Source organism: Coloeus monedula (genome assembly GCF_965178545.1).
Source record: "Coloeus monedula genome assembly, chromosome: 1".
Taxonomy (NCBI): domain Eukaryota; kingdom Metazoa; phylum Chordata; class Aves; order Passeriformes; family Corvidae; genus Coloeus; species Coloeus monedula.
In genome coordinates, this window is record NC_138781.1 from 71252034 (window position 1) to 71324122 (window position 72089).

At 41.1% G+C, this 72089-nt stretch overlaps 1 protein-coding gene across 2 annotated transcripts; it reads left to right on the forward strand.

The window, feature by feature from the left end:
• Positions 1–8881: 8881 nt before the first annotated feature.
• BLOC1S5 (biogenesis of lysosomal organelles complex 1 subunit 5) lies at positions 8882–54905 on the forward strand. Of its 2 annotated transcripts, XM_082280388.1 has the most exons (5): positions 45131–45309; positions 46513–46595; positions 48705–48834; positions 50488–50546; positions 52801–54905. In XM_082280388.1, exons 1-5 carry the CDS (start codon positions 45195–45197, stop codon positions 52978–52980), a joined length of 567 nt encoding a protein of 188 aa, XP_082136514.1. In that variant the 5' UTR covers positions 45131–45194; the 3' UTR covers positions 52981–54905. The 2 variants fall into 2 exon arrangements, with proteins under 2 accessions (XP_082136513.1, XP_082136514.1); XM_082280387.1 differs by lacking the exons at positions 45131–45309; positions 46513–46595; positions 48705–48834; positions 50488–50546 and adding exons at positions 8882–9006; positions 10992–11192; positions 18417–18512.
• Positions 54906–72089: the final 17184 nt, after the last annotated feature.

Here is a 72089-nt window from a genome sequence, read left to right on the forward strand (position 1 = left end):
GACTGTATTATACATGGTGGAGAAAAATGATAATCCCGATACTGTCTCCTGCTTCCAAACGATGATGTGCGAGGCACATACATAACTTCTTGGCAAGGATCCATTTGTCAAAATAAAAGAAGCCAAAAAGAAAGAGACGATAGATCTTTACAAACTTGTAGATGCTAGCAAAAATGTAAACAAGAAGTTGCTGTGACTGATGTATTAATGTAACACCGACAGGGTACTGGCTTCAAGAATTAACAACTGTTGATGCTTTTGAGATGAGTCAAAAGAGCAAGTGCCATGATTTCTGCTATGTTTGACATTTTCTATAGTTTCTACTCAATTTTAATCTGTGTGTAATACTCAATGCTCAGCTTTCTACAAGAAAGACAGAATAAGTAAGATTCCCACAAATGGGATAATACGTTTGAAGACAGCTGACCTTAGAAAAGAGATAGCAGAGATGAAAATTTCTTGACATTTTTATGAACTCATCATTTTTGCCATTTAATATATAAAAAGAAAAACCTATTTCCACTGATTGATTACTTTAATGAATAAATGTACTCAATGATTTGGTAGCTTGAGTGGATTAAATTTCCCTTGCTGGCAGGAACTGGACTTAAATGAAAGTGTTTTGAGGGTTTATTCCTTTTTCCCACACCAAAAAAACCGAAGATAGAAAATCAGTCTGAATTTCAAACCACTTGATCTCTGTGTATATTTTATAAACCACTGTCTGAACCTCTGTGAGCTCCCAAGAAGTAAAACTCAATTACAGTCCCCCAGATTGTAGGCTCAAATAATTCTAAACCAAATATTTCAAAATGCTACTGATGTGTTGAACAACACCCGGCAGCTGATAACCATAACCTTCTTCCTTTGCATTATAGTTCCTTGAAGTAATCAGCCAAATACTCATCATCACATAAGCCTCACTCCTCACCTTCATGAAATCCTTTCCAAAACAGCAGTGAATAAACACTCTATTAAAAAAAAAGCCTGTCTTGCCATGTATGATTTCGACAAGTTTTGGCTGGAGAGGAGAAGCAAGACTGAAGATCACTGCAGGGAGCAACAGGGAAAAGGAGAGATCAGTACAAAAATCTAAATTTATAAAAGAAAACCAAACCAAAAACAAAAACCACCCTAACACCTAGGAAAAGGAGGAACTGTGTGATTTTTCAGAGGTGCTAGACACCAAGAGAATCTTCTATTTGTGACCTTGTTTTCTTCTGGTAGATCCATTATCAGAGGCATGGGTTGTGGTGCAACATAACCTGAAGTTCTTAAACTCATAAGGTTTGTGTGTAACTCCTGCCATCCTGGGTAAAGTGCCATGAATCTCGCTAGCAGAGCTTCATCTGACATCTCCATACTAATACAGACTTTCCTTTAGGTGATGTATGTGCTAGTGTCAAACAAACACACTTGCCAACAGCTAAATGTAAATTTCTTCTCACAAAAGCAGCCTCCTACAGAGAGAGCTGGTGTTGGCCGGGGCTTTGCTGCAAATAAACCATGTGACTGCATGAATATGAAAGAGAACTCAAACCATGGTGAGTCATTAGCTCCATATTTTCATTGGTCTGGTTGTGACCTGATGTTTTCTCCTGTTGTCTTCATGCAACTTGTCTCAAACCACATTTGCAGGAGGAAGGGTTTCTTAGCTTTCCTTTGGGGCTGGCTGCTGCTCAGAGAAGGACCCTCTTGGCATTCATGTCTGTATAAATACACCTGCCTATTCACTCTGCCAAGTCTCTATTGCTCTTTTCTCATTTTCCTGTTCTCAAATGTTTCCTAGTTTTAGTGGGTGGTTCCTCGGTGACTCAAAAAGAAGAAAAGACAAATGTGCTTGTGTGTAGTATTTGATCATTCCTGTCCTATTAGAGGAAATGCACAGGCACTCTAGTCTAGGAAGTGTCAGGTGGTTAGATTAGGAACTATCTAAACCTGATTCCTTTGCTGCTGTTGTTACTGTTATAACTACTGCATTCTCTAAACACTGAAAGATACAGATTCAAAGGTTTTTCAAAGGTTTATTCAAAGTGAGATTTTCCCACTGCTACTTGCAAGAGTCCCAACTCTTTCACTACCCAGTAAGGCAATTGATACTATATCAGCATTTGCTTCTCCATAATTCTCAACTGATACAGAGCCACAAGCAGCAGTAGTTTAGAGAAAAGTGTAGAAAAAACCCATGTTTTCTACCATTTCTTTTCCAGAGATGTGCTGATTAGGTTTAGATGAACTGGCAATAAAAACTGCCTTGCTTCTATGGAAGTACTCGAGCCCCACAACAGACATAAGAAACTACCAAAGATCCTTAGCAGAGACTTGTTTTATCTATACCAATAACTACATTGAATCTGTTTGGAGAGTAGCTGTGTCCTTAAAATCTGAGGAATACTTGATAACCAAAATCAGAAGAGGTGCACCAGTTCAGGAATTCTCACACCAGAGCAGGAATCCTAAATGCATCTGACTGCAACTCAACACTAAGAAAACTTTTTGTCTGAGAAAGCAAAAGCAATTGATGGCCACTCATGGCTTTCCTACAACTACCACTAATGGAAAAACAGAGAACTATAAGAAAGACTATTTTAAAATGTTGTTCATTCTTAGAGCCCTGTGAGACTCACCTATGACATTAGCATAATCTGCTAGTGATGTGACATCTGCTTTCAAATCCACCCTTTCCTCAAGGACATCAGGAGAGGTGAAACCTGACAGCATTTCTGTTACAGTGACAGAGCTGTGGGTCAAGCGAGCACCACAAGTTTACATGAGGGCTGAATTTGACCTTGTGTCACAACAGCTCCCAAAGGATCCTGCAGTAAGCACTAACGTATTCAAGGCTGTACATACTGGCATTGCAATGAGATCTCCACTTTAAGGGCAACGTTGAGGGCATCTTTCATCCTGGGGCATCACAGAGCATTGGAAAGATGTTCTGTTACAAAAAATTTGCAACAAGCTGCCATCATCTCCTGCAGGGCAAATACAGAAGTCTGCTGTTGAAGACAAGCCATCAGAGCCTGCCTCAGGTGCTGACAGCACTTCTTTAACACATCCACTTCTCTAACACAAGCCTTAGTCTCACCAACAGCTGCTACTGATCGAGCTGTTGCTGATCGGGCATCTTCTCCTTGTCGGCTAAAAGGCAAAAGCAAATCTGTCAGAAACATGGCCTAGCATCCTGTGGGCAGAGGGCTAGATCAGCTTCTAGTCCGCTGACTGCATACTCATATCCAGTGCAGTGAGCCAAATGTGCTTTGTAGAGGCTTGGGGAAGACCAATTGATCTTTTGGAGTCAGGAGAGAGGGCTGTGTGATGAATGGGCAAGGCTCGCTTCCAGCCCCCTGACCCGCCTGCCATCTAGTGTATATTCAGGACATATTTCCAGCTCAGCACAGCCACAGCTGGAGAACAAAGAGCAGAATTAGTCTGGACAAATGTGGCACGTTACTGAGAGGGTGTATATAACCTTTTCATCCCAGGACTCTGCATTATGTAATTAGGGCAAACCCCCTAAAACCAGCTTCTTGACAGCAGCAATTCACTTACAATGATCATGTTCTCAAAAACACAACAGAATAAATCCAGCATTTACTTAGCTATAAAAGAAGCAGCAGATTATATTTCAACAATCAAATGTACCACATTTACACATGATAAACCAGGTGTAGTGTTCTAGGTATGGCACTTTTAAAATCTGTCATCTGCTTCATCTGTTTAGCTGTCAGAGACAGAACTGCTTGTGCTAGATACACACGACTGCTGAAAAAAATTGTGGTCCCCTGCTGAACCAAACTTTAGCATTCAGATGGATATGTCAGACACCAGTTTGCTCTCTTCTGTGCCAATCAGCCATTTTTTGTAAGTCTGAATTTCCATACACCTAGCAATGTTGGTTGTTTTTCTTTAAAGATATCTTCAAATGTGGAAGGCAAATGAGAAATAAAGGATAGTAAATTTTACTTAAGAAACAAGGATGAAACTAAGAGCAGAATATGTCTCTACAGAATTCTCAGTGAATTTTCCATGCAGGTCCATATTTTCTTGTTTCAGGGAAATCAACCTTGTAACAATCAGTGCTTAAGAGTTGACTCTTTCCTTATTGAAGAATAAAGTTACCTGGGCTTTCTGTCAAAAAAATACTTCAAAGGCACATCAATGAGACAATTTTTACAGATGCATATATGTGTTTATGAATACATACTCACTTTGTTGATTGGTCTCCAAATCCATGGAACATAGTCAAAGTTATTTTGGAGTTATCAAACCCGAACTGTCACCTATGTCCAACAATTGTTTAATTTCAAAAATGAGTCACGAGGTTTTTGAGATCCAAATGCAGATATGCCTATAAGAGACAAAGCTCAGGGAACTCTGAGCTGTGAACAAGTCAGGTCTGGGAACACTTTAGGCATGGCGGTGTGGAGGTAATTTCCTCTTACCTGGGCTAATTAGCTTTTATGCAGCAGTGCAATAATGCAGCTATCCTGCCTGTGGATCTGGCCCTGTCTTGCAGCTAAGATGATGACCTTAAGTCACTGCAGTGCCTGGGCAGCATCGTGACTTGCAATTATCTTCTATGGAACAGAAGTGAAAAATAAATCAGTCAGTTTTATAAGTCAGCGATGAATCCTGTTGCTGCTCTGACTGAAATAAATATAAACATATGCATCTCTTGCTAAATTAAGGCATACATGTGCATGAGGTCAGTCTTCTCAGAAGTATGACAAGCCTCCCTTTTCCTGCTTTTGGTGGTGCACTATCACAGCAGTAATATCACAGCAATGTTCCCTTCCCTGTTTCTTTCAGTATGCACTTAGGCTAAAATCAGCTGCTGGGACAGTAACCTTTCTGAGTCACTGCCAACAAAAAGGCTTCTAACTAGCAGTCCTCTTGTTGGTGTAACTGAGTGGAAATGAGACAAAAAGAAAAAATTGTTGTGCCTCTTAGATTTAAAATATTGCTTTGAAGTAGTTTTCTGCCTGACACTTACAAGAATGTCTAAATTTTAACACAGACCTAGGGCTCATGTTTCCATTATAGAGCACAGGGCTGAGCAGAAGAAAAGGGATGCTGAAGTGGAGGAGAGTTGCCTGTTACAAGAATCATTTTTTTTGTGCGTTTGATTTTCCAAGAGCACTTGGGAAAAAAAAAAAGTCAGTTTCATCTTTGCTTCATTCAGCAACTGCAGGAACCAGGAAAAAGTCTGGATCTTTTAGTTTGCCTGCACAAGCTCCCCTCATGTCAATGCACAGCATGGTCTCAGTCTCTCTTTTTTTCTTTTAAGCTAAATTAGTATCCTGATCACACATGCAGTGTAAGGGGTATCACCCACAAACACTTAGCCAGTTTGTTACTCACATTTAAAAATTAATGGTGAAACCTTGCTTCAGCACCCTGCTTGGGGAATTTTTATGAGGTTTGGATTAGGAAGACCCCACTGGTCCTGTTAGTGGAATAGAACATGGTATACTGACATTTTTATTTCAACAACTGTCTAAAAGTGTCCATTGGATAAACCTGCCTCTTCCACCTCCCCAGGGGTACCTGCGAATAAAGAAGCATTAAGGTGAGCATAGTTCATTGTGCAAAGCAAGGACACAAAATGCAAAATATGAAGAAAAACCTCTTTGCTTCTGGTTTGGAGCAAGGGGAGGAGGCCGTGCAAATGGGATCTCCATGCCCCAGGGAAGTGGGCTGAGGAAGGAGTGGTACTCAGTTATAACCTTGGCCTCCCTGCAGAAGAGGAATGAGGGGCTACAACCGCTGTTGCTGAACTTAAGACGATGGAATGAAAACTGGATTCAAATTGTAACTGCAGTGAGTTCGAGGCACAGGACAGAAAACAGTCTCCATTTGTATAAAATATAGATTTGTATGTAAATATTCAACAACAGCTTCAGTAGTAATGAATAAGAAATAAATTGCTTATTTGATGTATGATAAAACCATTATTCTGCACAGATGATGGAGATGACACTTGATTTATATTGTCTTGCAAAAGCTTCAGACAATTAAGGAGAAAACTGTTCTGAGACTTATTCCATCGACAAAATTCTGGTACAGCTAACAGCAATATGATTCACACAAGGATCGTCTGGCGTGTGAAGCTTGTTTTAACAGATACCAATGTGACATACATAAAGCTGTCAGGCTTTCTCCAAAGGACAGTCATCCACTTCATGTTTCGAGTGGCAAATTAATTATATTTGACATTTAATTTATAACCTAAGGTATTTTAGATTCGGAACTTGACTATGACAACAGCAGATTAGAGCAGGGCCCCGTTTGACAGAATCGATTTTTCAATTTATTTTCCTTGTATGTGGGGGACTTGATTCAGATTTTTGTGTCTCGAGCTTCTATACAGGACAACGATACCTCTAAGCAAAGAAGGCTTCGTTCACCTCCTCCCCCAGCCATTTCGTGGTGAATTATTTTGCACTCGGAAACAAGTTTCTTCTGTAGCCTTAATCACAAAGCTCCACCTAATGGAATGAAGGGAGAACTGTGCACAGAAAAAGAAAGGGAGAGAGACTTTGCTAAACACTGCTATCAAGGGAAAACTACTACACAACCATAAGCAGTTAATCTCCTCCATCTAATTTATAAAGTCTCCTTTTCCAAGGTCTTTAAAACTTTGAGGTGGAAGGAATGTCATAAGAAAAAAAAAAAACAACCAAGCAACCACCCAACAACCCTCAGGTTTCATCTGACTGAGATTGTAACCTTTTTATTTCAACTGATAGATATTTCAACACATCGATACTAATATTTTACACCGGTACATCACCTCTTCTAGGTTCCAAAGCATCTAAAAACCATAAATATGTAAAATAACCTGTAAGTGTAGGTATACATTTACTGATAGATGGTTCATTACCAAAAGTAAAATTGCTCAATAATGAAACTACCAACTAGCTTTTAAAACGGGAGCAAAGCATTTCTTTCAATTTTCCCACTGAAAAGGAAGGCTTTCTGTATAATTTTAGATCTTCATTGATATCACACAAGCTGGAACACTGCTGAAACAATATCATTTGAAGATATTGCTTAAAGAAAGGAGCTGAAGAATTAAAAAAGGCTTTGCAAAGAGCAAGGCCATTTTCAAGGCAGAGCTATTGGTTTTTAATTAAGTGCTTTGTAGATGTTAATATAAAAGATCCTACGAAGTCCTGCCAAAGCTTAAAAATCCACTCACAATTTCAGATTTGCTCCCCAGCCAGAGGAAGGCTCAGTGTCCACTTTCAGACTTTAACACAAGGTACAAGTCTAAATGTCACCTTGTATCAAGATAAAGTGTTTCACTGGAGAAACAGGACATTTGTCAGGATCATGTTATCTGAGATGACTAACGCAGTGATAGCCCTGAGTCTGGATTGTGAAAATGTCAGTAGTAGGACAAGACTAGTTCATTCTTTTTAGTAAAAAATGTTAGTTTGGTGTTTAGTAGTCTTCTGTCAAGAATTGCGTTTTGATACCCTGCACAAATAGACTTGCCAATCTAAATTTTTTTCCATTCCTAACATTTATGATCAGACATACAAGTATGACATCTGCAGCAGAGTATATTCCATTGGAAAGGAATCATGTCTTCATCAAATCTCACGTACACTAATGTGCAGTTAAATCAGGATATTTCATGGCCAGCTGAGATTTTGTGGGGTTTATCTCTTAACTTCGCTACTACTATTAACAGTGGGGATTAGGATGATTTTCTTAACCCTACTTTTATCCCTCCTCTTCCTCCTTTGCTGCCTGCCCTTGGGTAGCGGCTCAGTTCTGGCTGATCTTTGATTTCACAAGATCCCTAGTGATGTAGCTCTCCACAAGACTCCAGCTCCCCTACTAAATTTAGCTGCCCTTGCACAACGAATTCAATATTTGCCAGGTGGAGGAAGGCAGGACGGGCAATTGGATGGATAGAAGCGGTGCAATGGTTCCTGAGAACCCCCGGAGAAGGGAGGGACGGTGTGTGTTTGTAACCTGAGGGCATCCCCAGGGCACATCAGGGCACCTCCTTGCGAGTCGCTGAGCCATCCATCGAACCGAGCAGCGCGGGGCCGGTCAGGACGCCGGGAGTGGGGAGACCCCGGGGACAGAGCTGGGGCTGTCCAGAGAAGGGCAGCGAAGCTGGGGAAGGGTCTGGAGCACAAGTCCTGTGAGGAGTGGCTGAGGGAGGTGGGGGTGTTGAGCCTGGAGAAGAGGAGGCTCGGGGGAACCACTTCACTCTCTACAAGTGCCTGAAAGGAGGTGTAGCCACGTGGGGGTGGCCTCTTCTCCCAGGCAACCGGCAATAGAACAAGAGGAAATGGCCTAAAGCTGCGCCAGGGGATGTTCAGGTTGGACATCAGGAGGAATTTTTGCACAGAAAAGGTGATTAGGCATTGGAATGGGCTGCCCGGGAAGGTGGTTGGAGTCACCATCTCTGGAGGTGTTTAAGGACAGACTAGACGTGGTCTCACTGACATGGTGGTGTTGGGTCATAGATCGGACTCGGTGATCTGAAGGTCTTTTCCAACCAAGCTGATTCCGTGAAACCCCACGGGCGGGCACTCGGCCGCGCGGCCCCAGCGCCGCCACGGCACCGCCCCCGCCGGAGATGGGCACAGGGGCGGCCCCGCCCGCCCGCCCCTCACGGCTGCCCCGCCCCCTCCGCGAGGCCACGCCCCGCGCGGCCGGGGACGCGCAGCGCAACTGCGCACGCGCTCTCCGTGACCCCGCTGGTCTTCCCTCCCCCCGCAGGGCTGAACGCAAAACCCCCCTTGGCTTCTGATTGGCTGACCGGCCCCTTCGGGCCAATGGCAGCGGCTCTTCCTCCGGCGGTGCCTTAGCTCCGTCCGCCAATGGGGCGCGCGGTTGTTGCTGCCCTCCCTCCGTGGCTCGCGTGTCCCGCCGTGCAAGATGGCGGCAGCGGTGCGGGGCGCGGAGGAGCTGGAGCTGCTGGAGCGGCTGCTGGGGCTGCCGGGCGGGAACAAGTACGGCGTCCAGGGGGAGCGGAAGGTGAAGGGAGCGAGGAGGGGCCTGGAGCGGGTGGCGGTGGCGGCACGCGCGGGAGGGCGGGCGTCCTCTGGTCTCCTTTCCCCGATGGTTGCTTCCCTCCCAGCTTCCCTTCCCGCCTCCCTGGCAATTTCCCCCACACACCCATATGACGGTGGCTGCGGCCCCCCAGGTACCAGCTGGCATCTCCTTGAGCAGCGTCTCGCCTGTGCTCCCTGCAGCCCTTCCTTCACATGTGTTGTGGGTGTTGTAGGGCCTCCTGCCTGCCAGCCTGTAGGTTCTGGAAACCCCATTCCTCTGCTTGTGGGAAGGATCATCATGGGTCGTGGACATACTCGGCTTGACTTGTTCTTTCACCACTCCTTTTCCTGTGCCTGTGCGAGTTATGTCTGTGCTATCTTGGTTAAATTACATGGGGGGGGAAAAAAAAGATGCTGTTTTAATAATAGGAGCATGCTTGTAGTGAGGGCGTGTTGACTTAAATATTATTCTTTTAAAGTACTCCTACCTGACAGGAGATTGTAGTGGGGTGGGGGCCGGTGCATCTGCTGTGCCGGTAGTGAGAGTCCCGGGGGAAATGGCCTTAAACTGAGAGGGGGGAGATTCAGATTAGATTTGAGAAAATGTTTTTCCCTCTTGTGCTGGTCGGGCATTGGAACTGGTTTCCCAGGGAGGTGGTGGAGTCACCATTTCTGGAGACGTTTAAGAGATGTCTGGGTGTGGTGCTGGGTGAGGTGATTTAGGGGTTGCAGTGGTAGTGCTGAGTGGATGGCTGGACTGGATGATCTTAAAGGTCTTTTCCAACCTTGACAATTCTATGGCTCTAGATGTCTTAATGTTTCAAAGTTTGTATGGAAACACTAGGTTCCATGGTTTAGGAGGCAGTTGAGGCATGAAAAATGTAATATGGAGCCAGGAGTGTTCCAAATTTGTGAGCAATTTGTGTGATCCTACTTCCTGAAGAAGGTTGGTTGAGAAATGAAGCTCTGCAGTTGCCTTATGTTTTGGGATTTTTTAACTGACTTTATGATTAGAGTCCTGAATATCTATATGTATTCTTCAGTTGTGAAAGCTGCCTTAATTACTTAATTATTACAGCCCAACTGGTATTTTAGCACTATCACTGTAAAGCATAAGGCTGAAAAATTCGAGTAACTAGATCTGTCTGCAGTTTTTTCTGGCAGCATGCTCAGCGGAAAAAGCTTAATAGTAGTCGAAGACTCTTGGTATAACTATGAAAATAGTATTATGCTTTTAACTCATAGACAGACTCCTCTGTGTGGTCAGATACTTTAAAAGAAAGAGTGTTGCATTTAATCAGCTTCCTTCATTTTATGTCATAAATGACAGAATGGGCCTCAGCCTGTTGCAGTGAGTTTCAGTTCACTCACTTAATTTCTTGAGATGGTGGTTCAGTTTCCTTTCCCACAGTTGAACCTGTGCTGCTGTCACTCACAAAGACATGGTTAAAGCTGGAGATGTGTTGTGTTGTCCTCCTGGTACCAGTGAGCTCCTGACTGCTGTCAGGGCATTTGGGAATGGAGCAGTAGGTAGGAAAAAGCTTTTCAAGAGGTGTGGTTACTGCAGCCTGCTTGCTCAGAGACAAGTTGGATGGTACTGACTGCATGGTCTTAAGTCAGAGTCCTGAATTTGAAAACCAGTTAGAAATCAGTTAATAAGATTTCTGCCAGTGTTAGAACAAGCAATGTTATTTCTGACTAATATTGGCAGAATTTGCTTAATTGGAGCTAAAGGTGTCTTGGTTTGTTCATGTTTTTCTGTAAGAACTGAAAAGAAAACACCCCAAAGAGCAAAAAGTGAATACAGACTTGGTTATGATGGCACTACCTTTGCCATGAATGCTTCTAAATTCTAATACTTTGCTTCAAAGGTCCTTTTGAGGGAATGTAAAAAAACAATAGCCATTCATGTAGAGACTGCTTTCTTTAATTATTTGTTTAGTCTTCCACTTTGGTTTCCACTTTTAGGTTCCTGTTCTCCAAACCAACAGTGGCCCTGGGCTGACGGGGCTGATGACCATTGCTGCCCACCTGGTCAGGCAGGCTAGGAAAGAGCAGCTGCTGGGAAGCACCGCCGAGGAGAAAGCTGTGGTGCAGCAGTGGCTGGAATACAGAGTGACTCGAGTAAATGGAGGCTCCAGTAAGGAAGATATTAGAACAGTTCTGAAGGTAAGAAGTGCCTAATTACCTTGCTACTGAATTTTAGAGTGACTAGACCTTGAAGATTACGGTGCTAATGCGTGTATGAGCATCCAATTAATAAAACAGAGCAAATGCTGAAGGCTTGACAGTATCACTAAGTACTGGCTTTTATTCCTCTTGCTGCTTTTCACTTTTATTGACAAAAATACCTCAACAACCTGAAACGGGAAAACAGCAATAACTGTAAAATATATGAAGCAGAGCTTTTGCAGTGCTCAGTGGCTGTAAGGCTGTAAATTATGAAGGGTGTTCCACAGTTAGAGACTGTTCAGCTGCCTGTGTGAGGTTCCAGTTTCTTACTATCTTCATAAACCCTTGGTTATAAGCAAGTTGGTGTTGCAGGATAACACTTTTCTGATCATTTTAAGAGCTAGTCTTACTGATTTGGCAATTATGGGATACAGGCCATAGTTGATGCTGTGGTAATTTGTATTGATGCTGTGGTAATTTGTATTGATGCTAAAAGGAGGTACTGGACAAAATTGTGTGTGAAAAGTGAAATCATAAAGCAACCTCTACAAAACTGTCCTTCACATTGAGCTACTTTGTGTGGAGTCCTTGGTCTGCTATTATTAAACTTTTCTTGTAGGCTGAAGCTTACTTCCTCTTAAACAGATGGAAGCAGGAAAGAGAATCTTGAAGGTCACCCCGTTGTTTGAGCAGCCAGATGACAAGGAGCAGATAGCAAAGCTTACTCTGTTTTCCTTCTTACTCCTTGCAAGTGGTAATTAGTATTTTTGCAGTCTTGTGCAAACAACTTGAAGAGAAAATTTGCTTTACGCTGTTAAGCACTGTTTATAAAGTGTGTATAAAATAGCAGTGAAATTCAATCAATTTTTTACATGTTTATTTTTTTCTAATTTTGAAAGAATGTTTTAGATGGAGAGTTACATTGCTCAGTGCTGCCAGTGAGACCGAGTTTAGAAATAACTTTTTGAGCTGCGAGGTTGACTCTACTTAAAGCTGGCAGAACGTAATACTTCTGGCTCTTGCAAGGTGTGCAGAAACCAAAGAGAAGCTGAAGTAGCATTAGCATGCTGTTACTTAAAATCAAGGAAAATCTTGCATCTTAAAATGATACAAAGTGACACTTCATTACTCTTCGAGCTGACAGCCCTCTTAATCTTGAGGGTGGTCATGCCTGCCTTACCAACCCAGGGAAAATCCTGAAGAACCATTTCTCTCTCTTGAACCCCAAATAATCAGAGTTATCTTGGTTTCATTGTATCTGGGGAATATCTTCCACTGGTTAATCATAAGTTGGTTTACATTGCTTCTCTTTTTGTAACATCTCTGCTCTTACTTTCTGTGTGCAAATGCTATCAAAAGCTTCCACAGTCGTGGTTACTCTACAGATGCTGCATGAAAACTGTCTACACTTTAGGATTTTTAGAACTTGATTGAAGGAGGCACTGACTAAACAGGGTTTAACTTCAGGTTTAGCTGTGGTATGATGAGGTGGCCTTTGGAGGTCCCTGTTGTCTAAACTTTTATGACAAATGTCACACCGTTTCAGTCATTCTTTAAACAAACTTGAAACTTGTGATGCTTTTTGTTCTCCCAAACTGTGAGAAGACCGTGTGAGAACAAATAACTAACTTCCATTTATCTTTCTTGCCTTTCTATCATATAAAAACCAAAAGCAAGTTTTCTGTCTTATTATCACAAAATTCACCTGCTTGGGATGGTTTTAGTGATGATACCTTCATTGTCAGCACGTACGTGTGAGTATTTGCAGAACTGCATTGCAGCATTAAAACCAGATGCAGAGATATGGCAGTTTCCTGCTGAAGCTAGGATCTCTTTTCAGCTTTGGCCTTAGTGGCACTGGCTGTGTAGAAAAAATAATGTGCTGAAATGCAAATATGTAGATAAATCCAGTGTTTCCAAGCAAAGTAAAATTTCCTTACTGAGAAACAATGTTAGCTGAGAGAGAATCTCTGTCTTTAAGTGCAGTCTAATATTACCATTTAAGTTTTGCTGTGGAATTTTTTTTAGCAAGTGTCGAATAACCAGAATTTATTTTAACACAAGGCTGCTGTGGAATTGTTTCAGCACTAATAATTGCATAGCATAGCAATTAAGGGGTTTTTTTTGTAATTTGTTCTCTTGCCACCATGATTAATCAGAAAAGAGGCAGCCTACCATTAAAGTGTACTGTGCCAAAAGGGAGTATGGGTGAAAAAAAAGAAAAACTAAAATAGGGAGGGAAGTCTGAGGCTGTAGTTTTACAATGTGTCTGGAATACACAATGGCAGTCTTGGGATGGTTGCAGCCTAGAGCCACAATTTATAATAAGCTGCGCCAAAAACAGTTCAGTCACTTCTGCTATAAACTTTAGGCTGCCTTAATTTAACCCTTAACTGATGTGGTTCTACAAAATGTCGGTAGATAACTGGTTTCATGTTTGTGAATTTGAACAGGAAGGATTTTCTGTTTGCTTTATGAAAATAGGTTGTTAAATTATTCTTACTAACATGTTGCCTAAAGCTGTTACTTGGCAGGAAAATAATGGTGGAACAGACCATCTCAACAAGGGGTTTTATATTCTTTCAGAGCAAATGCCACACTGTTCAGAAGGGGCCAATAAAAGGGCTTGTTGAGTTTTGTCTAATTTTGATTTGTGCTTCTGTACTGGGCAAAATTAATGGGAGCAGTACTTTTGCTGCCAGTACTTTTGCTCCATATCTGTTCCTCAGCAGATACGTAGGAAAAATGAATGTCAGTAGCAGTGATAGTATAATATCCAGTGCATTATATTAACTTTTCCACAGGATAAAAGAGTATAGTCTTTTGTTTCTTTGATTTTTAGTTAGTGGTAAATTAAGCTGCATAGGAAAAAAAAAAATCAGAAAATTTCTGAGTTGTCATGCAGGATAACTAGTGTTTTTTTCTGCTCGTCGGGGAAGGAACTGAGAACCTTTGTGCAATCAAATGTCTACTTAGATGTTAGTGAATTCTGTTCGGGAGATTTTAATGTCTCTGCTTTATCAATTTTAGGTATTTTAAACCTGAGGGTTCTTTCCACCTCACATCCCATCTTCAGAAACTTCTGCAAATAACTGGTAGCTTGTTAAATTCACAAAAAAGCATCCACGTAAATATAGAGACCTCTGGTCTCTGAAGGATAATTATAACTAAGAATCTTTGTGTACTACTTTCAGTGTCTCATACAAAACAATATTCCATTATTTCAGTTAGCTTTATCCCAGTTTCCTATGCTGCCTGGCTCTAATCATGAAATCCATTTAGAAATCTGAATAAGAGCTGTAATTTTTATTTAATGTGCTTGCTTGAAAAATTACTGTTTACACAGGTACAAAAGTAGGTAAATCCATGCTCTGTTCATGCCATTAATCCATAGTTCTGTACACTGTTTTTGGGAGTTCTGAAAGGGATGCTTCCCTGCTTTGGCAAGCCTGTCCAGCAAACATTTTTCAAACTTCAGTTTCCAGTGTTCACTTCTTTACCTCTTCTGTTAGCACTAGGATATTTTTGCAGACTTACAGGTTTAAAGATTGAATTTTGATTATTGCAGCAACATTTGTTGGTTATTTTTCTTCTGTCTTTTACAGGAAACTCAGTATGTTGTATATAATATTCTTTCAGACCAGGTTTAGCTATAGTTTGCCAGTTAGAGAGAAGAGTCTTACATGAGAATTAAAAATATATCTATGTACCAAAAGTGTAATTCTGCTTTTCTTGGATATGGCTGCAGAAACCCTTTCTTGGATTCTGCATTGTCAGGGGCTTTCCTGAAGCATTTGGGAGTGCTCAGCTTTGTCTTTGCATGGTGCGAGAGATATAGAAGCATTTAGGGCATAAATGACCTCGAGAATCTTGCTGACTGAAAGGGCAGGATGTGCTTGTGTGTGTAAGGGAAACACACACACCAGCAGGGTGTTGTGGGCAAAATACCCAGAACAAAATCAGAGTGTGATTAGGTCCTGAGTTGTCATAAGAAGCAACTGTTCCTTTTCCAAGCCACTGTCACAACTTGTGGTGACTGGCAGGGATTCAGCGGCTTGAGCAGGTTAAATGGATTACAGGCCATTGGATTGCATATTTAACAGGCAGTAAGCAATACTGGGGGCTGGTCAGAAGTGTGCTGTGAATGGGATGTGTTGAGCTGTTGCTAGATATGGGCTGTAAATTGGATTTTTTTTTTCCCATAGAACAAGCAAATGGAAATCCATCAGTTAGTCCATAAATAATGGAACAGTTCTTTCTGTTGCTCATACCCAAAAATGGTGTTTGAATTGCTGCAGTTGTTCAGTGTATGTTAATGCATTGTAATGCAGCTATGCCTTAAGTACCTGTCTGAAATTTGAGATAGAGTTTCCCGAGGGATTGCAACAGTAAGTTTATATAGTTTCAAGCAACTTCCAGGACTATCTTAGTCTTTTAATTCTGGGTTTGTATATATGTAATTCATTTGAGTAGTGGCATTCAGTACATGAAAGGCAAATGATTCAAATGTCAGCCAGCAGACCTGAGTTTCCTGCATGTAATAGAAATTCTATACAGTTTTGTGTTCATATTTTCATTAATCTCTCCAGGACAGGAACACTATTTCACTTTAATACTGTGGTCACTTAAGCAAACTTGACTTTCAGGAATTCTGGCACATTTGGCTATTAGCCAGTTATATAATCATCCATGGGAAGCATAACCCATGAGGCAAGATTAACTAAATGTGCCTAATGTACATGGAAAAAAAAAATACTTTGGTGTTTCTGAATTAGCATGACTTGCAGAATGAAATTAGAATATCTGCCTGTATTTTAGGGGAGAAAAGTACATGTTCAAAACCAGAATTGTAAACTAATGCTAATTTATACAAGACTAAACCATTTTTGTCAAATTTAATTTGCTCAGTTAAGTGACTTCATAAAATTTGATGAGCCAGAATAAAGACTTGTTCACGCTATAATGGCTTACCTTGCCTTTAAAGTTTTAGGATTTTTTTATTGATGACTATTTTGAGTGTACACGTGCAATATAAAACTCAGAATTAGCATGCTGTAATTTCTTTGATGCAGAAATCCAAAATTTTGAGCAGGGAAATAACTGTGGTGATGGTGCCTTCAGAGATAATGAGCTTTTTACTTTACAAAATCTTGATTCCATAGCCTAAGCTAAGAAGAGTGGGGGAGGAGGGGGAGAAGATATAATTTCAGTGGCGTTAGTTTTTATTATAATGCATGTGGAATTTCTGGTTAATTGAAATGAAAAATGCTGGTCAGAGAATTTGTTTCAAAACAGGCAAGTTTATGGGGCCTTTTTCCTAGTAACCAAATCTCTAGGTTTGGGGTTTTTTTCTTCCTGCAAGTTTTTTCTTCTTTGTGCCTTTGTGTTGCGTGTAGGAAATTCCATAGAGCTGTAGTTACATGTTTGAAGTAATTCGAACGCTAACTAACATGAACAAAGCAGTAAACCAGTCTAAAGAAAAGAAGCTACATAGCCAGGGGCAGTTGACCTTACGGAATTTTAACTATGCAGGGGTTAATATTTTTCCCTGATTTACTCTAATAAAAGAAATCAAAACAGACATGGGGAGGTTTAAATATTACAGAAGTGCAGGAGTCCTGTCATGAAGACGTTATCGAAGAATAGTAAGGTGGCTTAATGGAGTCGAATTTGTCAAAAGCAAATGCAAGGTTAGATGTCTTAAAATCTCAATATTTTAGTTTTGTGGTTTGGTCTTGGTTTATTTTCAATGTATGTACTATAGGATATCTCTGTATCAGTAAAATTATGTAACCACAAAAAAGTGCCAAATGCTTTAGGCCAAATATAATTTTTCAGTTGTTCACTAATTATTAACCCCCTTGTCCTTGCCTGAGACTCTTTTTTTCAGTTAGAGGTTGTCTGAAAATGGAATATTCTGTAACTGAGACTGAAAAAATAAAATTTTTAGAAATGTTAGTTACGTTTAAGCTGCTTACCTCTGTTTCTAGGGCAGGGGGAGGGAGTGGCTTAAGCAGATGTTGTGTGCTCCTTTTTTTCCCTTCAGATAAGGAAAGTTTCCAAAACCAAGGAAAAGCTGGGAAACTGGTTTTTTGCACATGTCTGAAAAGAATATTGTAAATACTATTGGCTTGTGCTGGAGTCGGGGTTAAAGTAGGTAATTTCATTTGTTACTACATTTCTTTAGAGGAAAGTAGGGGGCAGAAAGGTGCATAAATTGGATGACAAGTAGGTAAGATTTGGAGAAAAGGAAGGACAGGTAAAAAGGTAGAGCTAATGCATGATGCCTGTGTCCTCAGAACTGATAAACTTGAGCAACACTGAGCCTGTCAGCCTCTTGTTTTCTGGCAGAGAATGGTTGCATACAAAAAGCCATGAAAGGGGGTCTTTCTGTTAATACACATTTGAAATATTTACTGAACCTAAATAGAAGCCTCTTACTATCCACCCTCATAGCCTCTGATCTGGAGCAGTTGAGAGATTATCTTAAAATGCTGAAATGCTCTCTTAGAGGCTTGGACAGCAGCTGAATTGACAATATCAGTCACAAAGAATTGCTAGCAGTGATTTCAACATTAATAAAAGCAGGTTTCAAGCGATAGCAGCTGATGGGTTTCAAGCATTAAGCTTGAAACACCTTGTCTCCCACCCCACTATGCCTGTGTGCTTCCTTGATTCTTACACATTTGGAGCTCCAGAACCTTGCTGATCAGCTGCACAGAGTCCTGGAGGACAGGCATAGCTGCTGCTGGAAGAACTGTATGCTGTCCTTTTATCATAGGGACTGCATTTTCGACTAATCAAATGTTAAATACTTGAATTTGCACGCCTGATAAATACACAACTCTTTAATTTTGGAATTTCAGTAACTTGAAGTGAAGAAAAGACAGACTTGAAAGTATTTCTGTGGAGTCAGCCTAAAATAAATTGCATTTCCATTTACAAAAAATTCACTAGATATAAAGCACTACTTTCAGAGACCAGCATTTAAATTTTACCTGATTCTCACTGTCAAAGAATGATATTTTATTATCTTGTCACTTACTTTCTAGAATTTTTTCTTCTTTTCTTGTCTTGTTTGCTGAGTTGGGATAATTTAAAACTGGTGTTTATTTTATATGCGTGGTCTCCAGAGGAAGTTTCTATTATTTTTAACAACTGCCTTTATATATTGTTTCACAAGATCAATACTACAGCAGTATAATGACTCTTCCTTTTTAGGATCTTAACATGCACCTTGAAGATAAAGTCTACCTTGCAGGAAGCATTTTTACCTTAGCAGACATTTTGATGTACTATGGATTGCATCATATCATGGTAAGCATTACTTGCATCATTTTTATATGTACAAGTATTATAGTTGTTATTTATCTAAAGGGCATTTTATTGTTGTAGAAGTTGACCTACTGAACTTATTAATGACAGGGGACAGAACAGAGGAAAACAAAACTTGGTTTTAAGTTTTTCATTTTATTCTTTAGTATGTAGCTATGGATCTGTCAGAAGACCTGTAGTGTCCAAATGCTTCAGTTTCCTCTGTGAAATGTAGCAAGGATGATACCTATCCCTGTGTTTCTAGGATTGAGGATTCTTGCCTGTTTGAGTCTGAAATGTGACTGCGCACAGAACTACATGGGGAAATAGATAAATGAAGCTGGAAGGATGTGTCAGAACTGAAAGTACTAACTTCATTAGTATTAGAGAAATACAAATGCATGTAAATAAAGCTCCTAAAGGATGACTACATGTAAAAAAGTTTGAGCCATAATGAATTGTCATTTGTGTTTCAAGATGTGAGTGATAAGAATTGATAAGGTACATAATATGAAAATAACATGGGGAGCTGGTTCTCAGGAGGAAAAGGGAAGCAAAACCACCCCAAAAATAAGTTTGTGCTGAGTGGGGAAGATGTTGAGATGTTTTGTAGTTAGCTCAGGCTACTATGAAGTGCTTAAAAATTGGTGCACCTTCAGTTCTGAACCCCGTGTTAATTTAAAGATAAAACAGTAGAAGCTCTTTGCATTTTGGTGGCTGCAATGTGTTTGTAAATGAGCCATTATCATTCTCTGGAGTGGGAAGAAACCAAAGGACTTATACAAAAAGGTCTACTGAATTCTTGGGAGAGGATGAAATCAGTCAGTTTTGCATTAGAAAACTGGGGGGGAGGGGGTGAGGATAATTAGAAGAAGATGCCTCTGACAAATGCATGTGTGTCTGAGAATTTAATTCAGTCAACTTCATGAATGGTTGCTTTAATACAATGAAAAGCAGAGCTCTGTGAGAAGTGTGGAAGAATACTACATTTCAAAATGAAAGTAGAGGGGAGGGGGAACCAAGTAGTGAAATACTACCAGAAATGAAAGAGAACTTATGTATCTGTCTTGACTGTCCAAGAGCAAAAGTTCAAATGAGTGTCAAGGAGAGGGAGAGGGAAGGGAAGCTTCATTTCAGAAGGTTTTTGAAAACACGCTAGAGTAAGTCACATAGAATTAATTCTGTTAAATCATATTTGCCTTGTAAAATATCTTAAGTAGTAGGATAGATGTGTTGACTACAGTGTCAGAATGGGATACCTTTCACATATAATATGCAGACATTAAAAAAACTATGCTTTCTGAAAATATGATTGAATATTCTGTAAGAGTACAAGTTCAAATGAGACTTTTAAAAAAACACTTAGGCAGGGGAAAATCCAAGCATATTTTAAATTTTGAGTTTGCTCTAGAGTAGACCACCTAATCAAGAAGAAAAGATACAAGTTATTGCTTTGGGAAATAGAACAGATGGTAAAAACAAATGACTTGGTGCTCCTGGGTGCCTGCAACCATCCAGACACTACTTGGGACAAGTTTATAGTACAGCATCTGTTTCTGAAATGTTTGATTTCATGGAAGGTAATTTTCTGAATCGGAAGGGTATAAAGGGCAAGCAATGGAGTGACTATTCCAAATAAATATGAAAATCTAGAAGCTACTAACCAGGAATTACATGTATTTTGAAGGTTTCAGAATTAACAGACAGAGGCAGGATCTTGAACTGTAGAATCTCGTGGTTTTCTGGGGGTTTTTTTTAATGTTTTTTTTTAATTATTTTTATTTTTCTTGTGATTGGAAGAGATTGTGTCCAGAGCTGGTGCTCTGCCCTAAGCTTTATGGGGAAGGCAGGGAAAGCTGCTGTATCTCCTCATGTGATGTGGTTCAGAGAAGCAGTTTGTCCTATCCACCACTGCTTCAGCTAAGCCTTGTGCAAAATAACAATGCATGTTTCTTATAATGCTTTAAGAAAGGAGGTAGAAATGGGAGATATGAGGCATAGGGCAAACCCCCAGATCTTGCTGTCCATCCAGTTGTCTAGAAAATTGATCCAAAAACATTACTGATAATACCTTTAAGGATACAGACTAAAAAGTACATGCTAACACAGACATTAGTGATAGGATACTGTAAATATTACTGACATACCATGATCATCCTGAATAGCCAAGTAGTGAAACTTTGAAGCCCTTCTGATGCACATTTCATTGCAAGAGTTTTTAAGACCAACCAATCAGTTCTTCACCTTGGTGTTTCTGAGTATAGATCATCCATCTTTGTATTCATTCCCTCCTCCTATCTGCATGTTGCCCTTCCCATTATCCAGGAGGGGTTCTGGAGTCTGATTCTTCATTGTTCAGGCTCATCCATTTGAACTGACTGATCAGTTTGTCTACTGAACAGCAGCAACTCTTAATTCTGCAGTTGTGTGCCTGCCTTTCGTTCTCCCTGTCCCTTCTAGTTATCTTAATAAACACAATAGTGCAATGTGTTTAAAAATCCATATTGTGGGAAAAGAATTATTCTTTCAGTCAGTGAGAATCAGATTCACAGGTAACGTTTCAGGCTTTTTGCAGACAGAATCTATTTTGAGTCTTTTAATTAGAAATACACATGCATAGTAATAAGGCAGGAACTGAATAGTACACGTTGTTCTGCATCATAATATAGGTCACAAACACCCAAAAGGTGTAATGGTTGATACTGCCTTTTCAATCAATATGATCTACATTGTCATATATACTTGATGTCTCTGTGTATGTAATATTAATGTTGTTGTCTTATAGACACTTCAATTCCAGAAATACATATGTGGATAAATATGAACAATGAAGTTCTACTAGGTTAAAGCATAGACTGCAGAGAAAGCATGAATTTAGAAGCATTGCTTGAGGTTAGCTTGGCAATCAGTAAGCATTAAATTCCCCCTGTGGTAATGAACTTGTTTTCATATCTATTTTTTATTTTAAATTATTTTTTTAAAAAAGTTTCCAGATGTCTTCATTCTTAAATATTTTTGACCAGCACAAATCCAGTTCTGTTTCTAGAGAAATAATCAATATGAAGATTGATCTGCTTTTATACTTCAAAAATGTCAGAACCAAGGAAGTGGTCTCAACTCTGTATGTCTGACTTGAAAATTCCTTTAATAAGGTTTGGAAAATTACTTATGGGTGAAGTTTATATCTGCAAATAGAAGACGCCTCAGTCAAAATTTTGCGATCAAACTGAATATGATCAAATACAAAACAAACTAAGCTGTTATCCTTGAGTCAGAACTACTAAAATTGAACTGAGACTACAATAGTAGTTTATTTTGGAGTTACTTTTTCCATGAGGAACATTTCCTGTAATAAACAGATGGCCATGAATTTTTGTTAATATTCACTGATATGTTGCTTATTTTAGTACTGAGGTAATAGGCTTTTCTAAGCAATGATGCTAAAAATAGTTCTTGAACTAAAATCCAAGAAAACCAGTTTTAACTTACAGAAAAGTTGTAATTTTAAGCTTATTCCTTTAACAGCAGAAACTCAGACAAAACTATGTGAAAGTACATGTATGTCATGAAATACACCATCCAGCTGTTGGGCTTTTTCTCCCATATCTAAAGGCTAAATTTAAAAAGTCAGATAGTCTCCTATCCTTTACTTGATGCTGAAGAGCTTCATATGTAGGCAGGTATTTTTAGATTTTCCATGACATGCAGGGTGTGGGAATGGGACTTTATGCCTGCATCCCCAATGCTACAGAAAGGAAATATAATTAAAGCTTGTGTATTTTTAGCCCTTTCAGAAACTCTTAGAGTTGCATTGTATGATAACTACCTTGGTTCCCTCAGTGAGCTTTACGGTGGAAGAAAAAGACTTTTTTTTCATGGAAAAAAAAAAAAAAAGCCTGTCAAATTAAGTGTCTGCTTCTTTGCTATTAAAATAATTGCTTTAATAGCAAATAATTATTTTAACAGCAGAACAGCAGCCTTTCTTAACTTGGGGGAATTATCTAATTTAATGAGGAAGAACAGAAAATACCCATCTAACAAAATGTTGTAAAAAATGCCATGGAAGTGATCTCTAAACAATTAACCTAAGAGTTATGTTCCGAGTAAAAAGTAGAGCATGCCACAAAGTGCTTTTTAATATATTTCACTGATAGAGTACATTATGTAAATAAGTAAAAATATCTTGCTTGTTGTGCCTAGAGTACAAAAAGGGGTTTTATTATTAGCATAGCTGTCTGTTTTGCCCTTCAGATGTTTTTTCACTACGCTAACAGAATGAAAGAGAACTAGTTTTCCAGACTTTTATTTTTGATTTACATTGGAGAAATGTGAAGATTGAGAATTATCAGTAAAAGATTATGGGAAGGAAATACTGTATCTGATGCAGAATCTAAAGTTTTGCTCAGCCTTTCCCTAACCAGGTGCTTACCCATTAAAGACTTTGAAAAAGGTCATTGTAAACTCAAGGAACTTAAAGTTTTGGTATTACAGTATTTGCTCTTACTTAAATACCTTTCTTCGCTTCCAGTAGTTTTAGATTGCCTTGAAGTACACACATTGCTCTTTTCACGAACTGTGTTACTTTGTAAATGGTTCTACAGCTTCATATCAAGCATCAGCATCCAACTACCATTAATTATAACACACTGCAGGTGATCAAAAGCATCTCTTCCTAAATGGTACTGCATCTTTTTGGTCCTGAATATACTGCACTTGCAGAAACTCAGGCAATTTGTGAAAGTGTTATATTACAATAGCTTCCACTTTTCATTTGTAATGCCTTTAAAAAAAAGTAGATTTTTTTTCCCCTTTGTTAGTGCTGTTCTGGTTAGTGCTATTCACTTGGTTAATTGCCAATAACTCTCTTATATTTCTAGATCAGCAAAAATATATGGCTGGTTCTTATGGTTTTTCTGTGCATTTCTATCAGACTATCCAACTCTAGGAACACTGTTTACATTTCCACGCCAGCAGCAAGAAAAGCAGATTTTCTCATACTGCCTGAGCTGGGGTTCATAACACTACAAAATGGCAGAAGTTGTTACAGAAATACATCTGTAGTGCTGTGCTTGTATTCTGGCAGGTATGTTAGCTAGGAAGGGCAGCCACTTGGGTTTAGGAGCAGCTGCAAGATCCCGTCTTTTTGGCTGCTGCCACAGTTACTATGCTCTTAACTTCCCATTAATTGAGCTTTAATGCTATGTTCCATTGGTTTAGAATTCCTTTCTACAACTCCTTGAAATTCTTCTTCCTCAGTATTTTTCCACTGGTTCATCTTCTAATATATATCCTTACATTCTTTTTTGCTGCTACATATTTAAAGCTTCCCAGTTCTAAGCCAAATGCTGGGCTGTGTGAGAGAACAGCAAGGAGAAGCAGCAAATCTAATAGGCAGCTCTTGAATTCAAAAGGGTGGTGTGTCACACGGTGAAATTTGACTTGGGTTTAAAGAGCAGCTTTTTACTCACAAACCTGAATATGTGTAAATGAGTATGTGTAACTCTTCCTGTGATCCAAAGTTTGTTGAAACAGATTTATTTCCAGCTATCTTGTTCCCAAGATGAAATTTTCAGGGAACCTGCAGCATCCATAAAATCTAGTGTTTGTAGAACAAAGCATAAGGAATTTGCCATCTGTTTAGCTGTGGAGGAGATTAACCTTGATTAGCTTTAGAAATCTAAATGTGTATCAGGCATGTCTAGATAGTGATTTGGTCTGTTAAAACTGTCCTGTGTCCTTCTTCATTGACTGCAGGTGTTGTAAAGATTTAAGTTAAGCTTGGTGGTTAACTTGGCTGACTGAAAACGAGGTGAGGTGAATCCTGCACTGATTGGTTTCGGTATTGGTGAGATAGGATAGGGTAGTTTGATATGAGGATCACATTTGGTTTCTGATCCAGGTTTCATAGTCTGTTTTGAGGTCTACCCCATTTGTAATTCAGCTGTAGTATGCTAATGTGAGAAGAGACATCATGGTCTAAACTGATAGGCCAAATTGATTACAGAGAAATAAGAAGACATAAAATTGCTAGTCAAGAATAGTAATACAAGTGATAAAAGGTGGGACTAGTTCTACAGCTGGCTTGAAAGACTCCAAAGTAATAACAGATTTTGTAGTAAAGGTTTGAGGATGTTGCTGATCTCAATTTGAAAGACTTAAAGGTAGAATTTGGATTTGTAACTGTAGTTAGCTCTACCTAAGCCACTCCTCTGATTAAAGATAGGCTTGAAGCTCTGCATTAATCTTAGCCACAATTCCTGTGACAAGGAGATGTTGAAAAGATAGTTAGAGACTTCTTCCTGATTGATCTTGAAGCTGTTTTGTGTGACAGCACTTTAAATATTTTTATGAAGTATGGACAGATTTCCAGTTTGTTTTACTGTTGTAATTTGAATCATGACATTGCTATCTTAATAATGTGAGCTAGCAGATCTGAATAGTTAAGTTACACTGATTCTTAGTAACTATTCCATTTTATTCAATAGTCATACAAAACAACTTCCAGTTATCCTATTCAGTCTCAAATTGCCTGGAAAAAGCTTACTCCTGTACTTACAGTACACCTTGAAACATGAAGTAGTCACTTTGCCTGTGAGACAAGACTGACTGTCTGCTAAATTAACATGAAAGGGTTGTGCATGTTGTAGAACTCTTCCCTGCACCCCCCAGTACTGTATGCTGAGCCCATGAATAGAGAGATGCATTTAATTCTTGCAAGCTTTTCCACCCTCTCTATAATGCAAATGTATATTCCACCTCCAGGTCTGTTCATCTGAGTAAATTAAAAGTTCATCTACATATTATGGGCTTGAGTTTTACTGTGTGAAGTTAGGGTAGAATGTTGCTGGACTGTAACAACATACCCGAGTTTAAATGATTTGTAAAACTATCCACTTTTATTTCACCTTACCACATGTTATGACTCTAATGGTGCAGTGCCTGGTGTTACTGGTGCCTTGTATTTATTCCCCATGCAGGTGGACCTCACAGTGCAAGAAAAGGAGAAATACCTTAATGTGTCTCGTTGGTTCAACCACATTCAGCATTACCCAGGTGTCCGACAGCATCTGTCCAATGTCGTCTTTATCAAGAACAGATTATACACTAATGCTCATTAAGGCAAATCTTAATGTCGTGTTGGAACGAGGTGTGGGAGTTTAGAAGTTGTACTGTCCAAAGCCACTAACATGCAAATACTGTTTTGTGACCACCTGTATGTGAACCAAAACTGTCATTGCCTCAAATAATACAGCTGTATTGAGTTGCTGTTGTTCATTCAAGAATTTGAACTAAAGAACTGTTATTGTGTATCTGATTAAATGCAAAAATGGTAGAAAGATGGAAATGCAGTTTTAATTCACTATTTTTTTAAAAATTTAAAGTTCCTTTAATTAAACATTCAAGTGAAATTACATTATCTTTGCCATCAATTATTCACTCCTTTTGCTATTTATTGAGTTTTTATGTATGTTGACCAGCTTTCATTTTGTTTTCCATGGATGTTTACACTAGTTTTGTACAAGTTAAGAGCTATATTGTGTGCCAAGGATGTGAAAAAGGGAACATGCAAATGTTACAAAGTATTTATGTGACTGAATAAATTATTTTAAAACTGTAGTCTTAATTTGGCTGTGAAACTTTCTAGTTTTTCTTCAGTAAAGAAGATTTTAAAAGGTTAATTTACTTCCTGCTTCATATTGTGGTGTACTGTTTTGAATCTAGAAGCATTTTCTTTCAAACTGGGTAGCAAAGTTCATGTTCTTAAAGATTTTGCATGTGCCTCACTTCATTTTTTACACGAGTGCAAATGCACTTTTCCTAGCCCTCCAACAAAACCAACCAAAACCCTCAACTCTTAAGATAATTTGCTGCTCTGTCAAGTTCACTGGCAACGTTTAAAGTAGACTTTAAAACCAACCACACTGTTGTTGAGTCACACAGTTGGATGGGTCATTTTACTGTAGAATGTAGTCCTCTGATTTTTATTTGTAACAAATACAAAAGTGCTAACTTTAATTGGTTAATTACCTTCTGCACGATTCAGATAACATTTCTTTTAAGACATGAAAGAAATACAAAAATACTTTGATATTTTAATTGATAAATGAACTTCTATGTTGGTTTATACAGCAGTGTTTAACAGACAACTTCACTCATACATTTTTTTGTTTTATGTGCTGCTCAGGAGCCTCTCACCTAGTAAATATAAAAAAGATATCTTGGGTAGATGTTTGAACATTTTGAATGTTAAAAGTCCTTAGAAGAAAAAGTAAGTAGATAATGAGGTAGTTAAAATATATCCTGACACATAAATGGACAGAAGAAAATTGCAGGGATAAGCATAACCTGGACAACTCCAGGCTCTAGTAGATGTTTTCTGTAGATAAATATAATTCTATTTTTAATTCTTTCACTGAGGGTTTACAGGCACATAAAATTACTTACAGGGAAAAAATTTCAGAAACTTCTCACTGTTTCCTGAGTGCTTAATTTTCCACTTCTAGCTACTCTTGTCCCTTGCTATTTAGAAACTCACTTTATGTACTTAAAAAGATCTCTCTGAAATCTTGAGATCTGTTCAAGAGTTGTGGAATGGGCTTTAGTACAAAGGTACATTAGAAACATCACGCTCAAAGCTTTCCATATGGGCTCAACTACCTGAGAGCTTCAGGTGTTTACTGTCAGTACTTGTACTCTTAATATCCAATTTATTCAAATATGTTTTATCTTACAGTATGTATTTAAGTGAGTTTGCTTTTTCTTTCACATGTGGGAGCAAGTGAGGGTAAGACTTAGAAAAGTACCTGCACTTCTACTAAATTCTGCTATAGTGAACCATTTTGTTTCAGAAGGGGTGTGAATCATCAGTGCATTGGGTCAGGGTTTAGGGGAGTTTCTTGTTCATCTTACAGATTTACTGTTTTTATCTATGCTTTTGTAAGTGAGAATGATTTAAGCTCTTTAAAATGTATGTGCAAGCCTTCATCCGTGAAAATAGCTTACATTACAGCTGAGAACGCTGAAATTGAACCACACCTAAATGTTGCTGGAAACAATACTGTCATCTTTTCAGACAGGTTGTTGTAGAGATGATGCTACAAAGTGTCTTTTTTTTTTTAATCCCAAACAGCTGCTGTTTGCAAGTATTGGGATTTCACAAGTTGGCCACATGCTACTGCTGCAGTATCCCCCAGCCTCTTGTGCCAGTTTTATTTTCTCTGGTGTAGAACAAAAGTGTTACTTGCTGCTGAAATGTTTAAAAAAAAAGTTCACCTAGTAGAAAGATGAAATACTTAGAAGTGGATTAGTAATATTTAACTCTCTACTATCTAAAAGGCATTTGGTCTTTATCATATAACTTGAGCATATTTCAATTTTCTTTCCCCTGCTTGGAGAAACTTAAGAGGATAGAGGGTTAAAAGCAAAGAAGGATGAATTGAGACTTTGCCTTTAGAGAGATGACTGGGAAAACCAGATGGTATTGATTTTTCTCGCCTCTCCCCCTTTCTATCTAATGCCTTTTGATCAAGGACAAACAAATTCTGTAAGAAAACTTCTGAAAAATCACACAACTCTGAGTCAGTCTGAGACTGTATGAGGTACATTTTTTACAACTATGCTTCATCATTTTAAAAGATGAGGTATGTAGTGGAAGCTCTCAAATTAACATTGATGGTCTGTGAAGGGTTTGCATGGGTAAATGTTCAGCTGCTGTTAAAGCTTCCTCTTTATGCAATATTTTATTCTTTTTTCACTGAGCATTAGTAAAAGAGACTTTCCTCCCTTGCATCCCCTTTATCCTTTCTTAAAACTTCTGTTGCTGAAGGGCACTGTGATGTTGTTTTACTTTTGTTGCTTTGCACTGTGATGATGATGATGACCACAGTGATGTGTAGAATTTATTTTCACAGCATTTCATGAACAGCGACACTTTCATTTGTTAATGTATCTCATCATTGCAGTATTATTATTTTGTATAATTGTTCTAATTTATTCAAGGGGCCTGACATGTTATGGTCTTTTAAGTATGTGCCCCTGGGACTTGAATGTGTTGCCATATGGTGAGATAGTGCTGCATGACAACCTTTCAGCAACAGAAGAATTCAAAAGTGAAATAAATACGATAATTGCAAGTGTTCAGTGAAATCTTACACTTAGCACTTTGACTTTTTCCCCTTGATGCCAAGATGACTGCTTGTAGACCAACCAGGTTGAAACAGGTGTTCAAGTATTGCATCAGATATGTTAGAAATGTGCTGATGATTTTTAGTTGTCTCTGTATGCGTAACTTCATTTTTAAGTGAGAGTTCAGTTTGATGTCTGAAGTCTGTAGGGCTGTTTCTTGCTCTGAGACTTGTAACTGGGCAACAGTGATTTATAGAAAAATCCAAGTTTAATATGGGATTAGAAAAGAGCAAGTAGGAATGAGAAATTTGGAAAGATTACACTGAACAAAAAAAAAAAAGTAGTTCCAGTTTAGACCTGAAAAGAAAATCTTAAATCTGACAATTCGGATGGAACCAAAATGGAGGCTTTTCAGCAGCAAAACTAAAGAAATTATTTATGATATCTTAAATGTGTAACATGCTTTCTGTCGTGTTCCTGGTCATCAGTGATTTACCTTCCAGGTTGGCATCTCAGTGTTTCACACAGAAAATGAGTTAGAAGGCATCACTTCTGATTCTCACTCAATACAGTCCAACCCAGCAAGTTTTGTTACCTTTCTTTGTCCCACCCACAGTAAGTATTTGCCATCAATAGGTGTGCACCTATTGAATTTCCAGAGATCTTTGTGTAGAAAGTGTAACTTCTGCCAGTGAAGTTTCCAAGGAAACAGCTGTTTTCCTATAAGAGGTGATATTTTCATATATTTTTAATCTTTTTCATCTTATATTCCTTATCTATAGCCTACCCAACCCTCTTCAAAATATTTGTAAACTGAAGTAGACCTTCTCTCAGGAATTTTCTGCTACTGTCTGAATATTTGGAAGTACACAGGCCTAGAAATGGGGAGCTTTTTTTTTTGTGAGGTGCACCTTAGACTTCCCAATAGGTGTTACAGCTTTGGAGTATCTTGATAAAATAATTCTACAACGTCACCTTGTGTCTCTCTCGCACACATATACACACATAAATTTCAATTATTGCTGATGGAAGATTACTCTGCACCCTTCAGTGTGGGTGTGGATCCTGGGTTATTCACAGGGAGCTGAGACTCTTAAGTAAGATTTAATGTAGATGTACTTTGCAATTCAAATATGACATTCATTTATATTAACTATTTTACATGAAAATGTGACTTAGAAGTGGTTTTGTCTGTGAAATACACGCAAGTAACATTACCAATAAAAGAGCAGTAGAACTTGGGTATCTTTATTTTCTGCTTGGTTAAAAAAACAATAGATGATCAAAAGTCACCTGTTGATTTGGAAGATGACAAAGTACTTAAAATGTGATTAGCTGAGATAGGTGAAAATAAAGGAATAGAGAGAACTATAAAATCATTATTAAGAAATCCAGTGTAAGCTCTTCTGTTCAGAAGTGTGGTTCATACTCTTTCTGATCTACTAGAATCCTCTGCATCTCTACAGGTGATTTATGGTTTGTCTGCTACGTGAATGTTGAAGTTGGGAATAGATTTTTCAAGTAGATTTGCTTGTATGGCCATAAATTGATTTTGCAACTCTATGTATGTACAGAACCTAGTATGTCCATTTTTTCTATCTTTTTTTTTTTTTTTTTTTTTTTTTTTTTTTTTTTTTTTTTTTTTTTGCTAGGAAGAGGGACCAGTAGGCCTATTTGATTTTTTTCCCCTTTTGGTTTTTAATCTTATCACCTCTTTTAATCTTTGGTGTGTTTCACAGTCTTTAACTTCAAAGTGTAAGTGCAATGATGCAGCTGCTTCATGGATTGCTACATTTAACATTTTCCCCCTATGAGCAGTATTTCTTCTTTGCATCTATAATTGGATCATGCTGCTGCTGTCCCTCATGGAAACGCCAGGTTGCATATTCACCACACACCTGAGCACACGCTTACTCACTTGGTAATCTTAATTTTTTTTCTATTTATTTATCAAAATTGACTTGTGTTGCGCATATTTCCTTTGTGTTTGAATTTTGTTGCAAAAGAAATGAGAGGGGAAATGCTGGCATGCACCTCTTGCTGCGCCGAGCTTTTGGATTCAGACTGTGCCTTTGTATCCCACGGCTGCATGTCTTGAATGTGAGATGTATCATACTTCAGAGCCCGGCTCCAGGGCGCTGTAAAGATATCACAGATTTGGAAAGGGGGATCGATTTTGTAGCAAGCATTACTTGTTGCTGCTCTGTGCATGTTCCTGCAGGCGTGGCCTTTATTTTCCACGCTGGTAGTGACTACAGCCAGCGCGGCTGCCACAGAACACCGCACATCCCATCTCTCACTCTGCAGGCAGGCGGGAGGTGATTCATTTTTCATTGTTGCTGCATCTGAAGGATTCTCCTTTCCCCTCCCACACTACCTTGGCCCCTTTAGGAAGATTTTCGTCCATTAAACTTTCCCTTCTCTGTTGGAAGAACTAAATCTCTTTCAGCATTTTCAGGCTGGTGATCTAATTTGACAGCTCGTAGGTGATGTCTGTTCCTCTTCAAAGAGGCAGGTAGCCCCGGGCTAGCCAGCTGCATTGTGGATTCTGCAGATCTGGCTTGCTGTTCCTGCTGGGTGTCATCTGTCTTCTCAGTCTTGCGGTGGATAATTTTTGTCCTCCCCAGCATCATCTGCCTGAGCAGTTTCTGCCTGGCAGGCCTGTCTGTCCAGGTTGAGCATCAAACACAGTGGCCGCCCAGCTAATGTGACAAGGCACCCCTCCAAAGAGCACAGCCCCGGGCCTGCTTTGGCCAGCATCGGCATCGCAGCCTGCAAACTTCCAGCCATCACGATCGTGGTCTTGCTCTCCCATCACGGGTGCAGCCCATGGACTTATTCTGCTGGCACAAAGTATGTCCCCCGCCTTGCCCTCTTAAGGGCCGTCGCTCCGATTCCTCCCATCTGGGCAGACGTCTGCCTCAACAGGTTTGGGTTTCCCTGCCTGTTGCCGGCATTTGACTCGGACACCGCCACTTGGATGAAATAATCCTTTAGTGGATTATCATCGCCAGACAGCCTGTGGGGGAAATGACAGGACTCGGCACATGCATCTGAAGATTTTGCAATTCAGAGTGCTGCTAATGCTAATGGGAAGTGGCAGGGTGATCCCTAAAAGAGAAAGCGGGTTCCATTGCACGGCAAAAATGACAGAGGTTGTTTAGCCTATCTTCCAAAAAAATACATGATGACTACATATGTTGATTTTCATGCTCCAAGCCATAGCTATTTCCATATTTTTGTGACTTGATGACTACTTTCTATAAACTGACAGGTTAGGAGCTCCACAAGTATTGTCTTTTCATAGCCATCACCTCTTTAAGTCCTCCTTAATTTCTTTAAAATATGTTTTGAAAATAAGCTTGACTGGGCAATGAGAGTAAGCAGGGGAACAAAAAACAAAAGCAGTCATAAATACAACAAATCAAGCAGCTTCTTAAAAAACAAAAAAACAAACAAAAAAAAAAACCAAAACAAAAAAAAAAACACCCCAAAAACCCCCAACATTATTCAAACAAAGGAGGAATGGTTTCAGGACAGTAGTCCTAGAAATCTGTCACAGGATTTACCCTTGTTGCAGTCCCATAATTCCAAACCTGACATTAGTCATGATATAAAAACTTTCCTAGAAATGCAGTAGTTACAAAGCCCCTTAACTACAGGATTTCCTCCTCAGCAAATAAAAAGCTGGAGCATAGGGCTTAGAGGGGGAAATAACTTGTCTGAGAGGCTATGAAAGAATGGCAGCTAAGCTGGAAAGGGTAAAATTAACATTTGAACAATTCTAGCCCGAGCCAGCGGCAATATGCTGCAGATATTATTAATATATGAGCACTGCTGTAATTTACTGGTGATTGTCAAGTACTTACATGCTTTGGATTCAAGTGGAAAAATATAAATACTAATTTATAGGTTGCAATATGTGGTCACTTTGGGGAAAAAAGATAATGCAGAAGGGAGCTACTTTGAAAATAATTCTTATATCTACTTATTGCCTAATTAACATAATATTTATGTAACAGTGAAGGAGTAAAAAACTATATTACATTATATATTTGTGCTAAATTTAATAATAATGTTAGTTGAAGTATTGAACACTTCCCAGTGTAAGCTTCATTTTGTTAGATAGACTCCAGCTATATTTTGCCTGATTTTGGAGGAGATTGTTTCAACAAAACCAATTCACTCATTTTTAAGCCTGAATTTAGAAGATTATAGATATTGTCAAAAAAACCTCCCATATAGTAATTTCAGTGAGCAGTTTCCAAGCTTTTATGATGTGACACAGAATTTAATAATAGGATCATTTTTTTGTGTCAGTTCTAATAGCTTTAAAAAGTCCCTTTTTTTTCCCTGAGCTACACAATTGCTCCTACTTACAAAAGCTATGCAGAGTAGAACACGGACAGAACTAATTTCTAACAAAGAATACATACTACTCCTGTTTTCTACTAATAAACTAGTCATTGTTCCAGCTAAGCTGCCACCTTACAGGTCAGAACACTGAAGGCTGCAGCAGCTGTAGCAGAATTTGTGGTCCAGGTTATTCTTCATTGACCATACAACAACAGTGAGCAGTGTGACATGTATTGCAGGTTAAAAAAAAATGTGTAAAAGAAGAAACAAACTTAGATGCAATGGCCTAAATAGGATCAACCTGTTCTAGAAATTATTGAGTTTATTGAGTAGTGGGGGGGAAAAAAGTCACAAACAGAAGTTAATATACTGTAATTTATAAGTGGCCAGGAGGGAGGCAAGTATATTGAAAATATTCTAATGCTCTCACAGAATCACAGGATGGGTCAGGTTGGAAGGCACCACAGTGGCTCATCTGGTCCAACCTGCCTGCTCAGGCAGTGTCATCCCAGAGCACTTGGCACAAGATTGCATCCAGAAGGTACTTAAGTATCTCCAGGGAGAGAGACTCCACAGCCTGTCTGGACAATCTCTTCCAGTGCTCAGTCCTGCACAGTAAAGAAGTTCTTCCTCATGTTCAGGTGGAACTTCCTGGGCATCAGTTTTTCCCCATTGCCTCCTGTCCTGTTGCTTGGCACCACTGAGAAGAGCCTGGCTCCATCCTTTTGGTACCCTCCCTTCAGATGCTGACAGACGTTGATACGGTTCCCTCTCAGTTGTTTCTTCTCAAGGCTGAACAAGCCCAGTTCCCTCAGCCTTTCATGGTAAGAAATGCTCCACTCCCCTATTCAATTTGTAGCTCTCCACTGGACCTGTGTAGCGGGTTGAGTTCGAAACCAGGCAGAAACACCAATTAAATGTAGTGGTTTTGGTTCAAAATATTCATTACTTACTTGTTTTCCTTCTGTGAGATAAGAATTAGGAGAAAAGCAAAGCAGGCACAAACCTTAAACAGTTGCAGTACAATGAAAGAGTTTTATTACTAATAGAATTAAAAGTAAAGAGACAATAACAAAACAAAATTAAAGCAAATCCCCCCCCCCCCTCCAGCCAGCACTTCTCTCCTTTTACCTAGCTCACACAAGGGATAACAGAACATGGGATGTTAGTCAGTGTTCCAGTTCTTGAAAAGTCTCTCTCTTATGCTTAAGGGAAAAAAGGGTTTTTCCTTCAGTTGCACGTGGTTCCCAAACTGCCACCAACAGCAGATCCGCCCGGAAACAAACAATCTGCTGTGTGTAGAACATCTCTCCCATGAAAAATCTCACAGTTCCTTCACACTGCAAAACATGGGCCATCACATGGGGTTATTCATCTTTTTAAGGATAAGTTCTTTTGGCCTGCACACAAAGGCTCTTCTTCGCCACAAGTCTCTAACAGCCTCTTACTACTATATAGCCTGGCATTGGCATTCTTCACAATCTTCACAGGCACACGAAGATACTCCATCCCCCCATGTTCTTCAAATGGATTAAAGAGACAAACAGTTTGTGGTATTACAATTTCTTACCACGGCATGCAAGAAGGTTTCTTTTAAGCTGCCCGCCAGAATCGTGGCACCGCCCTCTTTTCTCCCAGTCGCCATGCTCAGCTCTGTCCCATGTGACTCACTTCTCTTTCTCTCTGACTGACACCGCCATGCTGAAGAGTGTTCTTGTTCAGCCTTTACGGTGGGGAAAGCCTCGCTCCCTTTGTGCTGCTGGCTGCGTGGTGTCTTCTTCAGTTCAGCACGAAGTGTGCTGGCTGCAGACAGGAGGCTCTGCCGGCTCCCGTTGACTCCGCCGGCCCCGCGTGGAGAGGAGAGGGACCCGCCGGTCCCCAGAAGCCGCGCTGGATGGGTTTAGCTGTGAGCAGTCCATGGCTGGGTTTAGCTGTGAGCAGTCCATGGCTGGGTTTAGCTGTGAGCAGTCCATGGCTGGGTTTAGCTGCCTGTGGCTCTGAGGCAGTCCCCCCCCAGCCACCCAGGGTCCGTGCCACAGCGTTGGGAGAGGGGGAAAGGGGCAGTGGCCCCGGCCCGGCCCGGCGGGGCCGGGAGGCTCCGGAGCCCCCACCTCCCAGCAGGCGAGCTCCGACCAAAAGGGGAGTCCCGCCTTTCTGTGCGGTTTAAATATGTAAATTGTGAGAAGCGTAATTGGTCTTAAAGACTGTCCATCAACTCAGGGTCAACCCAATACATTCCACCCCTCGCTTCTTAAAATTTACATATCCAAAAATTACTTAAAATAGCAAAACCAGAGATAAAAGAAAACAAATTACATAAACCTCCACCCCTAGAATATTTACCACTTCTACAAAGTAAATTTCTTCTATTATTCTTCTTAATTTTATAACTTTATACTTGCTCTGCTTATTATTTTCTCCTAATTAATCTTCATCTCACAGTGCCCATTAATTGCCCGCATTCTCCACCATTTAATGTAGCGGGTTGAGTTCGAAACCAGGCAGAAACACCAATTAAATGTAGTGGTTTTGGTTCAAAATATTCATTACTTACTTGTTTTCCTTCTGTGAGATAAGAATTAGGAGAAAAGCAAAGCAGGCACAAACCTTAAACAGTTGCAGTACAATGAAAGAGTTTTATTACTAATAGAATTAAAAGTAAAGAGACAATAACAAAACAAAATTAAAGCAAATCCCCCCCCCCCCCTCCAGCCAGCACTTCTCTCCTTTTACCTAGCTCACACAAGGGATAACAGAACATGGGATGTTAGTCAGTGTTCCAGTTCTTGAAAAGTCTCTCTCTTATGCTTAAGGGAAAAAAGGGTTTTTCCTTCAGTTGCACGTGGTTCCCAAACTGCCACCAACAGCAGATCCGCCCGGAAACAAACAATCTGCTGTGTGTAGAACATCTCTCCCATGAAAAATCTCACAGTTCCTTCACACTGCAAAACATGGGCCATCACATGGGGTTATTCATCTTTTTAAGGATAAGTTCTTTTGGCCTGCACACAAAGGCTCTTCTTCGCCACAAGTCTCTAACAGCCTCTTACTACTATATAGCCTGGCATTGGCATTCTTCACAATCTTCACAGGCACACGAAGATACTCCATCCCCCCATGTTCTTCAAATGGATTAAAGAGACAAACAGTTTGTGGTATTACAGTTTCTTACCACGGCATGCAAGAAGGTTTCTTTTAAGCTGCCCGCCAGAATCGTGGCACCGCCCTCTTTTCTCCCAGTCGCCATGCTCAGCTCTGTCCCATGTGACTCACTTCTCTTTCTCTCTGACTGACACCGCCATGCTGAAGAGTGTTCTTGTTCAGCCTTTACGGTGGGGAAAGCCTCGCTCCCTTTGTGCTGCTGGCTGCGTGGTGTCTTCTTCAGTTCAGCACGAAGTGTGCTGGCTGCAGACAGGAGGCTCTGCCGGCTCCCGTTGACTCCGCCGGCCCCGCGTGGAGAGGAGAGGGACCCGCCGGTCCCCAGAAGCCGCGCTGGATGGGTTTAGCTGTGAGCAGTCCATGGCTGGGTTTAGCTGTGAGCAGTCCATGGCTGGGTTTAGCTGCCTGTGGCTCTGAGGCAGTCCCCCCCCAGCCACCCAGGGTCCGTGCCACAGCGTTGGGAGAGGGGGAAAGGGGCAGTGGCCCCGGCCCGGCCCGGCGGGGCCGGGAGGCTCCGGAGCCCCCACCTCCCAGCAGGCGAGCTCCGACCAAAAGGGGAGTCCCGCCTTTCTGTGCGGTTTAAATATGTAAATTGTGAGAAGCGTAATTGGTCTTAAAGACTGTCCATCAACTCAGGGTCAACCCAATACATTCCACCCCTAGATCTGTCTCGGTTTTGAAAGACAGGTGTCTGCTAAGGAAGGCAGAAGCCCCCCTTGAAGTGGCAGATATAACCCTTTTTCCCTCCAAGTTATTATATTTTGAAATCAAGGGCCTTCAGGCAGAGATGTGGGAAATAGGAATAACAGTTCTTTACTATATATATATATATATATATGTATATGTATATAACCAGTCAAACAAAACAACAACAACTATGACAGTAACAGCACACACAAACCCAGTGCCAGCCTTCTCGGCTGTCAGGCTATTTCCCCTCGGGTGCAGTTCCGCTCGCAGCCGGCAGGGGCGCTGGCGGCTCCCGGTGAGCAGGGCAGGTGCGATGGTTCCCCCGCGGCTGCAGGGGGCGCTCCGCAGCGAGCTCGGGAAACACGCGGGCAATGGCGGCCTGGGATCCCGGGAAGGGAAGGAACAAAGGCTTCACAAACCGCTGGGCAGCCGATCCCGGACTCTCAGGAGCAGCAGGCTGGAAACGGCAGGCAGGAGCGGCAGGGACGAACGCAAATCCCGGGTGGCAGGCGAGATGTATCCAGATGGGAGAACCCCACGGGTGCCCAGGCAGGCAGGGCGAGCAGGGCTGCAGCGTAGCGAAAAACTCGAAGCAGCAGCAGTGGGGCAGGGCAGCCACAGCTCGGCCTCCAGCAGGGCAGGGAAAGCGGCTTTTGGGGTCCCGGCGTTGTTTCCAGCAGGAAGAGAAGAACGGCCAAAAAAAGAAGAAGCAGCAGCTCCTTTCTCTGCAGCTTCTCTCTCCGGACGCTCAGAGCGAACTGCCCCCACACCCAGGTGTAGACAAAAAAGTAGCCAGGCCCGCCCCACTCCCTTTTTGTCTTTCTTAAGTACAGCTATTTGTCCCCTAGCAACATGCATATGGGAGAAAATTCCTTTAACAGAAAAAAACCTAAGACTAAACTAAAACCCCAACATTATCCACCCCGAATTTTTTCCCATACTAACATGTTACATGAAACTTAACTTTTTTTCTTAACCATATAAATCTATGCATTACCCAAATTATACACAAATATACATGCTGATAGTGATACAAGTACAGAGTCATGGGTAGTTCACCCTAAAACAAGGTCCCCTTGAGGTAAGCATCGGGTCTCTCCATCCTTTTGCATCACCCACCAGGTGCAACCTGGTCCCTGAGCAAAAACGACCCCACGGATGGGTTTGTCTTTGCTCAAGGCAGACTTTACCCAAACAGTTTTTCCAAGCATACCTCTCATGTGCACCACTGGAACCTTATCTCCGTCTGTTGTTTGTAGGGGTTCGGATTGGGCAGGGCCTGCTCGGCTGGTGGAGCCTCGGGTGTTAACTAACCAGGTGGCTCTTGCTAAATGCATCTCCCAGTTTTTGAAAGTCCCCCCACCCAGTGCCTTCAAGGTGGTTTTAAGCAATCCATTACACCGCTCAACCTTCCCAGCTGCTGGTGCATGGTAAGGGATGTGGTACACCCACTCTATGCCATGTTCTCTAGCCCAGGTGTTTATAAGGCTGTTCTTGAAATGAGTCCCATTGTCAGACTCGATTCTCTCAGGGGTGCCATGCCTCCAAAGGACTTGCTTTTCCAGGCCCAGGATGGTGTTCCGGGCAGTAGCGTGAGGCACAGGGTAGGTCTCCAGCCATCCAGTGGTGGCTTCTACCATTGTGAGCACATAGCGCTTGCCTTGGCGGGTTTGAGGCAGTGTGATGTAATCAATCTGCCAGGCCTCCCCATACTTGTATTTGGACCATCGCCCACCGTACCACAGAGGCTTCACCCGCTTGGCCTGCTTGATCGCAGCGCATGTCTCACAATCATGGATAACCTGGGAGATACTGTCCATGGTTAGATCCACCCCTCGGTCTCGTGCCCACTTATAGGTGGCATCTCTGCCCTGATGACCTGAGGCATCATGGGCCCATCGAGCTAGGAACAGTTCTCCTTTATGTTGCCAATCTAAGTCTATCTGGGACACCTCTATTTTCGCAGCCTGGTCTACCTGTTTGTTGTTACGATGTTCTTCATTAGCCCGGCTCTTGGGGATGTGAGCATCTACATGACGGACCTTCACGGATAGCTTCTCTACCCGAGTGGCAATGTCTTTCCACTCTTCAGCAGCCCAGATTGGTTTTCCTCTGCGCTGCCAGTTTGCCTTATTCCACCTTTCTAGCCAACCCCACAGAGCATTGGCTACCATCCATGAATCAGTGTAGAGGTAGAGCTTTGGCCACTTCTCTCTTTCAGCTATGTCCAGAGCTAATTGAACAGCTTTGAGCTCAGCAAATTGGCTCGATCCACCTTCTCCTTCAGTAGCCTGTGCAACTTGTCGTGTGGGGCTCCATACAGCGGCTTTCCATTTCCGGCTAGCGCCTACAATTCGGCAGGAACCATCAGTGAAGAGGGCGTATTGTCTTTCACTCTCTGGTAGCTCGTTATATGGTGGGGCTTCTTCAGCACGTGTCACCTGCTCCTCTTCTTCTTCAGAAGATAACCCAAAAGTCTCACCTTCCGGCCAGTTCGTAATTATTTCCAAGATCCCAGGGCGACTTGGGTTTCCAATTCGAGCGCGCTGCGTGATGAGGGCAATCCATTTGCTCCAAGTAGCGTCGGTGGCGTGATGCGTGGAGGGAACCTTTCCTTTGAACATCCACCCCAGCACCGGTAGTCGGGGTGCCAGGAGGAGTTGTGCCTCTGTGCCAATTACTTCTGAGGCAGCCTGGACTCCTTCATAAGCTGCCAGGATTTCCTTCTCTGTGGGAGTGTAGTTGGCTTCAGACCCTCTGTAGCTTCGGCTCCAGAATCCCAGTGGTCGGCCCCGAGTCTCACCAGGCACCTTCTGCCAGAGGCTCCAGGACAGACCATTGTTCCCGGCTGCAGAGTAGAGCACGTTCTTCACCTCTGGTCCTGTCCTGACTGGGCCAAGGGCTACGGCGTGAGCAATTTCCTGTTTGATCTGGGCGAAGGCTTGCTGCTGTTCAGGGCCCCAGTGGAAATCGTTCTTCTTGCGGGTAACCAGGTAGAGAGGACTCACGATCTGGCTGTACTCGGGAATGTGCATCCTCCAGAAACCTATAGCGCCTAGGAAAGCTTGTGTTTCCTTCTTGTTGGTCGGTGGAGACATTGCTGTGATCTTATTGATGACCTCAGTAGGAATCTGACGCCGTCCATCTTGCCACTTTACTCCCAGGAACTGGATCTCTCGGGCAGGTCCCTTGACCTTGCTCTTCTTGATGGCAAAACCAGCTTGCAGGAGAATTTGAATTATTCTCTCTCCTTTCTCAAACACTTCGGTCGCGGTGTTCCCCCACACAATGATGTCATCAATGTACTGCAGATGTTCTGGAGCCCCACCCTTTTCTAGTGCAGTCTGGATCAGTCCATGACAGATGGTGGGACTGTGCTTCCACCCCTGGGGCAGTCGGTTCCAGGTGTACTGCACGCCCCTCCATGTGAAGGCAAACTGAGGCCTGCACTCTGCTGCCAGAGGAATAGAGAAGAATGCATTGGCAATGTCAATAGTGGCGTACCACTTTGCTGCTTTGGACTCCAGCTCGTACTGGAGCTCCAACATGTCCGGCACGGCAGCGCTCAGCGGTGGAGTCACTTCATTCAGGGCACGATAGTCCACAGTCAGTCTCCATTCCCCATCAGACTTGCGCACAGGCCAGATGGGGCTGTTGAAGGGTGAGTGGGTCTTGCTGACCACCCCTTGGCTCTCCAGCTCGCGGATCATCTTGTGGATGGGGATCACAGCATCTCGATTTGTCCGATACTGCCGGCGGTGCACTGTCGAGGTGGCAATTGGCACTCGTTGCTCTTCCACTTTCAGGAGCCCAACTGCAGAAGGATTCTCAGATAGTCCAGACAGGGTGTTCAATTGCCTAATGCCCTCTGCCTCCACAGCAGCAATACCAAATGCCCACCTGAGTCCTTTTGGGTCTTTGTAATAGCCATTCCGGAGGAAGTCTATGCCCAGAATACACGGGGCCTCTGGGCCGGTCACAATCGGATGCTTTTGCCACTCCTTCCCAGTCAGGCTCACCTCAGCTTCCAAAAGGGTCAACTGCTGTGATCCCCCGGTCACCCCAGCGATGGATACAGGTTCTGCCCCCACATGTCCCGATGGCATTAAAGTACACTGTGCCCCAGTATCAACCAATGCATCATATTTTTGTGGCTCTGATGTGCCAGGCCATCGGATCCACACCGTCCAGAAAACTCGGTTCTCCCGTGCCTCTTCCTGGCTAGAGGCAGGGCCCCTCTAGCCCTGGTTATCATTCTTTCCCTGGGTGTACATGCTCGAGGTACCTTCAAGGGGATCCGACATATCATCCTCCCTTCTGAAATATCTGGCAGCTCGGTCACGGGAGGCTGAGGCTACCTTCACCTTAGCGGAACCCCCTCGGTTAGTGCCTCCCTCCTTGAGTTCACGCACCCGCGCTGCCAGGACAGAGGTGGGTTTCCCATCCCACCTTCTCATGTCTTCCCCATGCTCACACAGGAAAAACCACAGCTCAGCTCGTGGGGTGTACCCTCTCTCTCTAGCAGGGGGACGACGGGCTCTGACTTGGGGGCCTGTGACTCGCACTGGTGCCACACTGACCCTCCTCATCTCCTCCCTCATCTCCTCCCTCATCTCCTCCCTCATTTCCTTCCTCATCTCCTTCATCTCCTCTTTGAGGTCCTGGACCACAGCAGAGACATGAGCTTTCAGCGGGCCATTGATCATGCTGTCATAATGCCTGAGCTTGCTGGCAACAGAGCCCACGGTTTCTCGGGTATTGTCAGCATCAATCGTTGCAATGAAGGTGGTGTATTGCGATGGCCCCAGCCTTGCCAGGTTCCACATCATCTGTCCTGTGCACCTGACCTTATCGGGGTCATTATCATGCTGTCCATCCCTCCCAAAGAGTACCTCTAATATTGCCACCTCTCTTAGCTGTTGAATCCCTTGCTCGAGTGTCTTCCACTGCATTCTATGATGGTACTCCTGCATTCTTTCTTTGTGAATGAACCTTTCTCTCACACTCATTAAGAGCCGCTCCCAGAGAGAAAGGGGCCCTGGCTCCCTCACAAATACCTGGTCCACACCTGGGTCCTGGGTCAATGATCCCAGATACCTTGCCTCACCACTATCCAGTTGCACACTTGTGCCCATAAGGTCCCAAACCCGAAGCAGCCAGGTGGTATAAGGCTCACGCCCCCTTCGCGCAATGTCGTTTCGCATAGTGCGGAGACTGTCGTACGACAGGGACTCAGTGATGATTTCTGGCTCTGGCTCTCCTGCTGGTTGTGAGGGCCCTGGTTGTCCATCATCATTAACTGGTCGTACTGATTTGGTCTTACACTTCCTCCTTTGCACAGGGGCGACTGCTGCTGGCTGTGGTTGTCCTTGTGGTTCAGCTGAAGCCTGGACGGTTGTAACATCCGTGGGTTCTACTGCTGTACCATCGGACTCACCCTCTTTGGGGCAGGGAGAGGGCTTTTCACTAGCTGAGGAGGTGTATTCCCTTAGCAATTGGCATATCTCCTGGCGCACCTGGCCCATCTCCTGGCACATCTCCTGGCGCACCTGGCCCATCTCCTGGCACATCTCCTGGCGCACCTTGCGCACCTGGCCCATCTCCTGGCACATCTCCTGGCGCACCTGGCCCATCTCCTGGCATATCCCCTGGCGCACCTGACCCATCTCTTGGCACATCTCTTGCATCCCTTTTGCCAGTACCCCCACCCAGTTTGGGTAGTCCATTTCTGAGGTGGACTGTTGGGCGGTATCAGTCTGTGGGGCGGGGTCTCTAGTGTCTGGGGCTACGTCAGTCTCTGGGGTAGGATCTCTAGTGTCTGGGGCCGTGCCAGGTTCTGGGGCAGGATAGGGCTCTGGGGTAGGATCTCTTGTGTCTGGGGCCATGTCAGGTTCTGGGGCAGGATCAGGCTCTGGGGTAGGAACTCTACTCTCTGGGGCCAGGTCAGGTTCTGGGGCAGGATCTCTAGTCTCTGGGGCTGGTGTCCGGGTAGATATCCAAGCCAATCTCAACTTATCCTTGAGTGCTAAATAGAGTAGGCCTATCAGCAGCAGATGGTTAATATTCAGAGGGAATTTAAACCCTTCGAAAATTGATGGGGTGGGCCCGAAGAACTGGTTGAGGGGTTGGGGGAAAACTTCCCCTGGTGTCATTTCCTCACAGAAGGTACCATTGTTAACATAACCCCAAAAACATGTGCTCAGTGTGTGATAGCCGTTTATCCATGTGCCCACATTCCGGAGGAAGCTAAAAACCCATGAATTCCTCACCTTCTCAACCCATAACGCAAGCTGGATAACAGCAATGGTAGCCTTAGTCAGAGGACCCAGATTCAAGTAAGGAGCTGCAAAGGGGAAGAATATAGCTACGGCCACATGCCACCCGAACCAGGGTAAACTAGACCACATAGTGCAGCCTAACAAGGTTCCTATATCTGGCACACAAAATAAAGTTCCAAGAACTGTTATTCCTTTTTTTTTCACCTCTCTCTCTTAATGCCCTCAGGCCCCACGTTGGGCGCCAAGATCTGTCTCGGTTTTGAAAGACAGGTGTCTGCTAAGGAAGGCAGAAGCCCCCCTTGAAGTGGCAGATATAACCCTTTTTCCCTCCAAGTTATTATATTTTGAAATCAAGGGCCTTCAGGCAGAGATGTGGGAAATAGGAATAACAGTTCTTTACTATATATATATATATATATATGTATATGTATATAACCAGTCAAACAAAACAACAACAACTATGACAGTAACAGCACACACAAACCCAGTGCCAGCCTTCTCGGCTGTCAGGCTATTTCCCCTCGGGTGCAGTTCCGCTCGCAGCCGGCAGGGGCGCTGGCGGCTCCCGGTGAGCAGGGCAGGTGCGATGGTTCCCCCGCGGCTGCAGGGGGCGCTCCGCAGCGAGCTCGGGAAACACGCGGGCAATGGCGGCCTGGGATCCCGGGAAGGGAAGGAACAAAGGCTTCACAAACCGCTGGGCAGCCGATCCCGGACTCTCAGGAGCAGCAGGCTGGAAACGGCAGGCAGGAGCGGCAGGGACGAACGCAAATCCCGGGTGGCAGGCGAGATGTATCCAGATGGGAGAACCCCACGGGTGCCCAGGCAGGCAGGGCGAGCAGGGCTGCAGCGTAGCGAAAAACTCGAAGCAGCAGCAGTGGGGCAGGGCAGCCACAGCTCGGCCTCCAGCAGGGCAGGGAAAGCGGCTTTTGGGGTCCCGGCGTTGTTTCCAGCAGGAAGAGAAGAACGGCCAAAAAAAGAAGAAGCAGCAGCTCCTTTCTCTGCAGCTTCTCTCTCCGGACGCTCAGAGCGAACTGCCCCCACACCCAGGTGTAGACAAAAAAGTAGCCAGGCCCGCCCCACTCCCTTTTTGTCTTTCTTAAGTACAGCTATTTGTCCCCTAGCAACATGCATATGGGAGAAAATTCCTTTAACAGAAAAAAACCTAAGACTAAACTAAAACCCCAACAACCTGCTCCAGGAGCTCCATGTTTCTCTCACACTGAGAAGCCTCTCTTGTACTCTGAAGTTGTTTTAAAAGAAATGTACAGTGATTTTGTGTCATTTTTGCATTTTTTAATAGTTGTAAAAAAAGACTGCTGCTCTTTTTTTTTTTTTTTTTTTAGCCTGTGTGTCCAGTGGTTGGTATTCACGTTTGCTGCACCTAGAAGCAAACTGGATTGCTTAATGCATGTCTCTTACTATAATTTCTGAATCATAGCATCAACTAGGTCGGAAAAAACCTCTGAGATCATCGAATCCTACCTATAACTAAAGACTACCATGTCAACTAGACAAAGTGCCATGTCCAATCTTTCCTTAAACACCTCCAGGAATGGTGACTCCACCGCGTCCCTGGGCAGCCCACTCCAGTATCTAATCACTCTTTCTGTGGAGAAATTCTTCCCGATGTCCAGCCTGAAGCTCCCCTGACACACCTTGAGGTCATGTCCTCTTGCCCTGTCGCTGGTTACCTGGGGCACGAGGCCGACCTCCACCTGGCTACAGCCTCCTTTCAGGGAGTTGTAGAGAGCGATAAGGTCTCCCCTGAGCCTCCTTTACTCCCGGCTGAACACCCGCAGCTCCCTCAGCCGTTCCTCACAGGACATGCCCTCCACACCCTTCCCCAGCCCCGCTGCCCTTCCCCAGACTCGTGAGCATCTCTCCTCCCACAACAGCAGCTCCCAAACCCGCAGGTTTGGGAGGGATCGGGGATCCTTGGGGGCGGTTCCCGCAGCCGCGGCCGGCGCGCCGCGATGACCTCACGCCGCGGCTGCGGGCCGGGCGGAAGCGCTGCGGGCGGGAGGCCGGGGCAGGGCCGGGGCGGCGCGGGCTGCGCTGCGCGGGGCCGCCGAGCGCCATGAGCGGGGCCGGCCCCGCGTCCCCCGGCCGTGGCAGCGCGGCGGCCCCGCCGCCCGCCGACAGGAGACGGGACTCGCCGGCCTCCGGGTCCCCGATCCAGCCCATCATAAAGGGTAAGCAGGGAGCGGTGCGGGCTCCCGCAGGTGCCGAGCCCGCTCTGTAACCCCACAGCAGCGGCGGAGAGACGGCCCCGGGGCCCGGGAGGGGAGGCTGGTCCCGTGACCACCCAGGGCCGGTCCAGCTCTCCGGGACTCCAGCGCCCTCCAGCCCTCCGAGGTTCCGCGGCGTGTGGTGAGGTTTAAAGCTGGACACCTGGGAGGCTTAGCTGGCTTTCATCTCTCAGAATTGGAAACTAGAGTGTCTCTGTGGCTTTATTTCGGGGAGCCGGGTCGGCCACGGAGGCCTTTGCCACGGGCATGGAGTTTCTTGGGGAAGCACTTACTTGGGTCTTGTTTGCCCAAGTTTTGTCCTGGTTAATCCGTGCGCAGAAGCGTTTGGACTGGGAAGTGGTTTATCCCATGCTTTATTTACTGCAATCATGTCTTTCCCGAATTTCTAAATAATCGTCTGCACCGTTTTGGACGGGTGGGGTTCAGGGTGTAGAACAAACCCAGGTGGGTACAGTAGAGACGGGGAGCACAGGGCAGGTCCAGCAGCTGAGGCAGGAGAACACATCATTTGGATGGCAGTGCCGGCTAAAGTCTTTTTTGGGACTATGCTGTGTATTTCTTGAAACAGTACTTGCTATGCTCTCGCAGTGCTTTTCAATTTAGCAGGCTTTTTCTTTGTGACACGTGACCCTGTTTCTCCGCACATACTTAAGTAGTAAATACTCTTTTCCAAGACTAAATTTCAAGTCTGGCCCTGGAATACAAGAAAATGCTGACAGTTTTCCTTTATAATGAGGATTCCCTTTGTCTTTTGCTGCAGAAGATTCCCACACTTACACTGTTAATCTGTTAAACTGCAGCATTTAGTTCTGTTCTTTTACCAGCATTAGCAATCAGATTCGGAAGCTGTACTGAGCAGAAAGAGCGTTGAGACAAAGGGTGCTGAGCCACAGAGGAGAGCATTCACCCTCACAGAAAGGTGTCTTTGGCATCTGGAATACTGGTTCGTTGTGTTTTATCTAAGCTGGTGGCTTGCTGGATAGATAGGTTACCCTACAAATACTGTTTTGATGCTCTTTTGGTTTTGTATGTACTTGGTGAGCAATAGTCCTTCCTCACACTGAGGTATGGTGTACTGCCTGTGTTTTGTAGCCTGGTGTGGGAGTGAGAGAAAAATTAAAATTCTGGCTGTCATTAATCTTCTAGATGTTGGGGAAGTCTATTCAAGACTGCTGGATCACCGACCAGTAATTCAGGGAGAAATACGTTACTTTGTTAAAGAATTTGAAGTAAGTATTTGCATCTTATTGGCTGCTGTCACAGTCTGAAACTTTGAAAAGTTTTAGCGTCTTTTTAGATACTATAATAGGTACATAACTTTCTTCAGAAGGACTTGACATGGATTTTTTTTCCCAAAATAACACACCTGCAGTATACATCTGCATCTTTAGCAAACAAGGTGGTAATTTAGGTCTTTTAAAAGTTTTGAAAGGGGCATGTGGTTTTTTTTTTCCTGCAGAAGACTGGCAGGAATATTGATGTAGGAGAATAATGTAGTCCTAACATCTTAGAGAAGTCTAGTTGGTTCAAGGAAAGTATTGTTGGCCAGTATAGGTTTACATTTCATTGAAAAACTACTTTATGCCTCAGCTGGATTCAGCTAGCATAGCTGTAATTTGATTTTCTTTGGTTTTCATGACACGAGACCAAGTGATATACTGGAAGAGAAGAGCAACACTTCATGCAAAGTAATAAAATCATTAAAAATTGAATGACTGTTATCTGATTGGCTGCAAATAAGGCTAAAGTACTGAAGGTGTAAAAGTGTTTATATACAGCTTTGCCTGCAAAGTATAATTTGGTTTCCACAAGATGGCAGCAAAAGTTTAGAAAATTTGAATCTTATGCCAGCAAAAGGCTGTTTCTGAGTAGATTTTCTTTCTTACAGTATGTGGAATTTAAAGTCTGTCTTGAAAAAGCGGTTACACCTCAAAATTCCTGTATGCAGACCTGATTTGAATGACAATAAAATGTCTTTCCCCCTCACCGCCCCCTCCCCCCTAACCCAGATTGTAGCTTACATTTCAAGCAGGTCTATTTTGTCTCTGCTGGTTTAGCAAAATACAGATGTGAAGTAAACTCCTATCAGATCTGTATCGTATGGGCTTGAGAGTCATAAGAAGTTATTTCTTTTCTCTTTTTTCCCTAACTAAGCTGTAAGTAAGTAGTTTTACATGTCATTCCAAGGATGGAAAATATTAAGCTCACAGACAAAATTAGAACTTATATCTTTAGGCTGATAATTCATATATTTGTCCCATTTCACCTGAAGTCTTGTTCTGTTCCTTAGACAAATTTAATATATTCTTAGATCTTTTATTGAAATTTAATTACTGATTTATACTTTTATGGAAAAAATAGCAAAGTAGAGGATTGTTTAAATTTTTGCAGTTTAGAATTTCTTTTAAGTGGGGTCAGGACCACCAGCACCCAAAAACTCCACTTGTTTCTAACTTTGAGGTAAGAGACACTTTCTTGTTGTAGTAGGATATGTGCTTATTTTTTCAATTACTAGCACTTAGTGTGCAAGGAATGGAGATTTGCACTCAGGAAATCTGGAGCATGTTTAATTAAGGTGTTTTACTTGTCTGTGCTTATGTTTCTGAAGTTTTAAGATGGATGTGGTAATCCCTGTCCCACTTCATGTGATACAGTGGTTTTTGTTTATGTAGGGTTTTTATCTTAAGTAAAGCACTGGTGAAATTCAGAGTGGGAACAGTGCTATGGCTTCAGAAAAATAGATTTTTTTTTTTAAATTTAGACAATAAAACAAAATCTTACTGTACTTGTAATTAATCATGATCAATAGTGAGCTAGAAGAGCTGCCTCTTTAGTCAGCTGTATTATATTATTTTTTAGTCAACTTCATTGCCTTACTTCAGTTAAAACAATTTTACTTGCATTGTTTTCACCTCATGCCATGCTAAATGTGGAGGGTCAGACATCAAGCAAGCAGAATCACTGCTATATTATTTCTCAGTAACAGCTGAATTATAAAAATGAAATGCTTTCAAGCTCTGTTGCTCTCTGTTGTTTTAGAGATGTTGTATATTATCTATACAAATCAGCACATTTTTCCATATGGTGTGTAACTGTCTTTTCTCACAAGGGCCAGAGGAGTCATCCAAAGGATTCTTGTATTTTAATGTGAAGAATGGAGCATTGCTGTCTTTTTTTGGCAATTTTATCTCTGTTGTTAAATAACTAGAGTTAACACTTCAGTAGATAATGATCTAGTCTTTGAGATGAAGCTATTAGTTTATCAACTGGGAAGCCATCTTTAATTTGCAAAGTGAAATTCCTTGCTAGCCACTCACCTTCTTTCATTTTTGTGGCAGGAAAAACGCGGTCTCCGAGAACTGCGAGTACTTGAAAATCTAAAAACCACAATCTTTGAAACAAATGAACGTGTTCTTCCGAAGTGTGAGCAGGCAATGCAAGACAATTTGAGTGAAACCTTCAAGAGATGTAAGCAGGTTGCTTCTTATTGCTCTTGATGCATCGTTTTGAGGAGTAATTTAAATAGTTTGGATTCAAAATATGATTTGTAAAAGCATTACCCCACTTGGGTAATTTTCTACTGTTTAACAAACTGTGCTTGGTTCTCGTTTCTGTGAAATTTTAAAAGGGAAACAACAGGGACATTTTTAATATGTAGCAGTTCAGCCAATCAGCTCTTGCTAAGGTTACATTAGTTTTTTGCTGGTTTGAGTAGAAGTTGTTTCAGCTCATTCTTTTCCTATTCAATTGGAAATAGTACTCCACATTGACTAAAGCCATGGGCAAAATTTCAGTTTCCTGGTTTGTTGCAAGCATGCTGTGGTGTTACCTTCAAGTGTCTTAATTTTCCCACAGGAGTGCATAATACTGTCTCCTATCATTTAAAACAAAACTTGCCACTGTATAGCTATGAAATGTATTATTATCATTATCTTCAGTCACAAATTGAGAAGTAATAGTGATTGCATGCTAATCTTAGTTTCATCCTTATAATAATTAATATATTTCTTTAGTGCTCAGATTTTAAAAGAAAGTTTAAGATTTGTACTAATATTTAAGTGTCTTTTTTTTTTTTTCTTACTCATTCAGCAGGATGGCTTCCTCAAAAGAGATTTTAAGGGAGTGTGGTAGCTTTAGCTGCTAAATTTATGCAGTTGAAACATGCCACTGTGGGTTTTGTTACAATTTATGTGTGGCATGTTGTATAAGCATTTAATTTCCTATAACTTATTTATATGGCATCTGGCATATGCAGAATAGCAAATGGTAGATGATGCTTTACACATAAAAGGATTGCAGGAAAATACTGAAACTTAAAATTTAGTGATGCAAATAAGACATATGTTCTAATACCGTCTAACTGGGGTGAACCTTCCATGCTGCTCCCTGACCAGCTGTGCAGTACATCTTTAGTAATACAATCACAGAATGGTTGAGGTGGGAAGGGACCTCTGGAGGTCATGCCCAACCTCCCTGCTCAAGCAGCAGCAGCTTGAGCCAGTTATCCAGAACTGCATGCAGTCGCTGCTCCCGGAAATAAATGTATTTAATTCTGTGTTAAAATTAAGCATTAATTAAGTTGGGGGGAAAAAAGTGTGTAGGAATACAGTTCCTATTTCCTTTGAGAAGTTTTCCCAGGCTTAGTCTGGGAGAGAAGAGACTGACTCCAGCATAAAGATGTTGTACCTGCAGAGTGCATACACAGCTGATGGGGAAGAAATAAGGAAGAAAAACCCAACTAAGTAAAACATAGAGTTTGGTCACCTGTTTCTACTTACTGACTTGAGAGCGGCTTTTGATGTCTTCTGAGGTGCTGAGTAGTGCACTCCAGCTCATCAGCAACACTAAGAGTGTGGGCACGAGAGGACCTCACTGCCTTCCTGCTTTTGGCTTCTAGAACACACAAAGTTGAACTCTGCAATAAGCCTACTTACTTTTAGGAGTGTAAAAGTTTTAAGTGTAAAGCATTTTCTGCAAGTACAGATGACTCTCGGGCAGAGTTAAGTGGCACACTGGAATATCTTCTTCACCTTGCAACAGTCTCTCATCTCCTAAATCCCTTTCAGGCAAGTTTCTTTGATTTACAGCAGCAGACTGATCTACTGCAATTTGTTGTTTCAGTGCAAGCTGCCAACGCTATGATCCATAGACTCCAAGAGAGGGAATATGAAGTGAGAAAGGTAAAGGATGGATGGAGAGATTTTTATTTTGTGATCTAAGAATCTCGTGCTTCACAGCAAGTTTATCTGCCTTCAGTATAGCAAAACTTAAAAACATATTTCTCTATACCTTATATACTTGCAGTAAAACTTCTTTTGGGTTGATTTCTGCCCTTATAAAATGCACACTGCACAGTTAATGGATCTAGCTAACTCTTCCTACAATCTCCTGATACATGGAAACTATTTTTTTTTTATTTCCTTTGCTTTATTTTCCCTCCTAGCTCAGACTATAACATTTGTCACGTATAGGGAAAGCTTAAATATAAAAAAAGCTTATTTTCTGTGGAACAAAAAACATCTACTAACCTACCAGAATGGAAATGTAAATCTTTCCTAGTTAGCTGAGAACATTGACCATATTATATATATATTGCTTGTTGAAAAGGAAGTGGTTTTTTTCACTTGTGGATGGGTTATTTAATGAAGGGCTATATTATAGGAACATGCGAATCATTGGAACCTTTTCAGTTGGCTACACTTTGCTTATTTGAAATACATGTGCTCTGAATCTAAAACCTGGAAAATTATACAAGAAATTAGTTTCCTGTATTCCCATTACTACTTCTTTATTGTGTTCCTGTGTTATCTCTTTACTTGCAAAATGCTGTTGATAATAATTTGGTTCAGAAATACTGGAGACATTTCCATGGCCATCAAGCAAAACAGGCTGTGCATTGATGGATGTAAGCTGATAGTCATGTTTTTCTTTCCTTTTTTGTAATTGATGAAGATGGGCAGTCCAGTTGCAATTGAATACTGGTACTGTGCAAACAGCACACTGCTGAGCACTGACAGAGTTTGCTTGTGTCTAACACTACTGTAGATACTGGTAGAGAGGTAGGAAATCCTTACAGTTCTGCTACTGTTTGTGTGAAGCAAAGCTTTAATAAGAAATTTATAACTTAGAAAATGAACAATCAGTAAGAATGGTGACTATTCTTTTTTAAAAAATATTAGCTCTATGTTTACACCCTTTTTTTTTTTTCTTTTATAATACATAGTGGAAGAGTAGTTACAGGTATTCTGGATTCATAGCATTTCTTAAAAGTTTGTATAGTAAGACTTTTTGGCTTGAAACTTTCCAAATGGGAGTAATAACAGGTGGGTAACTTTTTAAAAATATAGATAAAAGTTGTCATTGTAATGCAGCCACTTGAGGCGAGATACCTTTTCCTTACTTTTCTGAGATGATGTGTTCTGAAAAAATGATGGGATTTTGGCAGAATGTAGTGGCAGGTTTGGGTAGGTGATGTGTAATTATGTCAAAAAGTGTTTGAAACACCAATGTTTCAAAACCTGTTGAATACAAAGTAGTGTATCAGTCAAACTGTTAGTACACACCGGTGGATTTTGTTAGTAGATGTTACTATATCTGTTGCAAACAAAATGGATAAAATGGATCTTGGCATAATGTTTTTAAAGTGTATAAAATGCTGCACTGAAAAAAATTGTGTATTTAGCCATGCTGTGTGAGCTTGAAGAGCAGCAGAGAGAGTGTTTAAGAATACATAAATGGGTTCTCAGTGCCTTTAGTTGACAAAAATGCCATACATATGAAAGTCATTGCTGATACACTGAAAAGGAGAGGGATTAAAAATAAAAAGCAGGATTAATCTCTCTTTTGCTGGGAGATGGAGCAAATGGGAGAACAACTGTCTAGATTTATTTTGGCTTCTGCACCTGTGATATAAGGGAGCCAGACTGTTAATACAGCTCACAAGCAATCCACAGAATTGTATTACATTTTGTTGTGTGCATTGAATGTGTGTATGATCTCTCTTTCTAGGTATCTAGACATTTTAAAAATTTTTTTTCAAGATAAGAGAGTGAACAGAATTAGATTTACCAGAAGCCAAGCAGTAGGAAAGTATGAGGGGAAAAATAACTTATTTATAAAAGAAGATATTAATCACAGTGAGAGCTAGCTGGCTAAAGCAGAAATACTAGCTGCCAGTTTCAAAACATTTAATATCTATGTTGTTATATTTTATCGAAATAGCATCATTGCTAACACAATCATGTTAATAGTATTGCAGACATTTTGCCACTTGTTTTGGATTGGCTATGCAAAATAAGTGTTTTCTTTTCAGTTTCTCCTTTCCATATATCTTCATGCTAGTTTTCAGATACTTTAACATTATGTAGCTCTGATTAAACCCCCTGTTTTAATATGGAAATGATTATTAAAAACTTCATATTTTCCTCCCCTCAGCTTCAGGCAGACAAGGTGACAGCTCGTGAAGAGAAGTGCATTGCCCACTGGGAGGAGTTCATGAAAGAGCAGCAGAACAAGCGTGCAGAGGTGGACGAAGAGCACAGAAAAGCTATGGAGCGCCTCAAAGAGCAGTACTCTGAGATGGAGAAGGAGCTGGCCAAATACGTTTCTTTTTAAGACCTTTTTTAATAATGCTGGGTTTGTGCCATGCTCAGTTGCTTCTGATTTAAATTGGGGTTCTTTTGGAAAGGTGAAATTGATAGAAAAAAGGAGAATTTCCTCTCCAGGCTTGATATGGGAAGAAAAGGTTTGCATACTTTCAACTTAAGTGCCTATCTATGCTTGTTTGATTCAGGGCAGGTGGAATGCCAGTATTTCTTTGTTTGTTGGAAAGTGGAACTGAAAATTGTGTGACTACACCAGCTCAGGGAGTTGCAAACTGGAGTTCTCTCCCATCAACAGAGTATCGTATCATTTGAGAAAACAGAGACTAATGTAATATTAACTATCCTGGTGTGCAGCCACAGCCCTTTCCCAAAAAGTAGGTTGATAGGTTCCAGCCATAGTTAGCTGAGAATTCACTGGGAAAACTCTATATCCTGTTTGTAGATTTCAAGAAAATAAACTTGTCTTACGGAATATTTTACTTTGAAAATTTACTGGTGAAAGATCTCAACAGAGTTTTAAATCAAATTGTAATTCAAACTTTTGGGTTGTATGTTCAGTATTATGAAGTAGAGTTGCAATTTGAATGGTTTTTGCTAACATAAAAATTGTAAGGTAAGCTTGGTTAACAATTCCTTTTTTTTTTCTCCCTGTAAATGTCTCAGGCCTCTCTTTTTAAGCTTTACTGTTCTAAGCAAAGCCACAACAAGCTAAAAAGTAATCATGAGAAGCATATCAGTCTTTGTATTAGCTTTGCAGCTAGTACAGTTTTACCTTAAATACTTGGCATGCTGTTGGTTTACATACGATAAGTTTGTCAGAACTTTATGAGGCAATTGAGGTAAGATTTTTGTTCCTTTATCAGTGTAACAAATGAGCAGATTAGTGGTTAAATGCCTGCGGTACTGATCTGCTTTCATACTAACTTACTCTTACAGCATACATGAAACTCCTGCGCTGCTTTCCTTTATTCCAAACTTGCAGTTACCGGCAGTGTAACTGAAGAAGTTAACTTAATCAGTTCATTAACCAAGGAAAAGGAGACGTAGTACCTTAATGAAATTTGCTGCAAGCTAACAGTTAGTGCAGGAAATGTCTTTCCATAATTTTGCTGGTGTCCAATGTAGAATGGAAACAGGTAAAAATAAACAGAATTTACGCTTTACCTGTATTGCAGCAGTAATACACCAACAAGGGTTGCTTGTGTAGGCTCATGGCTTGGTTTCAAGGCTCCATTCCTGGCAGCATGTTGATAGTGTGATTAAAGTTAGTAGAGGAGATGGAATAAGTATTTGAGATTTCTTTCAATAACACTGAATTCCTGCCAAGCTGCTCTGCCTGCTACCGTAGGCCCAACAGCTTCATCAATCATCATCATGTATCTGGACTGAAAAGAGGAGTTGCCAACACTGGGGCACGCTGGAATGTTGTTAATTCTCTGTTCTGAATGGAAAAAACATAGATGTCTCAAAAGGATCCCACACATGTAAAATAGGAAAGCCTCTTTTAGAACAACTCCTGTCTGAATAAAGGGTGACTTCTGTAATATTTCTCAGCTTGTGTACCCGTGATGAATGTTGTTACTAAGCTCAGACTTTTCATTTAAAAAGAAAAAGTTAGTTCTTGTCTGTCTTTAGAATTGGGTATGGAATAGTTTTGTTTGGAGCACAGATTGGAAGTGGCTTCTCTCTTACCAGATTATTTGATGTATATGTGCTCAAAGCCCAAATATGTTTGTAAAAAATGCATTTAACTGCATACTGAATTAATTTATATTTTTGCACTGATTTTTTTTTTTTAAGATTTAGATATCTAATTAACTGTGCACTGGAGCTGTAGATTTTAGTATTTCATCAATCTGAGAGCTCTTAAGCAATGATGAGAGTGTTACAAGTTGGATATTCACTGGAAAATAAAGTGGTATTTCCAAAACCTGGGATGTGTGTTCCTGATTCTTTGGAAAGCTTCTTAAGTACTAACACTGAAAATGTATTCCTCTTTCAGAATGTTTTATGCTGAAGAGTCTTTTATGCTGGAGATCATTTGAAAGCACATTTCTTCAAAATCTCTATCTACCTAATAATAATAATAATGTAATTCGGTCTATGTTATTCATTGAATGAAAACTATCTGTTCCTGAAATAATTTAATTTAGTAACTTTCACTTTTTTTGCATGATATGCTATAGGTTTTGAGGTACTTGGAAATGCTTAATCATCTCTGAAGCAACTTGCCAACATTTGTAGCAAAACCTATTTTTTCCTGTCCAAATGCTTAAAAAAATCTCAACCAATACTTGTGTCCAATACTATCTAAATATGTCTGACTGATAAAAAAAGATTCCTGTCTTCAGCAGTTTTTTATCAAGGTGGGGCTATGGTCTGTCTGGACACAGTAGTTCTCCACAGTGCAACTTCCTTTGCAAGATTCAAATTCCTGTTATTCACAGTCTCAGCCATTTGGGAGAAATAGAAAAATGAATAGTTTAAAAATTGGGTTTATGTCATTGGTGCATGAAGGAAGTGTTTCACCTTACACTTGCAGTTTTACATGACTGAATTACATAGCTTTAAAGATCTTGAGGATTTATTTAATCCTTGTTAAACCTGATAAAAGTTTGCATTGGATTCCAGTAGGAGCTGAAAAAGGTCCTCAAGTTAACTTCTGATGTGAAAGGTGAGTTTTGCAATCTGTCTTCGTAGCAGACTACGTGTATAACTTTTCATTATTAGTGTTGTTTATTTTGCTGAACTGTTCTTTGGAACTGAAAGGTAACCACTGGAATATTTTCTTAGTCCTTCTGTTGTAATATACACATAGCAAAGAAGCTGCTGTCTTCCTTGGAACTGCTGTATGAAATCTATCCCTGCTGTATTTAGGAGCAATAACAAATTGAGGAACTCGAGAAGTATTTAAGGGTTTGGGTTTTTTAAACTGCCTTATGTTAACAATGAACCTGTGTGCTGTTCTTCTTGGACTGTTTTATGTCTAAGGCCTAACACGTTGTTTTAATCTTAGGAATAAGGGAGAATGCTGATTCGTATGTTCTCCCTCTGCTTCTTTCTATGGTGACACTAGGTAATACTTTTTAAAGAAAAGATAGATCATTACAACATCACATCACAGAACATCACATCTTCTCTAATAATTTATGGCTTGTTAAATCTTTCCTCATAAACAGTGGAGTTTTCTTCAGTAGTCGAACTATACAGCAAGTACATGGCATAATCAGCCAGTGAATTGGATCTGTTCACTGCTGCTTTGAGAAAAGTTTGAGATGTCTCAAAGGTGTCGATTTTGAAGTTGACAGAAGTTCCCCAGCAGGTGTCAGTGCAGTCTGGAGAAGGAACATGAGGAAGCCTGGTTTAATATGAGGTATGAAACGTAAGTGCTGCTGTTCAGTTGTAACACTCTTTTGTGTGAGTAAAAGATGTTTTGTGGATGAAGCCACATACTTTTAAATATAAAGTGGCATTACTTAGCAGTGGCATTTCCCCCATTAGAACATCGTGCTGATGTGAACAATGTTGTCTGTAACTCTTCTGCATTCTAATTAAAATTTATTATAATCTGAGATTAGACTCAAATGTTGATGATTAAAACCTTCATGAGCTGCGTTCTTACACTACTGTTGCTTTTAGTGGATCAGGTTTTCTGCAGATTTGATGCAAAAGTTTAAGCTTATTGAAAGAGATTGTGCCATAAAAAGGAAATGGGACCTTCTGCAAATAAAATTTGTGAACAAAATTAGTGTAACACACATTTTTAAAGCAGGCCAGTTACTTTAATTGCTTGTAATGAAATGAACTTCTCAAAGTAGTAAAGACGCAGTACTCTCAGCACTGTTGGTCAAGCTTCTGGTCTGTGTGTCAAGGTACAGCAGAATCTGCAGGAAGATGGAATTGCAGCAGCTGTAGCAGGATTTTAATGATTAACACAATTTTCATAAATAGTTTAGTCAAAGATTGTTCAAAAATTCCAAATAATGTAGACATTTAAAATAGAAGGCAGAAGTCAAAAGCCATCAGAGTCTGTTTTGAAGCAATTAATAAAGGGAGTATTCTAAGGGTTGAAAGAAATCCTGTAAAAATACCTTACTCCACATCCGTGTACCTTCCAGTTCTGCAGAGTGTACAGTTTTGCATGCAGTGCCTTGGCAGTTTCATAGATAAGTAATGAACAAGATAGGAACAAATTTACTCAAGACAGTGGGGAGCCTTAGAAAGAAGAAAATCTTGCAGAAGTCCTGCTAGGGTGTAAAACTGTAGCTTTGAAAATCCAGGCTCAGACTTGTACTTCCTAACTAGAAATCATGTAGAGCTATCCACCTAAGTCTCCATTTGCCACCTAATAGGCTTTGTCTGGGCCAAATCAGGGCATAGATGGTTCAGTTTTTTATTTGCCATCATTTTGTAGATGGTGAAGGAAAAGATAACCCTTTCAAGATGAACTTTCGAGACTACTGTACAATACTGTATTTTGAAACTGTAATTTAGAATAAAACCTTACATTTCCTCAGTCTTCTCCACTAATGACTCACTGGGTGGATACAAGGAGACCTGCAACTGAGAATATATATATATTTTTTTTTTAACAGACATTGCATTTAATGTGATAGAATGGAATTTAGTGAGAACCAAAGCACTATTTATGTCTTTTGCTTGGTACTCATTACTAACTTTTTGAGAGGGACATCATCTATAAATTCATCCAGCATTTCATGACATATGGTCCCAATATTCTTTAATCTGGAAAAAAAACCCCTTTGTTCTTGCTGCAGTAAATGTTGCAGGACCTGGATAAGCATTTTTAGTTGTCTTTGAATTAATTGTAAAATAAATTTGCAATCTTGATTTGCAAAGCTTATGGGGTGGTCCCTAGTCAGCGCTTTCCTGAACTAGGATATGCAAAAATGCCTTTTGCTGCAACGTGTTTTAGAATATGCACAGCACTTTTCAGTAGCTTTAACCCCAGGAAATTTAGTTCAGGATTGCTCGAGGTCATAGGAAGTCCTTTATGAGTGGACCCAAGTTTGTCCTTTCCAGATGCTTTTAGCCCTCATTAAATAAATTCCGGTTCCTGAAAATCCCCTCTCCAGATGGCTCTAAATATGTTCCAATATTTACTATGTCAACTAGAAAGCTTCTAAGCTGAATTACATAAATAGGAAATACCGTGCATCCTTCCAGTGTACTGATTTGAAAAAAAACTGAACATAATTTAGAAAATATTTACTAAACAATGAATGTTCAAAATTGTAAAGTAGAATTTCGGTAGTATGCCTAGGTAGCAGCTTGATTTCAATCAACAAATTAGCTTTTGAAATCCTAAAGAGGAGTTATCCATCAAGCTCTCAAAATCTTAAGGATTCAAAAGCCTGCAAAATATCACCACAGCGGAAAAATTTTATGGAATCAAGAACCACGTGAAGCCAACAGGGCTTTGCTGTTTGTGTCCTGACCAAGTCTAGAGATGCTCATTGTATCAGCCAATGTGATGAATTTGTTGTCTGGGGCACCTTGGATATGAATGCTGCACAGATACCTAGTGTAGGAAAATACCTTTCTCCCATTTGTTTAACAATTGTTTGTGTACCCATGGATCCAGGACAAGTGGCCTAATCACCAGCTGCCATCTCTGGTTGTAAAAACACTCCAAAAACCAAAACACCAAATCTCAAAATATATACACACTACTAAAAAAAATAAATTTCAGATGACCAGGATGTGTTGTGTTTTGAAACTTTCTTGCAGCTGTGACTTGCAGATGGTACACCAAATGCAATTTCCTTTAAAAATCCATGAACTGGTAGAATTTTATGAAATAAAGCTATCTAATTTTTGGCTTTAGCCAGATGTTGAAGTAGGGAGGAAATGCAGCCCACTAGATCAGGTTGTTGCACAGTTGTATTTGCTGCTGAGGTGGTCACCATCAGCACATGTCACTAAATGCAAAAATCTTCCTTCAGTTTTTTTTTAGAGGGTGCAAGTCCTCGAGAAATGTGTGGTGGTCAATCTGGAGCATGGAAAGCCATAGGAGAGTTTCTGCATGCTGTCCCTCAGTCCTTGACCACCTCCGCCTTAGATGAAATAGTAGTCCCCTCTTCATACCCTTTCCAGGCCCAATTTTCCTTTAAACAAAAGTTAAATTGAAATTCAAAATCTGTGTTAAATTTTTGCCATTATCTTTAGTCAAAATAAAGAAAGAGGCTCAAACTGAGCCCTTTTTGTTACAAGTTTCGGTCCTCGTTAAATTTTGCCTGTTGACACGTAACTGGACTAAGACCACATACCTCTGAGAGGAGGTTGTCCAGCAGCCGTTGTATCAGTGCTACTGTAGGTCATTGCCTCAGTGTGCTCTCTTTGAAAAGGCTGCCATAAAGAGAAACTTTAGCTGAAAACTAGTTCCAAATAATTTTCACACGGTAAGGAATTATTCTACATATATGATGTGATTTCCACGTGCACCTTCCTTCTGCTTTCAAGTTCCCAGGCTGGTTTGTCCCACAGAATCCAATAAAGAAAGTGTAATTTCTCCCTAGGGTCTTTTCTGGTCATGCTTGATATCACTTAACATAATGAGCTTTTTACTCTCACATCATAAAAGGTTTTGTTTGAAATTTCTCTTTTTTTTGTACTTCAACAAAAAGTGTTGCTTACATCTCTTCTAAAGAATGCTCAGAGTTATGTGAAATGTGGACATGTTGTCTGGGCCAACCCCTTATCTCTGCCAGATTCAAAAAGTCTGGTTCAGTACAGTGGCTTAGACTGCATGTTTTTATTGTGTTTTGTTTCTTTTAAAAATATGCATGTGTGTGTGTCTTGTTAAAAAACATTGCTGCCCCCATCTAGGAACAATGCAACACTCACATCATTTCCTGAAAGAATAGAGTTGGAAGGCAATTATCTACTCACCAAACAGGCTAAAACAACAGTTCCTGATATTCTTCTCAAATATTTCAACTTCCCAAGAATCCGGAAAAAATAATTCCATGAGACGGTGTTATGAATGAAGGTATGACATTTCAGTTTCCTTCTCTTGGAATCAGACATCCAGAGGTAATAAATTACCGTGCACTTGGCACTGCTGGGAGCGGGGTCTGGCTGTGGCAAATTGTTTTTCTTCAGAGCAGGAACAATGAAGTGCTTTTACATTCTCCTCTGTCCAGTGACAGGCAAAGGCTTCTTTCTTAATGGGCTCTCGTTAGCAATCACATGAATTACACATAGAAGGAACAGGAACCTGACAGCAAAGTACCTTGAATCAAATTTATTTAAAGATAGGAAAGTACAATGAAGACTTTTTTTCCCCATTTTATCTCTGTGAAGTAAAGCCTGTAACATGGTATGGGAAATGTGCTGTAACAGGAAACATATGGGAAAAAATGAGTGGTGACAAAGCATCTTTACCTCTTTCTCATGCATCTCAATGAATGTAATTTTTACCGATCTTTACATAATTATCTTGGTCCAGTTTCTGTCACTCTGAAATGACTGCATCTGCTTTATGTGTTCATTTTATGCTTCTTCTTTTTGTTTTATTATTAATAATAATAATAATAATGATAGCTTTTGCAGGTTAATCTTCAGCTCATTAATTTGTGTTTTGATAGGTCTTAGTAGGGATTGCAATTTGGATTGTATGATAGACATTCTATTGGCATATAAAAAAATGAAATGCTGATCCTGGGAACAGAATTGATGCTCTTGATCTTTGAAGAGATCCCTTTATGTATTTAGTAATCATACAAATGGAAAATGCTTCTGAAATATGTGTGTTTGGATCCAAAATGAACCATCTTAGCAAGGCAGCACAGGGAACCTTGCACTATTAAATTTGTGAAGTCATAGCAAGGAAACTGCAAGTTAATGCACATCAGAAATCAAGTAGTATTAAACCAGAAGCCCTTAATTGAGCTTACTCTCATTCTTGCATCTGGGTGGAGTACAAAGAAAATATTCTTAAAAGGGAAAGGTATAGATTCTTAATTGATTAAGAAGGGAGATAATTCTGATTTAATGAGAATATATATATGTATAGATATCATATAACCTTCCCTAAAGGTGTTTTTCTACTTCTTTGAGAGAACTTGACAGAGCTGTATGAGCTCCAGGACTGTGTGAGAGCACTTGTAGCACAGCAGCAGAGGCTGCAGAGTCTGTCTGGACTCAGCATCTGGAAGCACATTCTGCGTTTACAAGGGATCCCTTGGCCAGAAGAACCTGGACTCAGCAGTGGGCTTTGCATGTCTCCACACTGTGTTTGTGTTTGTGTTTGTGCCAGGGAAAACAGAAGGACAAAATCCTGCTCCTGCTGAAGCCTTCAGCAAAATCCACGTTAACTTCACTGCAGCTAGAATTTAGCTGGGTGTTTTGCAATCAGGCATGACTTCTCGAGGACAAAATCAAGCAGTCTTTTTTTTTTGATAATGACCCTGAACTGTGGTGAGGAAATTTGATTAATGTAATCACTGTTCTCATGCCACTGAACTTTCAAGCCCGTGCTATTTAGATCTTTGTCAAACTGAACTATTGTTGTAGGTTTGCAATTTATCTATTTATTTCTTTATTTCTGTTTTATGAAATAGTGAAAAATGCGATCCTCTTTGCCATATCAAGTTTTAATTTGTTCATCATAACTCAAAACTAGCTTTTTTCAAGCTTTTAAAATTGGAAGGCATCTCACAAGTAATGAGGTCAAAGAGCTTTAGCATGTTTCATGGCTCATGACATGTTTTGTGAATAGCAGGGTGGTTGGTAGTACCTGGGAAGAGTAGGTAGTAAGAGTATCTTGCCTTTTACCCAAGATGTCACAGTGGCTTTTACATGAACCAAAAAATAATAAAGGCTAAATTTAGTTTATTGTTAAGTAGATCTTTCTTTTCCTACCTGATAGCCCTGGATGCAGAAACAGGCACATATGAAGGTGAGCTTTTATTTCCATTTTGCCTTCTCTACTCTTGCTCATGGTAAAGAGGTGATAAGCTAACAGTTTCCACAATTGTTTTGGTGGAGCCCTACAGGCTTCACCTCCCGTTCTTTTCACAGGGCCTCATAGTTGCTACTGTCGTAGGACTTGATGCTCTGCTTTCCACCAGTGCTGTCCCTTTGGCTTCACTTTGGCTCATTGCTGAGCTGGCAATGTAACACAAAAGGAGTAAAAGGCAGTAAATTATTTCTGTTACTGGAACACCGTTAGTGGCCATTAAGCCAGTAACAGATGTTTAACTGAAAGCTCAGATAATTTACAACGTGAAACATTATTCTGGTTGCCACCTTTCACAATTAGAAGTATGTCATTTGCTTACCTAGTACTCAAAGTGTTTGTGGCCCCATGCAATTAGTTAAAACCTGGCCTGAGAATCAGACCCTCACTCCATTGTGGGATCACAAAGAAGAAAAAGAGGGGGGGAAAACCAGTTCCAGAGAGTTGAGTAAAGCAAACGAAGAGTCATTATGTGTTGGTATTCTATTATATCTATATAGATATTTTGCTAAGCCCTTTGATCAGAAGAAATTGAACTGAACAGTAAACAGCTAAAGATTAGATAAGAAGACTCAAGTGTCAGTTTGCTTGGAAGAAAAGTATATTTTAGGATATATGGTCTGGAAACCTTAAGCAATCTATTATATATTTTATTTTTTTTAAACATGGAATTTATTAGAGAAGAGTGGAATTTATTATCGTTATTTTAATGTCTATAGAAAACAGGATTGTCACCTTTTCTTACTGCGCAAGTAATTGAGTCATGAAGGCTCCAAATTTATTTTCTATAAAATTGAAAGGGAAAGAAAAGGTCTCAAATTGTGGTTCTTTCTAACAGGTAACTGTACTGTGCATCCAAGCATAGTGGTGGGGGGGAATGTTTTGTAGGGGTTTTCGTGGTTTTTTTTTCCTGAATATGCTGATGGAATAGCTGTGTTTTGTGCTAAGTATAATATCATGCTCCTGGGATCTGTGCAACTTCTGTGTAACTAAGGAAAAGGAGAAAACCAAAACAGTAGAGACAAGAATACTACATAGATAAGGCATTTGCAGTTATGTTATTTTCATATATTTCTTGCTATTAAATGCTACAAACAGAGAAGGGATGGAAGCTAATACACATTCAGAACAAAAACCCATTTATTTTGCGTATTAAACGGATATTCATTTAATTTTTAGGTTGGTGGTTGAGCCATCATTTAAGATAATTATTAAAAAATGAAAATTGACTTTCTGGGGGCTGTTGTGTTGCCAGCCCGTGGCCGGACGCGCGGGCAGACTTTCCCCAATTAGCAGGTTGTGTGCCCGTTCTGCTTGGCCAACTCCACTGTTTATGCGTCCTACACGTTACCGCAGGCGAGACTCAAAACAGTAAACACCTCAGAACACCAAAAGTGCCAAAAGCCACCTTATTTTTGTTGTTATTTTCTGTAATTATACCTGGGAGGATTGGAGAGTTTTAGCACATTTCTTCCCTTCCTTTTTTTTTCCTTTTTTATGACTTGGTTTTTGCGTTTCATAAACCCTTGGCAATGGGCACAACAGCTGCCTTTGGACTTGCAGGAGACAAGGTCCTCTAGGACATGCATGTTTCAGCAGTGGCCAGTCTCTTCTTTGACCATGCCGTGTGGTGGTGATGTGGCCAGGAGAGTGGCCATCGTTTGCACGGCCTCCTTGAGTGGTGTGGGACTCACCCTCAAGAGTTGTTTCCTAAGGGTTGCGTTCACTTCTGTGATTTCCCTCCTCTCCTCTTATTTTGTGCTTGGCTTCCTGGTGAGCAGTGATGCCCTCTGAGCTCCAACTTTCATTGTTTACTCACTTTTTTCCTCAACAAGCCTATATCAGGGGTTGCACAGTTCTGATTTTTTTCCTTGTTTTTTTCTTTCTTTAACATGAAAAGGTCAGTTTGGTTTACTTTATGGTAGAAAGCCTGAGACTCTATGACGGAAAAGGTGGATGCAAGTTGTTTTCATAGAGTTTAATTAAGGTTAAATGGAGTTCCCCCAAAGTTTGTGCTAGTGCTCTCTAATGTTTGATTTGGAGGAAGGCGCAAGCAGTGGGATCGTAAAATCAACACATGCCCCACAGAAATTACTCAGTCACATTTAGAAAGGAGGAGAAGGAAATGTGGAAGGAGCAACAAAGATCAGGCAATCTGACACGATGATGAAGATGCTATTGCAGTGTAATGTGATTTAGAGAACAATGTTGACTATTTGTATACACTACATTTTAATTCATTGAAAACAGCTGGGAAAAGGACACAGATGTGGCTGTGAAGAACTGAGTGAAAGGATCTTTCCATCATGCCATGTTGGCTGAAAAGCAAATAAATATATGGGAAATGAGGTAGTATTAAGAGAAGAATAAAGAACAGTAGTAAAAAAAAAAATGTAAAACCTTGATATATAAGATGTACTTGCCTGGACTACTAAATACAGTCTGCTCCACCTCAGACAGCAAAAGGAAAAGGACAGCAAAAATCAAATGATGTTTGGAGAAGTGTGTATGCAGAGAGAAAGTTTTAGAGGTGTGGTGTGGAGTCTGAAGTCTTTAATACAGTAAACAGCACAAAGTAAATCATACATCTATTCATATTTCTTTATTATCCAAGAGTAGAGAGAAAATTGATTAAATCTATCTGACTATTGCAACTGATTAAAGAAATTGGGTTTTTTATATAACACACGATTTGTTTTCCACACTGTACATTTTCATTGACCAACTGCTTTGTTGGTGAACTTTCTGGAAAAATTGTCCATGCTTCATTGAAGGGCTGTGCTTAGGAAACTTTCCACTGGCTCTCTTGGCCTAATCTCATTGTGACCTTTCCTAGCTCTTGAGAACTATCCTTTGCACAACATCTTTTAACACAGATGAAGGCATCTCATCAGACACCTGTCTTAAGGTATGTGTTTACCATGGATTTTAGTTCTTCAAACAATCTATTTCACACTGTATATTGTGTAACTGTTGCTATCTAAATCTTAGGTAGGGAACTCTAGGAATGAATTAACAAAAAATTTCACATTTTACTGGAAGTATGATGTATCCTTTTTCCTTTAGGGTTCCCACCTTCTATTGCACGTCACTGTTTTCCTCAGTAGATAAATATTCATGTGAATTTGGAAAAATTCTTGAAGAGGAGAATGCACGTGGCTGGTCATGTCTGGTTTATTTCCACTGTTAAACTTGTCAGTGAATACTGGGCAGGAAGAATGAGCAGTTCAGTTTGTTGGAAATACCTTGTAGGAAGTGAGGTGACATTGGATCTTGCATGGCTTTGAAAGGTGCTGTGGGGGGAAATCAAATGCCACATTGACTTGGGGGGGAGAGAGAGAGGACATGCTTCTACTAGGAAAATACAAAGAATCCCTTTTTTTCCCCTATAAAGCAAATACATCCATGCCATTGGAACAACTTTCTAGGCTTTCAAATAAATTTACCATGCAAAGGTATTGAAAGGCAAGGTGGCTACAGTCTGTGCCAAACTTGTAATATTTGTTGCTCTTGCTTATTAAGAGTTTGCTGTAAATAAGCTTTCTATCTATGTGTCCATATTTGCTTTATGTAGAATTAATAGTCCAGCAGCATGTCTGCCCACAGCTGCTTTTTCTTCCAGCTTTTCCGAAGTATCATATACTTATCTTGCTCTATTTTAATAACGCTGGAATAGTTGTCCACTTGTGTGGGGACTGACTGTTGCAGTGTCTGTTGGAGAGAAAGATTGGCTTCTGAAGGCAAGAGAAGGGCATATGGCTGTGGACGTCTTGCAGATGAGGAAATGCTGAGGCTTTCCCAGTGCTGGTGCAAGGAAAATGGGGTTGCTGTCCTTAGTGGTGGCACAAGGAGAATCAAGAAAGCTGAGACAGGCTTTCCTTTTACCACTAAAATGGTGTTGCTGGACAAACACTAAAGACCAATCCAAATGAAATCTTTCCTGTCAACTGTGGGCTATGGACAAGGAGAAAATCCAAATATCCTCTCCTTGAAAAAAAAAAGTCTAACACAAAGCAAACCCCACCAACCCCATGCACCAAAAAGCTGCAACCCCCATCCTCCAAGTCCCATGTTACTGAATCTGATCACATGCTTCTGCTTCAGCAAAGAAGAGAATTCCATGAGAATTTAATACTTCAGTCCTGAGCTTCCCACATAGCTGCTGGCTTGGGTTCCTTCACAGAGACAGGGCAAGCAGTAGGTGATGGAAGGTTTTTCAGTTAGCACTGGCATACTCCCCAAAGCAGGGAAGGTATAGAAACAGATATAAATTAATAATTAAAAATAAACCACTTTCACCAGTAACAACAGAGAAAATACTTTCCATGCTATGTAAGTAATACATCAACATTTAAGCTGATTAAAATTTGATAAACTACTAACTTCCCTGTTTTCTGATAGGAAGGCTGGGGCCCAAGATAAAGCGGTGTCATGCTGGGGAGGACAAATACCCTAGAATCCAATAAACTTCTAAAGAATTTATTTTGTTAAGGCTGATCCCCGTTTCCTTTGTAACTCTTTGTTTATTAATGAGTTGACTCATCCAAAGTCCAGCAGCTTGTTTCCACACCAGAGAGATGGATTTGCACCTCGGCCAAGTGGAGTCAGAGGCAGAGATAACAGCCAGCAACAACAATAGTCTTCCCTGGTGCCTTTGCCAAGAACAATTGGCAGAAAGGACTCGAGGAGTAACTTATCACCAGCACGGGGAGAGGCTGAAGCTCTGGAAGCAGAGGGGCTGCTGCTTGCCTGCCGTGGATAAACAGCAGGATGCAACCCAAAGCCAAGCACGCATTGCAGGCTTTACCTGGTAGAGGAGGAGAAGGCAGGCACCCAGCAGTTCATGTAACATTCTGGGAGAGCCAGCCAGTTATTTTAACTGGACATCTAAAAGTACCAGCCTAATGCAGCAGACTTTTTTTCAGGTGCCAAAGCCACACTGACAAAACCCTGAAGATAATTAGGTCCTGAGTTAAGTATTGTCCACAAATGCACACAATTCCTTGAGTTGGTTGAGGTCTTCTCAGGTGAAGTGCTGTGTTTTTAAATGTTTTACACCCTAGCAGTAGTCAGGCCCTGTATTAAGGGTGATGTGAAATGAGCTCACAGCAGTTCACATTTGACATTTCAACCTGTTTCTCTCCAGTGTTATTCTACAAATTAGTGATCACCTGTTCATATCAATGCTGCTGTGTTTGATCTGGATGGCTCTTTTGCTCAAGGGTAAAAATATAGCAACACCTGAGGCAAAATCTCTTACAAAAACTATATCAAAATTTGACCTCGTGACTGCATTACAGTTCTCTCTGAGAGGAGATCCCTCTGCTAGCTTGTCAGAGAAAGGAAGGCTTCACCAAAACGATAACCCCAAGTTACAGCTGTGCAGCTGGTATTTGCATGGCTTTTTAGACAAAAGACACATCTTACCAAATAGCATGTTGAATGTAACTGAAACACTGATGGAGATAAAAGTTCTGTTACACAAAACTCATCATGATTAATGAAATATGACTCAATAGGTTTAATTTAAGAAAATAATATAGCAAACCTGAGGGTTTAGAGTGGCCAGAAGTGGGAAATGATATGTTGTGGATCGTCCACTATAGCTAGCCTTCATACTGCTAGACCCATTTCAGATTAAGGAGAAATTGGAGCATGTAATTTTTTTCTGAATCTCTTATATGCCTTAAATCAAATTTGCTTCTTGGTATGACTCATTGTCAGAAACTGTCTTTCCAATCTGGCTTGGTAGAGATTATTTTTTGTTATTCTTTCTTCTTTCTGGTCGATACATCTAGGTTGTATTGAGATCCTTCCACTTCTTTTTCTGCAAAGCTGTCTTTTCCACAACTTCATCCAGCTTTCTCCTTTGAGCTTTTATTGCACCATGTGTTACTCTTCAGCTTACAACATACTCTTTGCAAGGGTCACAGAGACACACGATTTCCCCCCCAAAACAAGTGCTCAATTCCAACTCCACTTATATTTGTTTGATCTTGCTACTTCTCACTGCAGATCTCAGGTTTGGCTTCCATGAAGCATTGTATCAATTTTAGGACTCTAGTTCCTTCAACACAAGGACACGAAATTGCTGTCGATTTTTAAACTTTAAATTTCCTGGTATTTTGAATTCTGAAGTCAGGCTTTACTGAACTATTAACATTATTTTTGTTTCATAGCAGAAAGGACAGAGGTAAAAAGAACAGCATGAAGATGGTTTGCAATAAAATTTTTCGTAACCACTAGACAAAGAGATGTGAAAGTTGCTGATTTCCAAGGTATGAGTTCAGGGTGGCAAAATAATGATCTCCTGTGAATCAACAATATTATTATAAAAACTGAACATCCAAAATGTACTTATGTTGTAATCTTTGTCCGACCTCCAGCCTTCTCACTTCCACTTTATCCCATCACATCCAAAGTTAGACTGTTAGCACCAGAGAGACCATGCCTTTCCCATATCTATTTTTTTTTTTTTAAGAGTTTAGCTCATTTTTGCTTGCTCTGTAAATAATTAATAGCTAGTTTGGTGCCAAGGAAGGAAAGAAAAAGAAGATACTTTAGATTACAAGGCAAAATAATAAATCTACAAACTTAAATATTTTCCTTAAAAAATGTAACCACTCTTGGGAGAAATCAAGGCAGTCAGTGTTATGAATGAAATCCACCTCTTCACTATAGCACCCCTGTTCCTGACTAAAGACACTGCCGTGCCATGCAAGGACATTTGGGACACATAAATGACGAGGCAGACCAGTGCTACGGGTTGGTCACTGAGAGTCACCTTGTAAGCCACTGTCAGGCAGTGGCTGCAGAGTCAAGGCCAGAGATGCTCCGTGGGCTGCCAGAACCCCTGGTGGGGCTCAGCAGGGCTCCACACCTTGTTGCTGTGGTGCCTTTCCCTTGTGCCGAGTGTTTGGAGCAGGATTAGTGCCTCCAATAGGCTCCGTCAGGTGAAGGTATGCACAGCTGTACCAGCACAAGAGGGAAGGGGCGAGCAGGGAGGAGTGGTGGGACCAGGAGCTGCTTATGTCATCAAGACTCTGCTTATGTCAGCCAGGTGAGTGAGGGCTGAGTGTCTCTTTGTTCCCAGTGTCAGCCCAGAGTCAACATGTCACAACCGTGGCTTTAAAAATCCATTGGTATTCATTCCCCTTAAGGTATTGGGGTGTTCACCCCATTAGCTTACCTCACCTCGTGTGTTTCTAAGCAATCAGCCAAACAAGCATTAGCAGTGCTGCAACTCATTGGCCATTTGATGTAAAAAAACCTACTTTTTAAAAAATGATGTGTTACTGATTCAATTTGCCTGTTGAGTTTTCACTCATTCTCTTTCCTTACCATCTAGTATCTCCTTAAGCTTCCTTCTTGTGGCATCATATTAACTTTGCCTAAGATTCAGTTCTGCTTTTCATTCACGTTCCAGGGGTTTTCACGAGGATTTGAGGAAGCTGGAGCATAGTTCCTCATCTTAAATGGATGTTATATAATTCCCTAAAGCGTTGTAGATTTCTTGTCTTATCAGTAGCAAAATAAAGATGAGGAACATGAACTACACTGGGTTCCCAAGAGAAACGTAGAAAGAGAGGAAGCTAAACACCTTGTCATGAGATCAGAAGGGATATTGTACTGGGATCCTCAGCTTTTTCTTTTAGAGATTCTTCTTCACGCACAGCAGTAATACTGGCTCAGAGGACTATAAGCAGGCAGCTCACCCTTCTTCAAGCCCTTTCTCACCACAAATCTTAACAAAGTTAAAGACAACACCCAAAATGTGTAGCTGGTAGCTCCATCAGGTAGTAGCCCTCTATTTGTTGATGGAGTAAAGGAATCTAGAGGTTGGGTAACACATGCATTTGCCATCTCACTTATATTCTACATAGGCAGACACAGCTGTTTGTGGTTTCTTCCCCCCTCCCTGGAGCGTTATTTTACTAACACCTGGCAAATGCACCTGGTAGGGGTTTCTGGGTCTGAGGAAAAAACAGCATTGAACATGCTCAGTATGCTGGCTGAGAAACAGCACATGATGTTTCTTCAAAATAGCATTTGAAAGTGGCAAAGGCAAATAACCCTTCCTCTAGCTACAGGTCAAGGTGAGAACTATTTTAATTTAATCCAGATCTATAGATTTTGCAGAATCTGACCCCCAAAGGATCCAAACAGATCAAAAACCTAGAGATCGGAGAGGTTGCTTAACTTTTCAACAGATACTGCTATTCTGAGCTGTCTGTGGACAATTCCTTCCTATGAATAATTAAATACATTTGTTAAAAAACCATTTTCTTTCTTCATTAAGAGGACACCAAGGGCTTTCCCAGAGTTTGAAACATGGTGCATGCACAGCACCAGGACAGTCCTCAGCAAAAGAAAGCCATGTGTGGGGTGGCAGCTTGGTTTTGAGGGACAGTTCAGAAGGTGGGGCCTGGAAAATGCTGGACATTCTGTCAAAGCCTTTTTCAGAATTTTAGTATATTTTATGAACTGATTCCTTTCCCCTTTTCCTCTGTATTTCTTTGACAAAGCTAGAAAATGCAATGTCTTATCGTGCTGGGCATGTCAGAGAGATGCCTTGTTAAGAATGGTTATAAACATCCAATGTTGCACAATATTGCTACATAAAATTAATTATTTACACCCTAAAACCAGGTCCATTTGTTTCAGTGGGACTCCAGGCATGTCAGTATGAGAAATGTGGCATGTAAACCCTCACCTCTGTCTCTGCAGTGTCTCATTTTGTACAACTGCTAAGGATTTAAGCAGCTGGAGGCAGTGTGGTGCCTCTGAAGATGGGAGCAATGCAAAGCCCTTGGTGTCAATGTGCCCTCCAACCTTGAAAAAGCTTGGATATGTATCTCAAATTTATGACTCAGGTTCCAATGAGCAGTAATTGTTGTAATTGTAGTCCAAGAGCAGTAGTTGCTGTGCTAGAGTACCTGAAATGGTGAAGTCTCCTTTCTCTGTCAGGTGTTGAGCACACAAAGGCTCGGAGGGGTGACTCACTGCCATAAAGCTGGTGACATGTGTTGACTTACGGAGCTCTGTCAAGGAGCTACACTTCCTTCTTCTGCTGCCTGAACTTTATCTGCAAACAGAGGTCCCAAGCCAGGTGTCATTGTGGCAACAGATGTTAAGAGTAACAGCAGATACTATAAAGCTTATTTTTTTAGCATGGTTTCTCATAATTACATTGTAAAAATCCATGTTTTCTTATTTCCCCACACAGTAGGGATGTCCAAGTAGAGTGGTTTAAGAGCTGTAACCTCACCATGGTTTGAGTGACTATAAGGAACATGAAACAATAAACTTAAAGGAAAAATAAAGCAAAAGTTAACCATATGCTAGAAGTTGTTCCTGCATTTGCTAGCTGGAGTGCTCAATAAAACTTATTTGCTATTTACATATTTTTTCCAAAGTAATTTGCAAGTATTCATAAATTAATGCTCACAACACTCCCGTGGATTGAGTATGAATTTTTTTTCAATTAAGCAAAAGTACAGACTTGTCACTGTACAGTGGCTCATCAGAAAGGTGAGCTTATTGTGTCTCTCCAGACCTGGTAGCACTGGAGTCTTTGGTTTGGATCCTTTGGCTGACGATCACTGAGGAAGGCTTGCACAGACAGTGCCTGTCTGCCAAGAACACCGGAGGCTCGAGCCAGTTGCCTTTCAGTCATATACTGCCAATAAAAGGACAACTTTAAAAGCAGGATCTGCCATTAGAAAAGAACTTCCACATCCAAACAAGCCTTATGTACACAGCCTTATCTAGAGAACCCTAGATTGCCTCCACTCTGAGATAACAGAGAAAGAAACCTTAGCCAGGACCACATCTCAGTGGGTTAAATGCGCCCGTGTCGGAGGTGCTGCCCACTCAAGGAGGATCTGCTCTGCACCACACAGGATCCAGACCCTGTAAACAGATGCAATGGATGGCTCCTCCATACCTTGAGGTACAGCCAAAATGTCTGTCTCTTCTCGTACTACAGGCAAAATATTTTTTCCAGGCAGCATTCATACAGATCCATCTTCACACATGGAGGAAAAAGGTGGTTTCATGAATTTTTTTATGCCCTGTCATTTTAAGGTGGTTAATTCAAAGTCTGAGATTCCTTTTTTGCTGAAAGCTTCTTCAGG

What these genes read in the sequence shown, in the direction of transcription:
- BLOC1S5 (XM_082280387.1), top strand. Translation starts at nt 8,908, where the DNA reads ATGGCGGCAGCGGTGCGGGGCGCGGAGGAGCTGGAGCTGCTGGAGCGG. An exon ending in GCGTCCAGGGGGAGCGGAAG is followed by an intron (nt 9,007 to 10,991) that starts GTGAAGGGAGCG and finishes TTCCACTTTTAG; the next exon opens with GTTCCTGTTCTCCAAACCAA. An exon ending in ATATTAGAACAGTTCTGAAG is followed by an intron (nt 11,193 to 18,416) that starts GTAAGAAGTGCC and finishes CTTCCTTTTTAG; the next exon opens with GATCTTAACATGCACCTTGA.